This window comes from Pelophylax lessonae, assembly GCF_965119305.1.
Source record: "Pelophylax lessonae genome assembly, chromosome: 1".
Taxonomy (NCBI): Eukaryota; Metazoa; Chordata; class Amphibia; order Anura; family Ranidae; genus Pelophylax; species Pelophylax lessonae.
The window spans coordinates 705,692,269-705,764,357 of record NC_138768.1 but is presented as its reverse complement, the minus strand read 5'-3'; positions in this window follow the sequence as shown (position 1 = coordinate 705,764,357).

The following is a 72,089-nucleotide window of genomic DNA, read 5'->3' as shown; positions in this document are numbered from 1 at the left end:
CCAAGCCACTTACAACTGTAATCGCAGCAAAAGGTGGCGCTACAAAGTATTAACTTAAGGGGGCTGAATAATTTTTCACGCCCAATTTTTCAGTTTTTTATTTGTTAAAAAAGTTTGAAATATCCAATAAATTTTGTTCCACTTCATGATTGTGTCCCACTTATTGTCGATTCTTCACAAAAAAATAAAGTTTTATATCTTTATGTTTGAAGCCTGAAATGTGGCAAAAGTTCGCAAAGTTCAAGGGGGCCGAATACTTTCACAAGGCACGATAGATAGATAGATAGATAGATAGATAGATAGATAGATAGATAGATAGATAGATAGATAGATAGATAGATAGATAGATAGATAGATAGATAGATAGATAGATAGATAGATAGATAGATAGATAGATAGATAGATAGATAGATAGATAGATAGATAGATAGATAGATAGATAGATAGATAGATAGATAGATAGATAGATAGATAGATAGATAGATAGATAGATAGATAGATAGATAGATAGATAGATAGATAGATAGATAGATAGATAGATAGATAGACAATTGCCAGGAAGATTCACCTGATCAAGCAATTTCTTTGGAAATGTGCTTAGAGTCCCCTTTATAGTCCAGTGAATGTGACATTCTCTGAACATTCTCTGAACATTCACCACACAGAAAACCTTAAGTTTGCAAAATCACAATTAAGGAGTGCTAAGCCTGCCTTTTAAAGCATGTTTTACAGGTTTGGGAGTGCAGAAAAGGGGAAAACTAGCCATTTGGCACACTGTACTTAAGTACAGTATGTTAGTGAGGACTTCTATGTGTCTCATAATTGCTGCACAAACTACTTTAACGTTTCCAATAGTTATAATATTAATAAAAAGAGATAAACATGTAAATAGATAAATAGACAGATTTAAAAAAAAAAAAAAAAACTGTGAAAAAAATAATAGGGGAAGGGGGGGAAGGATTATCATTAGAGGTGTACCGAACTGTTCGCCGGCAGACAGTTCCTGGCGAACTTAGCTTGTTCGCGTTCGCCGCTGCGGGCGAACATATGCGATGTTCGGTCCGCCCCCCATAATACATCATTGAGGCAAACTTTGACCCTGAACTTTACAGTCAGCAGGCACATTTCCAGCCAATCAGCATACCTCCCTCCCACACCCTCCCACCTCCTATAAATAAGCAAGGGCAACATCCATCTTAGATCATTCTGAAGCAGTGTGTGTAGTAAGAGCAGGGAGAGTGCTGCTGCTGCTGCTGTTAAGCTAGGGACAGTTAGTCAGTGTTCCTGGTCTTGCAGTGTTCTTGGTCCACTACTGCTGTAAGGACAGCACCCCAAAAAGCCCTTCTTTGTGTAATTTTTTTTATATATATATATATATATATATATATATATATATATATCTCTAGCGTCCCCAAAAGCCCTTTTAAGGGCTGGTAACTGAGTTTTTTCTTCTTATATATATATACATATATATATCTAGTGTCCCCAAAAGCCCTTTTAAGGGCTGGTAAGGTAATAGAGTTTTTTCTTTATATATATATATATCTATTGTACACTGCAGTTGCCTGCCCGCTGTGTGTGAGAGGCCACAGACCTACCACAGACTGTACTGTGTGCACACCACACTCATTTCGGGTGGCACAGGCACAGTACCTTGCATTTTAAAAAATATTTTTTTTTCCTCTGTCATAATTGCAGTGAGTGCTGTGTCAGGTCCACAGAGTGCACTGTACCCACTGCAGTGCACTGCCCACCACTGATATATATACGGTGGCACAGCATCTTGTTGCAAATTGAAAAAAATATATATTTTTTATTATTGCAGTTGCCTGGGCTGCCAGTGACTGTCAGGTCCACAGAGTGTACTGTGCCCACTGCAGTGCCACTGTGTGCCCACCCACCACTGATATATAAGGTGGCACAGCAGCTTGCAAAGTAAAAAAATATATATATTTTTTTTAATTGCAGTTTCCTGGGTGCCAGTGACTGCTGTCAGGTCCACAGAGAGTGTACTGTGCCACTGCCCACCAACCACTGATATATAAGGTGGCACAGCAGCTTGCAAAGTAAAAAAAAATATATATATTTTTTAATTGCAGTTGCTTGGGTGCCAGTGACTGCTGTCAGGTCCACAGAGAGTGTACTGTGCCACTGCCCACCCACCACTGATATATAAGGTGGCACAGCAGCTTGCAAAGTAAAAAAATATATATATATTTTTTAATTGCAGTTGCCTGGGTGCCAGTGACTGCTGTCAGGTCCACAGAGAGTGTACTGTGCCACTGCCCACCCATCACTGATATATAAGGTGGCACAGCAGCTTGCAAAGTAAAAAAAATATATATTTTGTTTATAATTGCAGTTGCCTGGGTGCCAATGACTGCTGTCAGGTCCACAGAGAGTGTACTGTGCCACTGCCCACCCACCACTGATATATAAGGTGGCACAGCAGCTTGCAAAGAAAAAAAAAATATATATTTTTTAATGGCAGTTGCCTGGGTGCCAGTGACTGCTGTCAGGTCCACAGAGAGTGTACTGTGCCACTGCCCACCCACCACTGATATATAAGGTGGCACAGCAGCTTGCAAAGTAAAAAAATATATATTTTGTTTATAATTGCAGTTGCCTGGGTGCCAGTGACTGCTGTCAGGTCCACAGAGAGTGTACTGTGCCACTGCCCACCCACCACTGATATATAAGGTGGCACAGCAGCTTGCAAAGTAAAAAAAAATATATATATTTTTTTTAATTGCAGTTTCCTGGGTGCCAGTGACTGCTGTCAGGTCCACAGAGAGTGTACTGTGCCACTGCCCACCCACCACTGATATATAAGGTGGCACAGCAGCTTGCAAAGTAAAAAAAAATATATATATTTTTTAATTGCAGTTGCTTGGGTGCCAGTGACTGCTGTCAGGTCCACAGAGAGTGTACTGTGCCACTGCCCACCCACCACTGATATATAAGGTGGCACAGCAGCTTGCAAAGTAAAAAAATATATATATATTTTTTAATTGCAGTTGCCTGGGTGCCAGTGACTGCTGTCAGGTCCACAGAGAGTGTACTGTGCCACTGCCCACCCACCACTGATATATAAGGTGGCACAGCAGCTTGCAAAGTAAAAAAAATATATATTTTGTTTATAATTGCAGTTGCCTGGGTGCCAGTGACTGCTGTCAGGTCCACAGAGAGTGTACTGTGCCACTGCCCACCCACCACTGATATATAAGGTGGCACAGCAGCTTGCAAAGAAAAAAAAAATATATATTTTTTAATGGCAGTTGCCTGGGTGCCAGTGACTGCTGTCAGGTCCACAGAGAGTGTACTGTGCCACTGCCCACCCACCACTGATATATAAGGTGGCACAGCAGCTTGCAAAGTAAAAAAATATATATTTTGTTTATAATTGCAGTTGCCTGGGTGCCAGTGACTGCTGTCAGGTCCACAGAGAGTGTACTGTGCCACTGCCCACCCACCACTGATATATAAGGTGGCACAGCAGCTTGCAAAGTAAAAAAAAATATATATATTTTTTTTATAATTGCAGTTGCCTGGGTGCCAGTGACTGTCAGGTCCACAGAGTGTATTGTACCCACTGCCCAACACTCCTATAGGGTGGCACAGCACCATGCACTCATAGTACAACACATTAAAAAAAAAAATGACAGGCAGAGGCAGGCCACCCCGCAAGGGCCGTCGTGGTCGTGGTGCTGTGATTTCCTTAGGCCCTAGAATAATGCCCAGTGTTCAGAGGCCACCACAGACCCTGAACTCAAAAAATTCTGAGGACATAGTTGACTGGCTTACACAGGACACCCAATCGTCTACAGTTTCTGCTCGGAACCTTAATGCACCATCCTCCTCCAGCTCAGCTTCGGGCACCTCTCAATTTACCACTCGCCAGCCCGCCGGCACCACCACCAACACTAGCACCACAGCCGCTTCACTTGATCCGTCAGAGGAGTTATTTTCACATCAGTTGGAAGAAATAAGTGATGCGCAACTATTAGTGCCAGAGGATGTAGATAACGGGGATATGTCTCAGTCAGGCAGCATTATACACATGGACGTACATTGTGATGATGATGATGATGTTGTACCTGCTGCTGCTGCCTTTGCTGAGTTGTCAAGTGAAGCGGCTGATGATGACGATGTGTCTGTGGATGTCACCTGGGTGCCTGCTCAAAGAGCAGAAGAAGAGGGTGAAAGTTCAGATGGGGAGACAGAGAGGAGGAGGAGACGAGTTGGAAGCAGGGGGAGGAGGTCATCGCAAGGAGCTAGTGACGCAGTCAGACAGCATGTAGATTCGGCACCCGGGGTCAGCACGCCAATCAACGCAAGCTGTTGCCACCACCAGAATGCCGTCCTTGCAAAGCTCAGCAGTGTGGCATTTTTTTTGTGTGTCTGCCTCTGATATCAGCGATGCCATTTGTAACCTGTGCCAAAAGAAACTGAGTCGTGGGAAGTCCAACACCCACCTAGGTACAACTGCTTTGAAAGGCACATGATCTCACATCACAAACGCCTATGGGATCAACACATGAGTAAAAGCAGCACACAAACTGAAAGCCACCATCCTCCTCCTGGTCCAGCATCTTCAGCCATGTCAACCACTGCTGTCCTCCATGCCCCCTATCAACAACCCGCCCCTCCGCCTCTCACCTTCAGCAGTTCCTGCTCACCTGCCCACAGTCAGGTGTCTGTCAAGGAAATGTTTGAGCGTAAGAAGCCAATCTCACAGAGTCACCCCCTTGCCCGGCGTCTGACAGCTGGCTTGTCGGAACTCTTAGCCCGCCAGCTTTTACCATACAAGCTGGTGGAGTCTGAGGCCTTCAAAAAATTTGTTGCTATTGGGACACCGCAGTGGAAGGTACCCGGCCGAAATTATTTTTCACAAAAGGCAATCCCCAACCTGTACTCTATTGTGGAAAAGGAAATGATGTCACGTCTGGCACACAGTGTTGGGGCAAGGGTCCATCTGACCACTGATAGCTGGTCTGCAAAACACGGTCAGGGCAGGTATATAACTTACACTGCGCATTGGGTAAACCTGCTGGCGGCTGCCAAGCATGGAATGCGTGGCTCATGCTGCAGAGGTGACACCGCCACGACTTGCAGGCAGGCCCGCTGCCACCTCCTCTACTCCTCCTACTCCATCCTCTTTGCTAACCTCCTCGGCTGAGTCCTCTTCTGCTGTTGCGTCTTGCTCCACACCAACTGCACCCCCCCAGCTCCCCAGAGGCTATTCCACATGCCGGATACGACAGTGTCACGCTGTCTTGGGGTTGACTTGCCTGAAAGCAGAGAGTCACACCGGACCAGCACTACTGTCTGCCCTGAACACACAGGTGGATCAGTGGCTGACCACGCACCAACTGGAGATCGGCAAAGTGGTGTGTGACAACGGAAGCAATTTGTTGGCGGCATTGAATTTGGGCAAGTTGACACATGTGCCGTGCATGGCACATGTGTTGAATCTGATTGTGCAACGCTTTGTGCAGAAGTACCCAGGCTTACAGGACGTCCTCAAGCAGGCCAGGAAGGTGTGTGGCCATTTCAGGCGTTCCTACATGGCCATGGCGCACTTTGCAGATATTCAGCGGCGAAACAACATGCCAGTGAGGCGCTTGATTTGCGACAGCCCGACACGTTGGAATTCAACACTGCTAATGTTCGACCGCCTGCTCCAACAAGAAAAAGCGGTCAACGAGTATTTGTATGACCGGGGTGCTAGGACAGCCTCTGCGGAGCTGGGTATTTTTTTGCCACGTTACTGGACGCTCATGCGCAATGCCTGTAGGCTCATGCGTCCTTTTGAGGAGGTGACAAACCTAGTCAGTCGCACCGAAGGCACCATCAGCGACATCATCCCATATGTTTTTTTCCTGGAGTGTGCCCTGCGAAGAGTGCTGGATCAGGCCGTAGATGAGCGTGAAGAGGAAGAGGAAGAGTTGTGGTCACCACCACCAGAAACAGCCTTACCATCGCTTGCTGGACCTGCGGCAACACTGGAAGAGGAGTGTGAGGAAGAGTCGTCAGAGGAGGAATGTGGCTTTGAGGAGGAGGAACACCAACCACAGCAGGCATCCCAGGGTGCTCGTTGTCACCTATCTGGTACCCGTGGTGTTGTACGTGGCTTGGGGGAAGAACACACCTTCAATGACATCAGTGAGGACGAGGAATTGGACATGAGTAGCTCGGCATCCAACCTTGTGCAAATGGGGTCTTTCATGCTGTCATGCCTGTTGAGGGACCCTCGTATAAAAAGGCTGAAGGAGAACGATCTGTACTGGGTGGCCACGCTACTAGACCCCCGGTATAAGCAGAAAGTCTCTGATATGTTACCCAATTACCGGCAGTCGCAAAGGATGCAGCAGCTACAAAATAAGTTGAAAAGTATGCTTTACACAGCATATAAGGGTGATGTCACAGCACAACGGGAATCCAACAGGGGAAGAGGTGAAAGTAATCCTCCTCCTACCACCACAACCACGCCGGCAAGGACAGGACGCTTTACAGACGTCTTGTTGATGGAGGACATGCGGAGCTTTTTTAGTCCTACGCATCGCCACAGCCCTTCGGGGTCCACCCTCAGAGAACGACTCGACCGACAGGTAGCAGACTACCTTGCCTTAACTGCAGATATCGACACTCTGAGGAGCGATGAACCCCTTGACTACTGGGTGTGCAGGCTTGACCTGTGGCCTGAGCTATCCCAATTTGCCATTGAACTTCTGGCCTGCCCCGCTTCAAGTGTGCTGGCAGAAAGGACCTTCAGCGCAGCAGGAGGTATTGTCACTGAGAAGAGAAGTCGCCTAGGTCAAAAAAGTCTTGATTACCTCACGTTTATTAAGATGAATGAGGCATGGATCCCGAAGGGACTGACAGTGGGGGATGCATTTGACTAAAAAAGGCCTGATGACTCTGAGATGCCTTGGGCTAAAAATGGTCCACACGCTGCTGTATTTAATCTCTGCATGCCAGATGACTTACGTGACGTCTCCGCCACCAACTACGGTTCAAGCCGCAATGTTTTAGTGCACTTTCTGCCTTGAAAACCTCAATTTTTCCGCATTTTTAGCAGCGGCTGCAACAATACCTATTTTTTCATGCATGTGTACATGCCTAATTTTTCTGGCCTCTGGTGCTACACTGTGGCTGCAAAAAAAAAAAAAGGCACATACATGTGTCAATTCCCCTTCGTGATCGTTACCTTGTTGTGGTGAAGGGGCTTGTGTATCTCAATTAAGCAATCACCTCTAGGAGTGTGTTGGCAATGTTGGCACACCCCAGATGATAAGGTCGTTGCTTCATTGTGAACAGACCAAAAGCGATCAGCATGATAATTTTTCATAGAAAAAACATTAATTTTCTTTAATTAAAAAAAAAGAGGACAGCCTCTGCGGAGCTGGGTATTTTTTGGCCGCGTTACTGAATGCTCATGCACAATGGCTGTAGGCTCATGCGTCCTTTTGCGGAGGTGACAAACCTGGTCGGTCGAACCCAAGGCAACATCATCGACCTCATCCCATATGCATTTTTTCTGGAGCGTGCCCTGCGAAGAGTGCTGGATCAGGCCGTAGATGAGCATGAAGAGGAAGAGTTGTGGTCCCCATCACCACCAGAAGCAGCCTTGTCGTTGTCAATTGCTGGACCTGTGGCAACGCAGTGAGAGGAGTCTGAAGAAGAGAAGTCAGAGGAGGAAGGTGGCTTTGAGGAGGTGGAAGACCAACCACAGCAGGCGTCCCAGGGGGCTTGTTGTCACCTTTCGGGGACCCTTGGTGTTGTACATGGCTGGGTGGAGGAAGAGACCTTCAATGACGTCAGTGAGGACAAGGAACGGGACATGGCTAGCTTGGTATCCAACCTTGTGCAAATGGGGAGTTTGCGGTTGTGCAAATGGACTGACTGTTGGCCAATGGCCAGGTGACAACTGCACCCTGTTGGAGGCAGGGGCGCAGCGCAAGGTAGTGAACCCGATAGCAGACTGCTGCAGATGGACCGAAACATGAGCCCAAGATTCCCCAGGGCGCGGAGTCTAAGACCCAGAAGGTGTTCACCATAGCCTCTAGTGGTGAGGATGGACTTGGCTGCAGCTGGGCCCAGGTCGCGGCCCCTGGGGAATGTTAGGTGATTTATGCCCTTTATGGAATAAAACACAACTCTGCGTCAACTACGTAATTTTCCATGGGAGTTTTGCCATGGATCCCCCTCCGGCATGCCACAGTCCAGGTGTTAGTCCCCTTGAAACAACTTTTCCATCACTATTGTGGCCAGAAAGAGTCCCTGTGTGTTTTAAAATTCGCCTGCCTATTGAAGTCTATGGCGGTTCGCCCGGTTCGCGAACATTTGCCGATGTTCGCGTTCGCTGTTCGCGAACGGCGAATTTTAGGTTCGCGACATCACTAATTATCATACATAAAACAGCATTGATGGAATGGAATATTTTATGTTTGGAATTAGTATTTTTTACATGAAATGCATATATAATAAATACAAGCCCCTGTTTCTCCTGAAGTGGCATTTTATCGCCATTCAACATGGTTGTGATTCCATGAGCCCCTTTCATAGAAATGAGTAGTTAGTGGCATTTTAAGAATTGATAACAGGTAGCTTGTGAAGTGACTTAAGCAATTTTATGGTAACAAATGTTTAATATCACATGCAGATAATTTGAGGTATCTCTCTTGCAAATTGGCCAATGTGACCTTTCTATACCGATAATGAAAATACCAAATGATAAAACAGAAAAAAAAAATGAATTACTCCTGTTTCCAGACAAACACGATACTTCTATATTCTATACTATTTATGAAATTTCATCACAAAACATTTACCTATAATACTCCTTATTATCAAACATTCATTGTAGATTCATGTGAAAAAAAATGATCTGAGGCATCACAGCAACCACCTCCATCCCTAATGTTATATACAACAGAGGGGCGTAAGGATAGTGGGACTTTCAACGAAGTAGGTTGCTATTACAAATATCCAAATGAAAAAAAAAAGTAGTCTCAAAATATTAATTTATTTCTTGCTGCACGATAAAATCGATCATTCAGCAATAATCAATAAAAAGAATAAATTTAAAAATATCACATATTCATGTGGGGCATGGACTTAGACCCTGAGCCATGATTGCCTAAAGGCTCCCTGCTTTTGGCCAATCATGGCTCAGACAGGACTTTGTGCTGTGATTGGCCAAAGTATTCAGGTCAGGTGCATGCTTTGGCCAATCACAAGCACTTAATGCACTGCAATATTGCAGTGCATTATGGGGCGCATATCGGCGGGTGACCTTTCCGCTGAGCGCCCCGGGTGTTTGTGTGTTGAGCTATGTTGGAGTCGAACATGAAGACCATCCTTACCTATCTAGCAAAACTGCTGGGCCAGTTTGATCCTAATGTAACCAGTAACTTATGGTGCTTTTCCACTGCATGGAACCGAACGGTTCGGCTCGCTTTTGTGCTTTTCCACTGCTGGTACTGCATGGTACGGTTCGGTACGGTACGGCAGCGCTTTTCCACTACATGGAACCGAACAGTACGGCTCTCTAAAACAGTACCACCTTGATTGTGGTTTCAAGAGGTACCATACCGGTACCATATCCCACAATCCTTTACATGCAGCTGACTGTTTGTCACTACTAGCCACTGATTGGTCAGAGAATCATTGTTATCCCACCCACTATCCCACCCATTTACTTTAGTATTACTTTAGTGGAAAAGCAAACCATACCAAACCGCACCGAACCATTCCAACACCGTACCATGCGGTACCATGCAGTGGAAAACCAAACAGGGCCAAGCAGGGCCAAGTAGAGCCGAGCCGGTACTTGCAGTGGAAAAGTGCCATTAGTTATGTCTGCATGTGTGGTATGTCAACGCAGCTGCAGTGATTCTTAGACAACGTTGTCTTTTTTAACTACAACTTCAGCGCAGGTTAGTTTGGAGTTTTTATACCCATTGTTTTGTATGATATTATTATGTATATTTTTCAATAAAGATCCTGCTAGTATAAGCAGCTTGGTCCCTTAGGTAACATCCTTTTTCTTTGGGCTTCACACCCGAATGTTTAGTATTGTTGAATGTTTGAGTTACAAGGATCACACCAATGACTAGATGAGCCAGCAGGTAACCAGGTTCCTGGTAAGTTACATGAATTAAATCACTTACCAGAAAACTATACACTAGAGAGGTTTTAGCAATCCCCCTTGTCCTTTATGTGGTATATATCACTCTAGACTGCTTTTACTAAAATAATGTATGGGATATGCAGCTGAAAAGTAGTAATTGCATGCTGCTCTATCAAAGGGGAAGAAAGGAAAGTTAGTTCTTAGTTTTTTAGTTAACCAAGCTATTAGCAATTTTTTTGAGTTTTTCTAAATCGTGCAATCTATGTTGTACTTATACACCATATGGCCAAGGATTCGTGGATACCTGATCAGCAAATTTACATTTTATGGCCAAAAACATGTGACCAGCACTCCAAATTATCGAGCTTGGGTGTTTCCAGTAAAGAGTGCTGTTAGTGCTTGCTTCCAACCTTGTGGCAACAGTTTGGAAAAGGCCCTGTTCCAGGATTACTGTGCCCCTGAGCACAAAGCATGGTCCATCAATATACAATGTTGTATGACCTAAATTTTAATGAACACCTTTGGCTTGAACTGAAATACTAATTGTATGGAAAATAGTCTCATCCAACATCAGTACCTGAAAACACAAATGCTTTTTTGGTAGAAGGGGCCCAAAATTTAGAGGCACTCTAAAATTTTGTGGAATCTATTCTTACAAAAGTGAAGGCCGTCATAGTTATAAAAGGGGAGTGCAGGGTTTTGGAATGGGATGTTCTACAGGTTCAAATAGGTTTCATAATGAGGTGCCTACAAGGTTTTTGGCCATATACTGTAGTGTTATTGGCATGTCTTGTACTTACCATCTTGATACACTGTTATACCCTACAAACTATATTTCTCAAAATATGCATACAGTTCAGTACTGATATTGGACATATAATAATACAAGAAGGTAAACCTTTCAGCCTGTTTTTCATTTTGAGCCATGCAAATTACTTTTCTTATGAGCAATTCTAAGGACGACATATTCATGAAACTATTTAATTCACATATTAATTTAAAGATAAAACTGTGTCTTCAGTGTTTTTACATTTTTTAAAACAATACAATATCCCTTTAATGGTGATATTATTATATGCCAACATTTATATCACCAAGCAAGAATCTTATCTGGCAATGCAGTACCTTGTAATACAACATTACATTCTGGCACAGCACAGTAAGGGAAAATATTTTAATAGTACAAAGTGTATTGGTAAACCTGCACTATATGTGACTTTCCTTGTAAATATAAGTAATAGATATTGGATTGGTTACAACAATATTTTAGCACTTGGAAGGACACAATTGTGAAATCATACAGATTGCAGAAAATAATTACAAATATTATTATTATACAATAGCAGTGCTCATTTTGTGACCTCATGAATCACCATCAGAAAACGTAGACTGCAAAGCATCCTTTTCAAAAATAATATTTCAGATACAATTTAATGTTTGTCTTGATTGGCTTGGTTTATTAATCTCCTCACTCTCTTGCCAAACTTCTGTTTTTTACATAGGGTGCTGTATGGCCAAATTCCATTTATTCTGTAAGGTCTATGGGGGCTTTCACTGTACTAGTAAGTTCATCCTAGGAGCATTTGGTTGTGTTGCTTCCAACCCTTGCTATTTCCACCATCTCTTATCTAGTCATATACATTGTCTTTGACATCACCAGAACTGGTTGCATCATTGGTTACCAGTGCCAATTATCAATTTTGCTATCAATCCTGCCTTGATACTCTATTACAGTGGAGTGGAACCCTGGCGATTACTAGTAAAAGGGAAACCAGCATTATGCCCTCCATGAGCCTTACCTTTTATATTTTTTGACCCCTGTGCATCACTGACCACAGCTCCATATACTGTCTATACTGTAGATATATAATTGCATTTTTCATATATAGACCGAGTTCTTGAATGTAATGATTTTTGTATATTAACACTATTTTAAATACTCTACCATAAGTTTCAAAAAAGCTTTTTGCTGTAGGATTTTGTTCCCCCATAAAGGGGCATTTACCTGCACATACCCTTGCTGCTTGTCTTTTTAAAAGAGCTTTAGGATCTAGAATACCTTATTTCAGTCCCAGTATTGTAGTAGTATTGTAGTGCTATTGTATGTGCTCTGTAAACTGGTGGAATTACAATTATAAACAGCTATTCCAATGCTTCCAAGGCACATTGGTGGGGAACTACCGATGGTCCCCTTATAATTATTAGCTAGAATTGTCCCATTCTACATTTTTCTTTGAAAAATAATTTCATATTGGAGAGGACTTAGTGGTGGTGAAAGTATAAGGATGCTGAGAAAATATAATTAATGCAAATTCTAGATCTTCTTGCCTGCTAGAAATAGTTCTTGTCCACTACAAAGTAAGGGGTGAGATAACTGTACTCATACATGTGATAAACATTTAAAGGTAAAATCTAAATAAAAGCTGCCATATCAAGGCAAGTAGCTCATGAAAACCTTCCAGTCAATTATATAACTACTCATTTTTGCTCTCAATTTCATATCGCTTACTTCAGTAATGCGGTTATTTTAGCTAAATAATTTGTCCTGTCTTCAAATTGTTTTCTTTAGAGATCAATCTATAGGAGAACAAAATAAATGTATACATTTAACATTCTTCTACTAATCAATAAGTATGAAACTCTCCTGTTCTCTCAGACACTACACTGTTCATGATATATTGTGTAAAAGCCTCTCAGTCAGTATACCATCACCTTGTGAGGGCTGCTACAGCAATATTTGAAAGAATAAATAAATAATTAAAAAATGCTACCCAGCAAACACTACAGATGTGATAAAGTCAGACCATATTACAGGGCCATTCTAATGTATTTCCTGAAGTCTGTGCCAAACCATTTTCTATTTATTTGCGTTTCATAATGGCCATTACAGTATACTCAGACTCTTAAAGCAGGTTTTAATCCATTTGGTGCCTGTAAAAATGCCCTGACATTTTATGCTAGGCTTTTTGTTAACGAGAGATGGCAGAGTCTGCAAGGCGTGTAAACAAAATTATTCTCCTGCATCACAAATAGTAGTTCTTACATCACCAGAATACCACCAAAACAGTGTTTGGAGAATTGGGACTGAACAGCACAGCAGATAAACAAGTAGGCTGTGCTCCTTGTATGCATCTCAAGGTTTCATTTCAATCTTGACCTTGATGATGTTGGGACCACTTTCTACTGTCAATGAACATGGAGATGTCCCTTTCCGTTTTGTTGCACTGAGGCAATGATGCAAGTGGCCTAACAATTCGAAATTAATGGCTATATAAAATTACCGTGTAGTTTAGGCCCTTACCCCTGTGAGAGATTAACAAAACAAAAGGGATAGAGAAAGATGGGGCTTTGCGGGCCAGTGGGAGTAGAAGGATCAGACAAGGAACCGGTTGTAAAACCAAAATTACATTTTATTTGTATGAAGAACAATAAAACCAAGCATGGACTACCATGCATATGTGATAACAGAGGACTGACATGACATACAGTAATAAAATCAAACAATTAACGTCACTAATAATAGAGAAACATATCCCCAAAAGGGATTGTAACCAAAAAGCAGAGCCTGTATAAGGTGGAAAATGGGTCTCAAGCTGGATTCGGTCACGGTAGGTCCCCAGCAAACCGACGCGTTTCGCTCAAGGCTTCCTCAGGGCCTGAGAGACCATAACAGACCGATGTTTTCTATGAACAACATAAAAGCATAATCAAATAAATGCCAGTCAGTCACAAATTTCATGATATATCATACATAATGACATTATATTTCAATTATTTCATAGGTATATTTGGTTTTAGTTTTTGTACTGACCCTTCTTGATAGTGACTTGTACTAGGCGACAAAGCTGTAGCGATACTAATGTTGCTTGGAACAATATTGCTTCCGTATTTATCATAACAGACATCAAGAATATATTTCTTGCATAGGATCCAATGTATTAAGTCCCAGATTGTGTTACCAGGGGCAGGGCTGTAAACCAAAATGCCAATAGGTATATATATGTGTCTACCATATAGTTTCAATTTTATGGTTTCAATTTTAATGGTTATGGTTTCAAGTTTCAATTTTAGTATATTTATGATATCATAACCAACCTTTTATGGCTATCCCCACTGTAGACTTTTGGGGTGGGTCCCGACTCACAAGGTGAAGGTCCTCTCCCTGATATATTCGCCCTTATATATATATTCGCTCCTAGATATAATGGATCTATGGATATGAGAGCATGGGTTATTCTTTTTCAGTGAAAGATGGAAGAGGGCTAATGAGGATAGCTATTGGTTGAATGGGGAAAAATAGATAGATAGACTACTGATTTGATTTGAATTTGAAATTAAGACGTTTAGGTCCTCCAATACTGTCATGTACCTGGTCAAAAGCCAAAGAGATGAGGGAGCTTCCCTTGTGGCTGAGTGCAGAGCGCCCCTGAAGGTGGTTACAGGGAGTGCTATGCTCAAAGAAGCAGGGGTTTCCAGCTGTGAAAGGCTGAAGTGATAAGGAGATGTCCGCTGGATGGTGGCTGACAAGCAGTCCCACAGGAGTACCATATGAGACTTGGCAGAAGGGAGAGCCATGAGTAGAGTCAGGAGCTAGACCAGTAGTCATGCACGAAATATCAGCCAGGTGTAAGGCAGCAAGCAGAGTCAGAAGTCAGCCAGGGTCATATGCTGGTAATTGGGCAGCAGCGGAGTCAGAAGAACAAGTTAGAGGTCATACACGGATCAGCAGGCAGAACAGTCAACGGAACAAGGCGAGGGTCTAAAGCCAGGAATGGAGACAAGACAGGTCAAGGCAAGTCAGGTCGGTAACAGGAAATCTAATAGCAGGAACATAGGAACACATGGGGGAGCTGGAGATCATCCAGCAACTAGTGGCTACAGCTGCTGGTTTTAAATAGGCCACTGGCTCCAGAATCTGTCATTGGTACATTAATCTTCACGGTCGTTCGTGCCCGTGCGCGTATGCGCATTAGCACTGGCAAATTTCTATGTGCCAATTTGCAATTCCGTTTGGCATTAGCAGACGTGCCAGTTCTTCTGCAAAATGTTCTCTGACAAATACCTTCTATCACCAAGCTTCTTTTAATTCCTTCAAAGCAGTTTTTACTTAGCTGAGTCTGCGATCAAGCGAGCCACCACAGCACCTCTTCTGGGAGTAGAGGCAGATGATCCAATGCTACAGTCTATGCCGACTGTTGACCAGTCCTTGAGTTGTAACTTCCCAAGTCTTCCCAAGTCTGAGAGGATCCAGTTGTTGGACAGCCAAAACAAAGTGTTTTTTGCTGCAGCAATTAGAAGGGTAGGGAGTATTGATTTTGTTGGAGGGTAGAATCTGCACCTTTGTTGGAGCATGGCTTTAACCCTTTTACTGCCAGGTCCGTACAGTGTACGGACTTACAGCACTGCCTGCGGCTGGCCTGGTCCGTATGCCATACGGCCCTCATTTCTCCCTCTCCTATAAGCTCATTGTCACTTTATGTCACTGATGCAGAGATCTCAATATATATCTCACCAAAAAGAAAAAAATAAACAAAAGAAAAATATTTAAAAAATTATAATTGTTGAAAAATGTAAAAAGTAAAAAAAAAAAAAACATAGTGTGGATTCTGTCAAGCAGATCCATCTGCTCAGTGGGGATCTTTCTGCTGATCCCCACTGAGCAGGCAGATGACAGGTCTGCGTCCGCTCTGCTGATGCAGAGCAGACATGGGCGCAGCCTGCTGTTCTCTATGGGGTGGTCAGATAGAAACGGACCGCCTGTCCCTTTTCATCCAATACCATCTGATCCGATCTGTTAGATAGATGGGGAATGGGATCCCCATTAGTCTGTTTTTAGTGGATCGGATCAGATGCAGGTGAGTGTAAATGGACACATGTCCATTTACATCAGCCTCCCCATAGAAAACAATGGGTGGTCTGATTGGGCCCTCCTGAAAAATGAATGGGCAGATCCGATCAATCTACTTGTGTGAAAGGGGCCTAAGGCCTTGTTCACACAGGGCATACACAGCAAACCTTTACAGGAATGTATAGGTGTTTCATGCATCTCTGTACAGGCAGTCCCATTGATGTCATTTGGGATGTAGCAACTGCACGAACAGAGCCGTTGCTCCCAATTTGACATCCATGTCAGTCCACGTGCATGCCTCTAAAGTTCGCACTCACTGCACTCAGGGTCGTGCACCCACACCCACACGGATGTCAGATTGGGAATAGCAGCTATGCCTGTGCAGCCGTTGCATCTCAATTGACATAAATGGGACTGCCTGTACGGGAATGCACGGAACACCTGTGCATCAAAATAAACCCCCCACATCCAATGTGCTTACATCAAAATATAATTTTTCAAGCAAAAAAGTGATAATCACGTTGTGATGGCCAGCTCACCGTTGCTGCATAGATTTTAACACGCTTAATCCATGGGTGAGATCCGGAATCCAGCCAAGACTTCAGTGATCATCAGGGAGACAGCGTGCCTGTGTCCTTGACGCGTTTCATCGTGTGTGACTTCTACTGAGGACTTCCTACTGGAAATGTGCTTTCAGAAAATATATGGTTTTGGGGGCCTTTTACAAACTCTGAAAGCTGTAAGTGCAAAAGAAAAACCTCCCGATTTTTAGAGAAATTTTTGCGTACGTCTGATTTTCACCATTTCTCAAAAATGGCGCAATTAAAAAATTTAAAAATATTTTTTTTTTTTTTTTAACTTAATACAGGTTTAGCTTTGATATTTAAAATGAACTTAGCAGGAATTTTGTAAAATTTGCTGTGTTTGCTTCTGCTAATAATGATTTTAGGGCAAAAAATTGTTTTGTTAAACAATGTTCAAAAATCTTGGGGCTTTAAAAATCAGTAGCACCTTCCATTTCTTCTACTGGCACTTTGCTTTCAGAAAATGTATAGTTTGGGGGGTCTTTTAAAAACTTTGAAAGCTGAAAGTGAAAAATGAAAACCTCCAGATTTTGAATATTTATAGTTTTGTGTACGTACAGTTTTCACCATTTTGTAAAAAGGTGCAATTTAAAATGTACAAATATTTTATATTTTTTAACTCAATATAGGTTAAACTTTTATAATTAGTAGGAATTTAGCAGGAATTTTTGTAAAATTTGCTTTGTTTATATCTGTTAAAAATGATTTTAGAGAATTTTTTAGCGAATATATTGTTTTGATAAACATTTGCATAAATATCGCAGGGCGTTTAAATCAGTAGCACCTTCTTTTTATTCTACAGGACATGTGCTTTTAGAAAATATATGGTTCAGGGGGTCTTAAACAAACTCTGAAAGCTGTAAAAGAACAATGAATACTTGTAGATTTTTAGAGAAATTTGGATATTTCCATTTTTGCGTATGTTTGATTTTCACCATTTCGCAAAAAGGCGCAATCTAAAATTTTCAAATTGTGGTTATTTATTATCTCAATACAGGTTAGCTTTGATATTTAGTAGGAATTTTGTAAAAGGGGCTGTGTTTTTATCTGCTAATAATGATTTTAGTGTATTTTTAGCGAAAATATTGTTTTGATAAACCATTGCGAAAATATTGTTGTGCCCTAACGATCAGTAGTCCCTTTTTTGTATTTTACTGGTCATGGGCTTTCAGAAAATATGTGGTTTGGGGGGGTCTTTAACAAACTCTGAAAGCTGCAAGCGAAAAAGAAAAAAACTATGAAAAAATTGCAAAAATGGCCTGGCCAGCTAAGTTTAAAAGTGGAGCACAAGGCCTAGCAGCGAAAGGGTTAAAGAGGTACTTAGAATTGAAGAAGCTGCCCATCTATAAAGGCCAGTGAAATACATTCTTACATTGGTTTGTCTACAATTTAGTAATATTAATGTTTAGGGCTACAGTGCTTAATCATAAGGCTTATAAGGAGCCTTATTATTATGCACTGTAGTGCAAAATGCATTAAAGTAGTTTTATTGCTGTATTATGCTTTATCTAATAAACCACATGGTTCTCCTCCTTACCTTAAGGACTTGATCTTCACATGTATTTTGTTGTGGCCAGCTAACAAGGCTGTGGAAATGGAAGGGGAGAATATTTGAAGAAAAATTCCCTCAGCAGGAGTTTTCTTCAGAAAGGTTGAATTCTTATATTGATGTTAATGAAATCTTATGTTGATGTAGAGCAGTGTACAAAGATTAGTTAAAACTAGACAGACTAGCAAATTAAAGGGCACAAAATGTGTGTCAGTTTGAAGGTATTTCCAATTCTAGGTTTCTGCTGCTAAACAAAAAAGGACATACTAATGTTAAAGTGCCTTTAATTCTATGTTGAAAGTAAGTGCAGAAATTGGGCAGGGCAGATTAAATAGACAAAATTGTTTATTAATTTAATCTTAATGTTAAAACAGAGAAAAAACATAAACTGAACCTTTATTAACTTGGATCATATAACCTTTGTTATAAGGTAAATTGTAGACATTTGTTCTACCTTACAACACACAAAGGAATGTAGCATTACTGTACTATTAAATATGGCTTGTAGGACACCTAGATATTCACCTAGATATATCTCCAAAACTGAGGCTATGGACTACGCAGTATCTTTATTACTTTAGCTGTATAAAGCTGAAGTTCAACCAGCCCAATCTGAAACAGGGAAGTGGAAATACACGTATGCATACCTGAAGATGGTCTTCTTGATTATGAAAAAGGTTCTGTTCTCTCCCACTGACATTGCACAATGCTACAGTCCAATACAGTATGTACAGCAATATGCTGAACCAGAAAGTAATAGTCTACAGAGGCACTGAATCATATTCGTATTGTCACAGTTTATCAGTGCTGAAAATATTAATAACATTTTGAGATGTGTCCCAAACAAACCCATCTGTGCGAGTCCCAGAACAGGACATGCTATTGCATTTTGTTTTGTAATTCACTGTCCTGACAGAAATCAATATGGCTTTAATTCTTTATCACTTGGCTTGGATATCGGATGACTAATACTCTCCATGATGATGTATCTTATCTTTTTTTAAATATTACCCAACAAAAAGTAGATCCATATATTACATCTGCCACATCTACTTACTTTTATCATTTTTTTTGTAATTTAATGTTCTTAAAAAATTATTTTTTTCTGTTTCATTCTGCAGCCAGTTATGATTTTATTAAATTAGGTAAAAAAAATTGCTGGCATGACAACAGGAGCAGTGTTCTGCAAATGGTTTATCGAATGCCTGCAGAATTTTGCTGTTCATGCCCCTGGCTCACTCTTTTTTTAAAAAGCCTATGCAAGTTCTCAAGAGACCTTTGTCATTTCTCTTGCTATTCTAATGAAAAGTGCCTGTGCATAGAGGATGTTATAAGCTTCCAAAGGACATCCCTAGGTAGCCCTAGGTAGCAGTTGTGAAACTCTGTGTAAATATCTACTTTACTTATTTTCACCTTCTTTATTGCTCCTTTTCCTACTGGTCAGCATCAGGATTTTTTGTTTCTATTGGCAGACCTCCTGAATAAAAGCTGTTATGGTTAATGCAAAAAATAAGAATGATGTCATTGCATCTGGACAGACTGTGGGGTTTCTAGAGAGCTGTGGCATCAGAGAGGAAGCCAAAACAGCTTACAACAGCTTCTTCAACAGTATTGCAGACTTTAGTACAGGGGTGTCCAAACTTTTGACCTTTCTGGGCCACATTGGAAGAAGAGGAATTGTGTTCAGCCACACATAACATACACTAACAATAAAGATAGCCGATTAACTGAAAATGTTGGGCAAATAACAATTTAACGATCACTGATATGGACAATGTACCTATCTAAGGCCCCTTTCACACGAGCTGTCCGATCTGATCTGCCTGTCAATTTTTTTAGGCGGACCTGATTGGACCTTGTACTCTTCCCTACGGAGCCACTGACACCCTCTGTTGCCTTATGAGTTTATGTGTAATCTCCATTACTGTCTTGCCTGATGAACATAACAAAAGGCAACACCCTCCGTTATCTGATCTGATCCTGTCCGCAAAATCCAGATGGATGGTGGTCCTATTTTCCATCCAACTGGCAGATCCGATATGACTGCCTGTCCATTTTCACCCAATTCCCCCATAGAGGTAAGCAAAACTGGGTCCATCTCCGCTTTGCACCTGTCATTCTCCTGCGCAGCTGGGATCAGCAGAACGATCCCCCGCTGAGCAAGCGAAGTCCGTCTTAAAAAAATAAAAGAGGGCAGCATAAAACCAGTGCAATATTTGACACAGTTTTTGATAAATAGAGGTATCAATATCTGGTTTGATGGATGTAGTAGAAATTCTTAATGAATTCTCAAGGTGCTTATCAAGTATTTTGGTTCTAATTTTGCCCTTCGTGTGCTTCATCTTTGAAAATAGTTGCTCACAAATATAGCTCCTGCCAAAAACTGATGACATGAATAAGGTGTGATTGTGAATAGTGGGATCTTTTGGGAAGATAAAACTTATAAAAGTCCAGTAAAGAGAGACTTTTAGATTGCAGTGACTATTGTACTCATATTTGTATTACCACCCTTTAACTCTTCAACCACTGGAACAGACAATGGCTTTTTACATTTGATCAATGTTTCACCCTGCAATTTATCCTTAATAGTAATTTCTCAAAGAGATAAGGAGTAAAACTCTTAATCTAGCACAGGAGATTTCCTTTAATTGTAAGGAAAACTCTCCTTCTAGGCAACTGGAACAAAATTCTGGAGAACGTCTGCGCACTGCCAAGCCAAACTGTAGGCACATTTGTAAACAAGTCTAAGTGCATTGTTTCCTGAAGTTATTTCAACAATGATTTTCTGGGCTGGCTCTTTTATCCATTTTATTATATACAGACTGTGGGAGGATGGAACTTATCACCAGGATGTTCTGCACTCAGTGTCTTCATGTAACTATTCAAATATAAACAATGCTTCTATTTCAATACATGAACAGTTATTACTTAGGTAGTATAACAGGCAATTATTCTAAAATGTATTTTAAAAATGTCCTATGCTTATAGGATTTTTTTTTATTTCACTTTGGAAAATGCTTTTCATTTTGTTCATTTGAAGATAGCATAGTCAGCCCATCTTTATAGAATGTTAACGAAAAATTCAACTCTTACTTTCTTTTGCAAGTAATATAGTGAAAGAAGATGATGAAACCTGAGCAATCAACTGATGTACTATTACTGTAGCAACTTGCAAAATGACAGTTGGGCAAACAGATGAGAACAGCAACTTAAATTTGTATTTGCATTTAAGTAAGTGTCCACAAGTCCCCTATACCATCTTATTACATAGGAAATACTTGGCACTGCATACAAACTACAATTTATTTAGTATGCAGGTAGTCATTCACAGTACCACAGAGCATGCCCTATGTCCTTCAGCTCACCTGGCAAAATCACCCTACTGGACAGTGCTGCCAGCCAGAGGCTTCTTTGCTAGGGATGAGCTTTGAGTTCAAGTTGAATGTAAGTTTGACTCGAACATTGGCTGTTCGATCGTTCGTCGAATGACGAACAAATGTGCTTCTTCTCGGGAAATTTGAGCGCCCGCATTTATAATGCACTGCACGCAGGCTGCCTTTAGCCAATCATGGCTCAGGGGCTAAGTACACGCCCCACACTATATAAAGACTGCTCATACAGCAGCGTTGTGTAGTGTGTGGCTGTGCGGGCAAGATAGGAAGGGGTTGAGGCAGGGAGAGGAACGTGATTAAGGCAGGGAGAGGAGAGTGATTTGCAGTTTATCAATTGATTATATATTAGGCCATTGAGTATCTATCGTTCAGTTCAGTATACAGCATACATTGATCTCTCTCTCTCTCTCTATATATATATATATATATACAGTCAGGTCCATAAATATTGGGACATCAACACAATTCTAATCTTTTTGCCTTTATACACCACCACAATGGATTTGAAATGAAACAAACAAGATGTGCTTTAACTGCAGACTTCCAGCATTAAATTGAGGGTATTTACATCCAAATCAGGTGAAAGGTGTAGGAATTACAACAGTTTGTATATGTGCCTCCCACTTTTTAAGGGACCAAAGGTAATGGGACAATTGGCTGCTCAGCTGTTCCATGGCCAGATGTGTGTCCCACATTATCCCATTTACAAGGAGCAGATAAAAGGTCTAGAGTTAATTTAAAGTGTGTTATTTGCATTTGGAATCTGTTGCTGTCAACTCTCAATATGAGATCCAAAGAGCTGTCACTATCAGTAAAGCAAGCGATCATTAGGCTGAAAAAACAAAACAAACCCATCAGAGAGATAGCAAAAACATTAGGTGTGGTCAAATCAACTGTTTGGAACATCCTTAAAAAGAAAGAACAAACCGGTGAGCTCAGCAACACCAAAAGACCCAGAAAACCACGGAAAACAACTATGGTGGATGACCGAAGAATTATTACCCTGGTGAAGAAAACACCCTTCACAACAGTTGGCCAGATCAAGCACGCTCTCTAGGAGGTAAGTGTATGTGTGTCAAAGTCAACAATCAAGAGGAGACTTCACCAGAGTGAATACAGAGGGTTCACCACAAGTAAACCATTGGTGAGCCTCAAAAACAGGAAGGCCAGATTAGAGTTTGCCAAACAATATCTAAAAAAGCCTTCCCAGTTCTGGAACAACATCCTATGGACAGATGAGGCCAAGATCAACTTGCACCAGAGTGATGGGAAGAGAAGAGTATGGAGAAGGAAAAGAACTGCTCATGATCCAAAGCATACCACCTCATCAGTGAAGCATGGTGGTGGTAGTGTCATGGCTTGGGCATGTATGGCTGCCAATGGAACTGGTTCTCTTGTATTTAATGATGATGTGACTGCTGACAAAAACAGCAGGATGAATTCTGAAGTATTTCAGGCAATATTATCTGCTCATATTCAGCCAAATGCTTTAGAACTCATTGGACAGCACTTCACAGTGCAGATGGACAATGACCCGAAGCATACTGCGAAAGCAACCAAAGAGCTTTTTAAGGGAAAGAAGTGGAATGTTATGCAATGGACAAGTCAATCACCTGACCTGAATTCCAATTGAGCACGCATTTCACTTGCTGAAGACAAAACTGAAGGGAAAATGCCCCAAGAACAAGCAGGAACTGAAGACAGTTGCAGTAGAGGCCTGGCAGAGCATCACCAGGGATGAAATCCAGCGTCTGGTGATGTCTATGCATTCCAGACTTCAGGCTGTAATTGACTGCAAAGGATTTGCAACCAAGTATTAAAAAGTGAAAGTTTGATTTATGATTGTTAATCTGTCCCATTACTTTTGGTCCCTTAAAAAGTGGGAGGCACATATACAAACTGTTGTAATTCCTACACTGTTCACCTAAATTGTTTGTAAATACCCTCAAATTAAAGCTGAAAGTCTGCAGTTAAAGCGCATCTTGTTTGTTTCATTTCAAATCCATTGTGGTGGTGTATAGAGTCAAAAAGATTAGAATTGTGTCGTTGTCCCAATATTTATGGACCTGACTGTGTGTATATATATATATATATAACAATTGATTATTTATTAGACCATTGAGTATCTATCGGTCAGTTCAGTATAGAACATACATTGATATATATATATACTGTATATATACAGTCAGGTCCATAAATATTGGGACAACCACTTCATCGCCCTATGTCGCCTTCCACCAGATTAGAGAAGATGAAATCCTTCTTAGAGAAACATTGCCCTCCCCCTCTTTCACGCTCAGACACCTCTGTTTTGGAATCACCCCTGACAGAGGAAGAATTTGATAGAGCGATTAAAGAGATGAAACCCGGTAAATGTCCTGGGCCGGATGGATTCTCTTTATTTTATTACCGTATGTTCTCAGAATCTCTTAAACCACAATTCCTTAGAGCATTCCGAACATTGGCTGACACCTCTCACAATTCCTCCACTTTGTTGGAGGCCCACATTATGGTGATTCCCAAGGAAGGCAAAGATTCTGCACTGGTTGGGAGTTACCGTCCAATATCCCTCTTGAATGTCGATGTCAAGATTTTTGCCAAGATCCTTGCGAATCGCCTCCTCCCACACATTCCCTCACTGGTTTCTCTTGATCAGGCGGGTTTTGTACCCGGCAGGGAGGCTAGGGACAATACCATGAGAGCCCTAAACATACACCACTGGCTCACTACTCGAGGTGTTCCGGGCTTCTTTCTCTCCCTGGATGCCAAAAAGGCGTTCGATAGAGTGGCCTGGGACTACCTCCTGGCTACCCTGGAGTCTGTGGGCATTTTGCCTCGGATGCTTTCCTCTATTCGAGCCCTTTATACGAACCAGGCTGCTAGGGTCAGAGTCAATGGCCACCTATCGGACGCCTTCAACCTATCCAATGGGACCCGGCAGGGGTGTCCCCTCTCACCAATCTTGTTCATCCTTTCAATTGAACCCTTTCTAAATATGATACGCGCCAATACGAATATAAAGGGAGTTGATATAGCAGGCTCTTCTCATAAAATCGCCGCGTTTGCGGACGATATGTTACTCTTCCTGTCTCAACCCCATATCTCGCTCCCAAACTTACTTCACGATTTGAAATTCTTCAAATCTCTCTCTTATCTGCAAATTAATTATACCAAGTCCTTTGCCCTAAATATATCCCTTCCCCAGTCGGAAGTCGTACGTTGTGCCTCAAATTTCCCGTTCAAATGGGTCGCTGAGTCCATTCCATATCTCGGGATCTTAATACCCCGAAATCTGTCAGACCTCTACAGGTTGAATTATCAACCACTCCTCAACTCCGCCAACGATACCCTTAGATCCTGGAAGGCAATACAGGTATCTTGGTTCGGACGAGCCTCCCTCCTCAAAATGTCGATACTACCGAAATTCCTATACCTGTTCCAAACAGTCCCAATTCAACTCCCAAATTCATTCTTCATTTCTTTCAAGTCATGCTCCCAGAAATTTGTCTGGGGAGACAAAAGGCCCTGAATCAGGTATCTCCAACTGACGTCCCCCAAAGAAAGCGGCGGCTTAGGCCTTCCGGACCTACATACATACTATAAGGCCTGTATATTAACTAGATTAGTGGATTGGAACATCCATTCATCCACTAAAGCAGTCATTGAGCTGGAGAATGCCTTCTCGACCATTCCTCTACAAGTCCTATCCTGGCTCCCATACTCAGTGCTAGAAGAGGACCTGAAGACTCATCCTCTCATAGCTCCCCCACTAAAGTTACACAATACGTGGCGTAAAGCCAAGAAAATAAATCTGGCAGCTGGTCCCCTAACATCACTTCGCTGGAACCCCGCTTTTCCATCAGGCATGTCTATTTCTTTCCTCCAAGACATCTGGCCAAACGTAAGAACTCCAGCTAGACTCTTCTTCCACAAGGGGTCCCCCTTGTCCTGGGAGGAGATTAACCAAAATATTCAACCTCACTCTATCCCGCTGTGGATATTTTTTCAGATTCGTCATTTTCTGACTCACCGACGAGCCCTGTCTGACTGGACAAGACCTTTGACGGGGATTGAGGCTCTTTGTGAAAGACCTGGCCCCCAGAGACACACAATCTCGTCCCTATACCGCATTTTACTATCTCCCCCGTCAATCTCCTCCTCGTCTTTTGTCCAAGCCTGGTCCAGGGACTTGCATCTATCTCTTACGGAAGTGGAATGGTCCGCTGTTTGCCAGACCATCCAAAAAGCCTCAATAAGCGTTACGATTCAGAAGAATGGATATAAAATCCTAACTAGATGGTACCAAACCCCTGATAGACTTCACAAATTTTGCCCTACCGTCCCAAATGTGTGCTGGAGATGCAATAAAGAACTGGGAACTATGCTACACATTTGGTGGGAATGCACAGCTCTCAGACCTTTTTGGACGAAAGTCCACAACTTGATCAAAGAAGCCACCTCGTCTGACTTAGATTTCTCTCCAATGCAATACCTACTGCATTGGACACCTTCGCATAGACACAACTACAGGAAATCATTGGCCATGTACATGGTGACAGCAGCTAAGTTATGCATCCCGTGTCACTGGAGATCAACCACGATTCCTTCCATCAAGGAATGGTTCCATAGACTGAATCATATTGAGCAAATGGAAGAACTTATTAGCATTGCTCATGACTCCTTCTCAATATTCGCCACTAAATGGCAGGCATGGTCCAGCTTTAAAAATTCTTTGTCCTATAACTCGGTTATGACCTCTTCCTAAATGATGTGAATTCAAATGGACTTCAAAGTCCTACAACGATCCTGTACCCCGGGGGGTTGGGGGTTCCTGCTTTTCCCTCTCTCCCCACTCCCCCTACTTCTTTTCCTTCTCTCTCTCCTCTCTTTCCCCCAACATATGCTACTCCCGCTGTCACACCTGAACCCCATCTCTTATCTGAATGGAGGCGCATCCTCTAATAGTGTATCCCAATAATAATCTGCACATTGATTAACAAAATTTGTCGCATTATGATCAAAACTGGCCAAATCTCATTGCTCATTAGAATGCCTTGAAATTGTTAATCATATCTGGGTATGATTATTTCTGTAGTGATACTTCACTTCGCTATTTATGGTATTCACAAATTAGCTATTTTTGCACTAAGGTCAGCTAACATTCTTTTCCTCTCTGTAAGTTAAAGATTGCTCCTGAGTTGGTTCCTTGGACCCAACAACTGTAACCTGGTTTTGCCCACTGTAATGCATTTCCCCCCTCTTATAATAATTCTGGTCTCCTTGCCCCCTGAGTGTGACAGACGATAACAATATTACAGATGTGCCCATTCTCTCTTCTGTTTTTGTCCTTTTGTTTTGTTATATTTTTGTTGAATTCTATTTTATTGTATCACATTTTGCTTGACTTGTATTGTACAACTTTCACAAAATAAAAATCTTTATGGAAAAAAATAAATATTGGGACAACGACACAATTCTAATCTTTTTGACTCTATACACCACCACAATGAATTTGAAATGAAACAAATAAGATGTGCTTTAACTGCAGACTGTCAGCTTTAATTTGAGTGTATTTACATCCAAATCAGGTGAACAGTGTAGGAATTACAACAGTTTGTATATGTGCCTCCCACTTTTTAAGGGACCAAAAGTAATGGGACAGATTGTTGTGAAAATATATACTCCAAATGGTGTATATCCCTCACGCTTATGGATGTCCTATGGGGGGGGGGGGGATAGTAAGTAGTGTATGAAAAAACGTGGAGAAGGGGGTGGTGATAGCAGCTGCTATAGGATAAGTAATAGATAAAAAAGGAAAACCCCAAAGTATTTGGGATTTATTATAGCGCTTGCTAGTACTAGCATGGGATGGACAATTGCTTGTCAATAACCTGGGTAGAAATATTGGGCAAATTAAAGTGGTAAAATGAAAAAATAAATAAACTCAATATATAAACAAGTATGTGCGTGTAACATGTGACTGGATAATAATAAATCACAGTATTAATCACAATATAAAGATCGCAATGTGAAAATTAATAAATATGTCACAAAAAAATTATGTCACAATAAAAACCAGCAGGTAACTACCGGCTTGCATTCCACCAGGCTCCCACCACGGAAGCCTTGCATTGTTTTTCCTCATTACTATGTTGCTTCGCAACAGAGGATGCTCTATATGCGAACTTCCTTGTTGGGAGAAGTGAGGGGCGGCGACTACCATATTTAAGAAAAAATAGCGAGAACCAGTGCACTACCAAGAGATATTCTGACCGGTTTCGGCCTAAAACGCGGAAGTGACGTCACCCAGCTCCTCCCGACGCGTTGCGTCACTAAATCACGTGACTTTATCAAGGGAACTTGATAAAGTCACATGATTTAGTGACGCAAGGCGTCGGGAGGAGCCGGGTGATGTCACTTCCGAGTTTACGGCCGAAACCGGAAGTTCTGTTTGTATACCGCTGTTTAGTGGTGTCAGCTTGTTTGCATTGTTTTATGTGTAAGTGCATTACTTTTATCAAATAAATCATCCTTGAGGATATTACACTACGAGCGACCTTTTCTTTTACATCCTTATGAGACCGACGTTTATGGATTAGGACGATAGAGTGGAAGAGTCTTACTGCTACACACATATGGCGGAGCATCAGGACCCCACCATCCATCCATCCAAGTGAGTGGTCTGTGGAGCTTCTATTGGAGAGAATCCTATTCATCTTTTACACACATGCGTTTTCTTTGTGTGTTGGAGGTAAGCGGCCACTACACACTATAGAGCATCGAGATTGGAACTTTAATCTAAACAGAAAACTGCTGTTCACAAACGCTCTCCATCCAACCTCACTGGGCTCGAGCTGTTTTGCAAGGAGGAATGGGCAAAAATTTCAGTCTCTCGATGTGCAAAACTGATAGAGACTTACCCTAAGCGACTTACAGCTGTAATCGCAGCAAAAGGTGGCGCTACAAAGTATTAATTTAAGGGGGCTGAATAATTTTGCACGGCCAATTTTTCAGTTTTTTATTTGTTAACAAAATTTGAAATATCCAATAAATTTCGTTCCACTTCATGATTGTATCCCACTTGTTGTTGCTTCTTCACAAAAAATTACAGTTTTTTATCTTTATGTTTGAAGCCTGAAATGTGGCAAATGGTCGCAAAGTTCAAGGGGGCTGAATACTTTTGCAAGGCACTGTGTATATATATATATATATATATATATATATATATATATATTGACCCGCCCTTTGTACTAAAAATTGCCCTAGTATCCAAACTAATCATAAAAGGCTGCCCACAAGATACTATTTTCATTTAATGCATTTAAAATACATTTAATGAGGAAACATTATTATTATTCAGGATTTCTATAGCGCCAGCAGTTTACGCAACGCTTTACAATGTTAAAGGGAGACAATACAGTTACAATAAAATTAAATACAAGAGGATTAAGAGGGCCCTGCTCAGAAGAGCTTACAGTCTAATGGGAAACATAAATGAAGTCACAGAATGGCTGGAAAATTTAGATTTTAAAGGGATTTGGAAAGTACAATGACTTCTGACACGTATAATGTATGAAGAAAGGCATATCCTGCACTTGACCTTTTATGCCCAAAATGCTCATGACCAATAAGTCTGCAAAGCCAACTTGTTTCTAACTTGCAAAAAAAAAAGTTGAATGCATGTTTTTTTTTTTTTTTCGTAGTTATTTATCAAATGAATATTTTCAGTAAAAAATCAACTAAAGTGAATTTTTGGGCAAACACACACAATCATATACCCAATTTATGCAAAAATATAAAAGATAGTGTTGCATTGAATAAATAGATACAAAAAAAATGTAAAGTATTAAAAATGTGCATGCCTATACGATGTTTTAAAAGCCTTTACAGGTCATTAGTTAGTGATGATACCTCACATGTGTGGTGCAATTGAGGTTACACACTGTACATGGGCTAGGGAGCCTTTGTAAAGCGTCCTTTTAATGACAAAACGTGTCGATCTGAGCCTCGTGCCAACGTCACTGCATACCTGAGACTGGAGGTCCCTTGCTGGCATGGTGATTTTTATAGACGCATATTATTTTAACTGCTGTGAGTGTTTTAGCCCAATTTAATAAATTATTTTTAAGTCTTTTATCACACTTTGGAGAGGCGATTCTTTGCTTTCTTTGCATGATTATCCTTATGTGGAATGTCAATTGGTCTATTAAGTAAAAAAACCCAGAGGGAATAAGATCGTTGAAAATAAAGAGTGGCAGCTTGGGAGATTCTTTCTATGCAATACATAACTTCTCTTAAGAAAGAGAGTTATGGAGTTCTGGTAAGGGGATACCATATCACATCAAGGTGGCTGCTGATGACACTTTTTTTTGGTGTTGAATTTCACTTGAGGAGCGCTATATCCCGTATACATTGATTCTTCACAATTTTTTCACTTTTCATCTATATTGCAACACTTGATTAGACATACGTTTATTTGGAGTGATACTTCTTCTTATGTGTTTGCAGCTTTCATTTTTATTTTGTTTATATTTACACAAGCAAGTGTTACATTTGTTTTATTTGTTACTCATGCCAGTATAGCTTCATCCTTGCCTAAACTAGCTGAGAAATGACAGCTGTGACCCTACAGAAGTGATGTAACAAATGTCGCTTTTGGGGTTATTTGTCGCAGGACGGATTGGGAATAGATGTTGCCTGAGTTTCTCCTGCATTTGGTAGGGGTACAGTCTCCCACAGTTCTGGGCTCCCCTGTAGAATAGGAGAGCCCAGAAACCACCGTTGGTGCTGCGGGCACTGCTTCCAAGGGGGCACCTGTTTAAGAGCCCTGTACTTTTATCCAAAAGCCTTTTGCTGGCTCCTAAATGAGGCATCAAACGCAAAGCTGCAGATGCATTTGTAATCTCTATTTAACCACTTGTCTACCCCACCATTTAAAAATGTACTTTGGTAGACAAGTGATTATGTGCAGCTTGCGTGTAATTGTTGGCCCTGGGAGAGCACAGATCTATTACTTTATAAGAACTGTTGCAGTTTTAAGTTACATTGATCTCTCTCTAATAAATCTGATTCTTGACCCTTTTAGAGAAGTTAAAGTAATCTTAACTGCTGGGCGAATAATCCTTCTTACACTCTTCAGCAAGAAGATATTTTTCAAGTGCAACTACTTTGAGATATCCACTCCAGCAAATGGTATTATTTCCCTAGGCCTACAGTACCTGGCTGAGACAAGGCCCCAAGTGGAGATACTTCTAGATTCACACCCTCTCAAAGCAGAAGATTAGGATGTAGAGAACTCTCTAGAAAGGTGAAGATGGTCCAGATATTTATCATCTCTCAAACCATGCCTCTGAACAAAAACCTCAGGGATTTGTTGAGTCAGATCCAAAAGTCAGTAATTGTTATTTCCATTCCAATTACTGGAGCCTCCTTCACTCACAGAAGTAGGCAGAAGCAATCAACAAATTGAGCTTAAGGAAGAACTGTAGAGCATTAAAAATGGTAAATCTGAATTAAGAACACAACAGCATTGGGCAGGGTCCCTATAACAGCTAGGAATAGAAAGGGTTTATTAAACCTTAAGGTTGGTGTTCAGAATGATGCAGCCAAAAAATGGGGGCTCAAAAGAAATAATCTGGTGATTCATGGAAGCACAGAACTTAATTTTGTTTCCCCCACATTTAGACTTGTTCTCTACTGCTGTTTTTACTGTTTTTTTTTTTTTTTGTACTTGCAGCAAAATGTTCCTACCCTATTTTCAAATGTTTTTGTCTTTTGATTATGAAACTCTGCCATTGTATAAATAAACCAAAACTGCTGCAGGCACTTGTAGCAGCCATCCTGTTACAGTCAAATGTGGGGCTGAATTGATAGACAAATCTTAGACAACTCCAGGTGGTTTCCAGGTAGTCCATTACTGATAATAGATACCACAAAAAGGTAATATTTCTACTGTATAACAGAATGCACACTGGTTTACACAAGGCCCTCCACACTGTTGTTTGTTGCATTAAAACCTTGGGTACGATACTACGATTCCCATATTCTGGACATTATACTGTCCAGTCACTGCACATTTTTTATTGTAGACTCTTCTAACCACTTTGATTTATTCATCTGTTACAGACATACTGTTACGTATTGGGGTTAATTTACTAGAATATATATTTTCATTTAGGGGCATCTGATTAAAAATGTATTTTGCAAAAAATATGCAATCGTGTGCAAATTATAAAAAGGATTGTTACTTGCACATAATTGGATAATTGAAGTTTGCATAACTTCATCTCATTCACTGTGAACTTTCTCTTTGCAAAAGGATTTTTTTTTCTTAGCAAAGTAAATGAGTAATTTTTCTAATCATGTGCAAACAAAAATTCTATTCACATTTTGGTGGCAGTGAGAAAACAATTCTCCGTCCTAAGGAGCTGGAATCTGAGTAACTCTTTCCCACTGTTACTTAAACCCAGGGTGCCAATAGCAAGGCCAAGCTGTTCCTACTGGTAAACTGAATATAGGAAGCAAGGGTCAGTGCATACTAAATGAATGACAAGTATCAGTGTTTATTATGTAAGATATCCACAAACATAGCAATGACAGTCCCTACCCTAGGTCCATCCCTCTAATGCATTTATTTCAATAGGACTACGTCGTAGAGATGATTAAGTCCTATTGAGTGACACATATTACAGGGGTGATTCTAGGACAGGGGTTGTCATTGAAATGCTTGTGGATATCTTACATAATAAATAAGGATACTATTGATACATCCAGTGTGCAGTGACCCTTTCATCCTATATCAAACAAAAATCCTGTTTCTTTTTATTTTCTTTGCACATGATTGATTATTGAATTTACTTTTTGAAAATGAATGTTTTACTTGGCTTCATCTAATTTTTTTTGTGGAAATGCAAGTGAATTTTATGTAAAAATTATCTTTGCAAAAGAGTAATATTGTACTTTAGGTAAAAAACAGTGGGGTTGATTTACTAAAGGGTTTGCCATCCAAAATGAATATTTCAGTTTATATTAGGTGCTTGAGAGCTAAACCCCCTTATGTCTCTCAGGAAGTCAATTGGTGAGATCTTTTTAGTTTATTAGACTGTGCTATCCTGCTACACATAATGTAAATGGCTCCCTTTATCCAAGTGGACAGAAAAAGAGCTATATCATTTCCTTGCTGGTATATCTAAGCCATATAAAAAAAACAGGGGCTGAGTCCGTTTATTAGGCCCCACCTATAATTGGAAACTTTATTTCAGATAGATTGATCTTTAAAAGCTGAACTCTCCACCAAACAGTTAAAATATGTGATGTAAGCTCCAGCGGGGCAGATAATGCTATCAATGGTTTTATGTACACAAGAAGTCTGTTAAATAGATATACATTTGTAAAATAAATACATATTACAACCAGATTTGTTTACATACCCCTTAAATGCGGTACTTGACCTACTGATTACCAACAATACAGACCTGATCACGGATATAGAAATACGGGACAACTTAGGAAACAGTGACCATAGGTCAATAAGTTTCAGTATTTATTACAGTTATAGGAAGCAGAGGGGTAATATAAGGACACTGAATTTCAAAAGAGCCAATTTCCCTAAACTGCGCTCGCTGCTAGAAAATATCAATTGGAATAGAACCCTGGAAACAAAGAACACGGAGGAAAAATGGGAGTGCATCAAGAGCATACTTAACAAGGGGATTGGCCAGTGCATTCCAAAGGGAAATAAATTTAAAAGAGCAAAACTAAACCCTGGGTGGCTAAACTCCAACATAAAAATGTATATTAGCGCTAAAGAAAAGGCCTTCAAAAAATACAAGACTGAGGGGTCATTGGCAGCATTTAAGCATTACAAAGAGTGTAATAAGAAATGTAAAGATGAAATCAGGGCGGCTAAAATAGAACACGAGAGAGATATAGCGGAGGAGAGTAAAAAGAACCCCAAGAAGTTCTTTAAGTATATAAACAGTAAGAAAGCAAGGCCAGAACACATTGGCCCCATAAAAGATGATAAAGGAAATATGGCCACTGAGGACAGAGAAAAGGCGGAAGTGTTAAATAATTTCTTCTCTTCAGTCTTCACAAAAGAATCGGGGGGCTACGCGAACCCAGCTTGTAAGGCCGATAATACACCTCAGGAAGTGCCGCCATGGTTAACAGAGGATAGACTTAGAGCTAAACTAGAGAAACTTAACATAAATAAATCCCTGGGACCGGATGGCTTGCACCCGAGGGTTCTTAATGAGCTCAGCCAGGTGATTGCCAGACCCTTATTCTTGATCTTTAAGGATAGTTTACGGACGGGTATGGTGCCAGCTGATTGGAAAAAAGCCAACGTGGTACCAATATTTAAGAAGGGGCCGAGATATATCCCGGGTAACTATAGGCCGGTCAGCCTAACATCTGTAGTCTGCAAAATTTTGGAGGGGATGTTAAGGGACCACATACAAGACTTTAGTAATAAAAACGGTATTATAAGTAGTAATCAGCATGGATTCATGAAAAATCGTTCTTGCCAAACCAATCTATTAACCTTCTACGATGAAGTGAGCAGCCACCTAGATAGAGGTAAGCCTGTGGATGTGGTGTATCTGGACTTTGCAAAGGCCTTTGACACTGTTCCCCACAAACGATTACTGTACAAACTAAGGAAGGTAGGTATGGACCATAAGGTGAGTACCTGGATAGAGAACTGGCTCCAGGGGAGAGTACAGACGGTGGTGATTAATGGGGAGTACTCGGATTGGGCGGGTGTGGAAAGTGGGGTCCCCCAGGGTTCTGTCCTGGGACCAATCCTGTTTAATTTGTTCATAAATGATCTAGAGGAGGGGATATCGAGTACAATCTCAGTATTTGCAGATGATACTAAACTAGGCATGCCAATATCTTCTATGCAGGATGTGGAAACCTTGCAAGCAGATCTGAACAAAATAACGGGGTGGGCAACTACATGGCAGATGAGATTTAATGTAGAAAAATGTAAAGTAATGCACTTGGGGGCCAGAAACCAGAAAGCAAGCTACTCACTAGGGGGGAACCTCTGGGTGAGTCTAGGATGGAAAAGGACTTGGAGGTACTGGTAGACAACAAGCTTGGCAGTGGCATGCAATGCCAAGCCGCCGCAAGCAAAGCCAACAGAATACTGGGATGTATAAAAAAGGGGATTCACTCCAGAAATAAAGAGATTATTCTCCCACTCTACAAGACTCTGGCCTGACCACATCTGGAGTATGCTGTTCAGTTCTGGGCACCGGTCCTCAGGAAGGATGTGCTGGAATTGGAGAAAGTCCAGAGAAGGGCAACAAAAATAATTAGGGGAATGGAGGACATCAGCTATGAGGAAAGACTACAAGCACGGAACCTTTTCTCTCTGGAGAAAAGACGATTGAGGGGGATATGATATCAATGTACAAATACTGTACTGGTGACCCGAGCATAAGGAACAAACTATTCAGAGAAAGGAGATACAATAAGACACGTGGCCACTCACTAAAACTAGAGGAAAGGCGGTTTAACCTTAAAGTGCGTAAGGGGGTCTTCACTGTAAGAGCAGTAAGGATGTGGAATTCTCTTCCACAAGCAGTCGTATCAGCAGGGAGCATCGATAATTTCAAAAAACTATTAGATGGACACCTTAAAGACCACAACATACAGGGGTATACAATGTACGGTTAAAAGCAAACACACACACGCATCATAGGTTGAACTGGATGGACTGATGTCTTTTTTCAACCTTACTAACTATGTAACTATAAGATTGCAATCTTTACTGTATGGTCGTTGGAAAGTAATCATTTGGGGAATGTAAGAACTGTAACCAACTGACCTTTGGGATCAAAGACAAATAAATTATTTGTGGCCAAGCCTGAAAAGCTGAAAACTAATACTCTGTGATGCAGTTTTACTTTGAAAGTTTTTGTATTTTTTTGTGATTTGTTTAAAATGACAACTTCAGTGCCAGAGAGCCCTATTATGCTTCTATTTTGCTCCACCACTGAGAAAGCCTGTGATTGAATGGGTCTGTCTGCTTGTTGATAAACTCAATCTCATCAACACACGTGGGACCTTAGTAGGTTGTAATAAAGAGTAAAACCCTGCAAAGATATTAAATGAATAACAGTAAGCAATAGCAATGAATCTCAATAACATATAGGAAACAGTACACCAATATATATTTTACATATAGCCAAGAATTCTAGATTCACTGTATAGTCTACGTGGTTGTGGTTGTGTGCCTGAGGTGAAGAGTCAAGCAGCACCTGGTCTTTGTCAGAGCACCCCATAAGGGGTAATGGGTTTTGCTGCAGGACAGCTTCCAGGTTGCAGCCCTCAAGTACACCTGTGCAGGTTACTGCTGACCAGATGCAGAGAGGCACTGGGGTCTAGATCCAAGAAAAGCACTAGAATGCTGGGCACTGACATTGGTTGCATTACAAGGGTATTTAGAAGTTCTGAGGTGTTGGAACTACATGGAAACAGGAATGCAGAGGTATCTTGGAGCACAGGATTCTGGACTTACAAGAAGGCAGAAGTGCAAAGATCTCTAGGAGGACTTGAATGCTGGAACTCACTGGAATACAAGGGTGAGAGAGTCTCTTGCAACCCAGGGGTACTGCACTCACTGGAACACAGGGGTGATAGATGCAACTGGAGTGCACAGGGAACACACTGGAGTGGGTATGCTGAATGCAGTTGGAGTGCACAGGAAACACACTGGAGTGGGTATGCTGAATGCAGTTGAAGTGCACAGGGAACACACTGGAGTGGAAATGCTGAATGGATTTGGAGTGCACAGGGAACACACTGGAGCAGAAATACTGCATGCTGTTGGCGTGGACAGGGAACACACTAGAGCAAGAATGCAGACTGAAGTGCACAGAGTAACTGGGGCAGGAAGCAGGTTGAAGTGCACAAGGTCACAAGTAGACAGGATGCAAGCTAGAGTACATTGGGTCACAGATACACAGGATACAAACTTTTTGACACAGGAGCAGGATACAAGCTGGAGTGAGCTGAGATTACAGAAGCAGGATACAGGCAAAAGTTCACAGGGGACACAGAAGCAGGATACAAGCTGGAGTGCACTGAGATTATAGAAGCAGGATACAGTCAGGAGTTCACAGGGGACACAGGAGCAGGATACAAGCTGGAGTCCACTGAGATTATAGAAGCAGGATACAGTAAGGAGTTCACAGGTGACACAGGAGCAGGATGCAGGCAGGGGTGCCCTGGAGGTACAGGGATGCAAGGTTTCGCTGGAGGCAGTGGGGCTACAGGAAAGTGTAGAGAAAGCAGAGTCTTTGTATGTTCAGAAGTGCAGGGACTGCTGGAGCTCTGGGTGACTCAGAAATGCAGGATCACTAGGAGGCTAGGGGTCACTATGAAACTCAGGATTATTGGAAACACTGAAACAGGGTCCTGCAACTAGGGGAACAACCTATCATTCAGGCAACACCTGAGGGAATGAGCTCATCCTAAACAGAGAGGAAGAATATCAGGCTGGGCTGAAACTGGTAGTGTAGATGATTGATAGTTTCCGGTATTAGAACACATCTCTGTGGGACAACAGTTAGCAGATATTTGCATGTTTGAGCTGTGGAACTATAAGTTCCCACTTGCCTGTTGGTCTGTGGGAATTCAAGTGACACATCAGCAGCAGATTTGATGCAAATGTGTGACAATACAGTACATATAGAAATGGTAGATTAGAATTATGCTAGCAAATACACCCACTGACTAAGCAGCAAATTTATAGGTGACACTGCCTATAACAGTGGCCAATAGTCTATCAGCATTTGGGCCTTTAAATTACTAGAAAGATGGTTCACTTTCAAACCTAAGAGAATAGTAATTCAATAGGTAAGTAATAAGTGATGTGGTTTCCCCTTTGGCAGAGTTATACTGCAGGTAGCAATGATAACAACAACAAGAAAATAGATACACCAGGGTGGCCTATAGGTCTCTAACCACTCTTATGTTCAGGATGGAGACAAGCAAGGTAAGTCACAACTCCTGGATAAGACCAAGAAAAGACATCCCACCAGACTTTGGGCCTCCCTATAAAGCCTCCTTGGGGATCATCTTCTTGTGGCTCTGTCCTGTGTTGCTTTAACATCTTAAACCAGGCTCTGGATAGCATTTAGCCACACACTCTCCTTGAAGTCCTCCTCTGCAACTCTGCATGGCACCCGTAGCAGACGGCCGGCATAGCTCTGCAGCTCAATTTACAGCAGCACAGTCTCTGAAGAGTGCTGCATGACAGTTTTGTTCCTAACCACGTGGTAACCTTTGTGCACACAAGCCCCGCAGTGACTTGCTGATGACTTGATCATAATGTCCCTCCTGGTACATTACAGCTGCTCAGCAAGCTCTTTTCTCTGCAATCTGCTCACTGCAGCAGTTGCTGTCAGTCCAGCCTCACATCTCATGTTGCGCTTCAATGATTCACTTCCCCATAGGCTCTGCACACAGTTTTTCTCTCTCTGGGCTCAGGGCCAAGTCACATGCCACAGCTGAAACCAATAGAAATCCTTCCCTCCCTGTTGTCAAGACCACAGCACCTGTACTCAAAGGCTTTATTACTCCAGCACTGTCCAGCAATCACAGGGAGGGGTAACAAGCTGCAGTGGCAGCTAAAAGGGGCTACAAGGCAGGCTACCCTAAATATATAGACCCATTTACCCCAATCCACACCGTCACCATCCTCTCGTCCTTCCTATTACATTTATAGTCCTCACTACAAACAGATAAGTGGGTTATCCAGACCAAGAGCCTTGGACCATGCCTCAATTGTCCATCATGCCAGCATATTATGCAGTACTGCGCGTACACAGCCTTTTCTCAAACTATCCAAATAAGGAACCTATCCACTTGCAAGCTATTAGAGCCAAGGACAATAAGTGGTGCATATACAGAAGCACAGGGAGTGCCAATTAGTTTAAGGGCAGCAACGCTACCTGGCCTGAAGTTGGCTGTAGTGCATGCAAGAGGTCACCCACTGATTTGATTTGAGTGTTGTATTGGGATCTCTAAATTGTATTGGGAGGGCAAGAGGCACAGATGAGGTAAGTATGTTTAAAAAGGAAACTTTTCTTTAAAAAATCTTATAGGGCAATTCAGAATGGATGTTAAAAAGTGAGGTGAAAAACATTTTTTTTTTTTTTTTGAGTTCTGCATACGTATGTGCAAATTGCTCGGTAATATGCTTGATAAGAGGAAACTATTACAAAGTCCTAATTAAAAGTCATTTCCCTGAAAACAAAAGAAAAAAAACACTTTCCCCTGAAGGAAACTTGTGTTTAACATTTTAAATTGCTTAAGTAAGCATGTTACAATAATCCCTGAGGTCTTTTATCTCTTCACAGCATATCAGTGTGTGGGACACGTTTCCATGTGCAGGCTCTGAGGCAAAAGTTCACAGTTGCTTACACCAATGTGTAGAAGCATAACATAATAGTATGTACGGAATGACAATTTTAAACATCTCACTGCAAAAAAAAAAAAAAAAACACCTTATAAGTGAAAGTATACTTGCTAAAGAATAAAAATATGTTTACCAAAAACAATATTTATATATATATATATATATATATATATATATATACATACAGTGCCTTGTGAAAGTATTCGGCCCCCTTGAACTTTGCGACCTTTTGCCACATTTCAGGCTTCAAATATAAAGATATGAAACTGTAATTTTTTGTGAAGAATCAACAACAAGTGGGACACAATCATGAAGTGGAACGAAATTTATTGGATATTTCAAACTTTGTTAACAAATAAAAAACAGAAAAATTGGGCGTGCAAAATTATTCAGCCCCCTTACTTTCAGTGCAGCAAACTCTCTCCAGAAGTTCAGTGAGGATCTCTGATTGATCCAATGTTGACCTAAATGACTAATGATGATAAATAGAATCCACCTGTGTGTAATCAAGTCTCTGTATAAATGCACCTGCACTGTGATAGTCTCAGAGGTCCGTTTAAAGCGCAGAGAGCATCATGAAGAACAAGGAACACACCAGGCAGGTCCGAGATACTGTTGTGGAGAAGTTTAAAGCCGGATTTGGATACAAAAAGATTTCCCAAGCTTTAAACATTCCAAGGAGCACTGTGCAAGCGATAATATTGAAATGGAAGGAGTATCAGACCACTGCAAATACATGAAGACCTGGCCGTCCCTCTAAACTTTCAGCTCATACAAGGAGAAGACTGATCAGAGATGCAGCCAAGAGGCCCATGATCACTCTGGATGAACTGCAGAGATCTACAGCTGAGGTGGGGGACTCTGTCCAAAGGACAACAATCAGTTGTATACTGCACAAATCTGGCCTTTATGGAAGAGTGGCAAGAAGAAAGCCATTTCTTAAAGATATAAAAAGTGTTGTTTAAAGTTTGCCACAAGCCACCTGGGAGACACACCTAACATGTGGAAGAAGGTGCTCTGGTCAGATGAAACCAAAATCAAACTTTTTGGCAACAATGCAAAACGTTATGTTTGGCGTAAAAGCAACACAGCTCATCACCCTGAACACACCATCCCCACTGTCAAACATGGTGGGGGCAGCATCATGGTTTGGGCCTGCTTTTCTTCAGCAGGTACAGGGAAGATGGTTAAAATTGATGGGAAGATGAATGGAGCCAAATACAGGACCATTCTGGCAGAAAACCTGATGGAGTCTGCAAAAGACCTGAGACTGGGACGGAGATTTGTCTTCCAACAAGACAATGATCCAAAACATAAAGCAAAATCTACAATGGAATGAATCACAAATAAACATATCCAGGTGTTAGAATGGCCAAGTCAAAGTTCAGACCTGAATCCAATCTAGAATCTGTGGAAAGAACTGAAAACTGCTGTTCACAAACGCTCTCCATCCAACCTCACTGAGCTCGAGCTGTTTTGCAAGGAGGAATGGGCAAAAATTTCAGTCTCTCGATGTGCAAAACTGATAGAGAAATACCCCAAGCGACTTACAGCTGTAATCGCAGCAAAAGGTGGCGCTACAAAGTAATAACTTAAGGGGGCTGAATAATTTTGCATGCCTAATTTTTCAGTTTTTTATTTGTTAAAAAAGTTTGAAATATCCAATAAATTTCATTCCACTTCATGATTGTGTCCCACTTGTTGTTGATTCTTCACAAAAAAAATAAAGTTTTATATCTTTATGTTTGAAGCCTGAAATGTGGCAAAAGGTTGCAAAGTTCAAGGGGGCCGAATAGTTTCGCAAGGCACTATATATATATATATATATATATATATATAGGGTTTTCTTCATACTAATTAATAAATGTAAATTGAGAGCTGCATGCAAAACATCTAATATTCAATATGCCTCATGCACACTTAAAGCTGGATAGACACTATCCAACTTTTGTGGTCAGATTTCCTTTAGATTTACCTTCAACTATGTAGTGCAAGGGCCTGCCTGATTGCATAAAAATTAGAGGTGTTTAGATTTGACCTCATATTATATGGTTTTGGTAAATCTGAAGGAAAAAAATCTAAAGACAATTGTATAGTGTGTATGGCCCATAAATGGGTTTTAGTGAGCACTTCTCTTTTGTCGAGATAATCCATCCACCTCACAGGTGTGGCATATCAAGATGCTGATTAGACAGCATGATTATTGCACAGGTGTGCCTTAGGCTGCCCACAATAAAAGGCTACTCTAAAATGTGCAGTTTTATCACACAGCACAATGCCACAGATGTCCCAAGTTTTAAGGGAGTGTGCAATTGGCATGCTGACTGCAGGAATGTCCACCAGAGCTGCTGCCTGTGAATTGAATGCACATTTCCCTACCATAAGCCATCTCCGTTTCAGAGAATTTAAGTACATCCACCAGCCTCACAACCGCAGACCATGTGTAACCACACCAGCCAAGGACTTCCACATCCAGCATCTTCACCTCCAAGATCATCTGAGACCAGCCACCCGGACAGCTGCTGCAACAATCGGTTTGCATAACCAAAGAATTTCTGCACAAACTGTCAGAAACCGTCTCAGGGAAGCTCATCTGCATGCTCATCGTCCTCATCAGGTCTCCACCTGACTGCAGTTCGTCATCGTAACCGACTTGAGTGGGCAAATGCTCACATTCAATGGCATCTGGCACCTTTGGAGAGGTGTTCTCTTCATGGATGGATCCCAGTTTTCTTAGATCTTTGAGTTCAGCTCATTAAAATGGGGGCAAAAACAATTGTTGCGTTTATAATTTTTTTCAGTATACATTATACTGTGCTGACTTGTCCTCTAGAGTTTACTACCAATTTAAAGTAAGGAGAAATACCCGTTCAACCCCCCCTCCCCCAGTCCATGCTGCAGTTACCACTGTGGTCAATTAGCTTTCACTGCCCATGCAGCTGGTGCAGTGTTCCAGGGATTTGAAAGCTCTGGTATTCTTCCTCTTCTTTCTTTAGAGACCATAGGACAAATCAGAATGATTCTGATTGGTCAAAGTGGTCATGTGCCAATGCTGACCAATCAGAATCACTTTGATCCATCTCCACATCCCTTGGGTAATTGTAGCCGTATTAGTGCACTTGCGACAGAGACAATTGAGTATTGTCCGTGATACTTTTTTTATTTGCACTAACATACAATTTTTCATCCCTTGGGAAAGAGGACCATGGCTTTCAAATCCATGGACTGCTGCAACAGCTGTGTGGTCACCCACAGAGGTAAATGCAGCAGGGAACAAGTGGGGCACAGACAGCTGTGAAAAAAAACTCAATAGCGATTCTAATCCTTACTCCATTCAGAAAAAAAAAAAGTTTACGGAAAAAATAACATTTAAGTTAAAAGGAATGTAAACATTGGGATTAGGCTTCTCACAGCCTAGGTGAATTTTCATCTGTTGTTGTCAGCTGTTAGCAAGTATTTAAAAATGTTAAAAAAAGAAAGTTGAACTCCAGGCAGATTTAAAAAACACAGAGATATATTAATTAATAAATGATTGATATTTTTGAATGGGGTAGAGAGGACATCACCATACCCCCTAACTGTAACAGAGAAAATTGTTTCATCCCTTTGGCAGTGTAAATCTTATAATTAACCACTTAAGCCCCGGAAGATTTTACCCCCTTCCTGACCAGGGTTTTTTTTGCGATTTTTTACTGCGTGAATTTAACGGACAATTGCGCGGTCGTGCGACGCTGTACCTAAACGAATTTGACATCCTTTTTTTCCCACAAACAGAGCTTTCTTTTGGTGGTATTTGATCACCTGTGCGATTTTTTGATCATGCGCTATAAACAAAAAAAGAGCGTAAATTTTGCAAAAATAACAATATTTTTCACATTTTTTTATATGAAAAAAAAAATGTAAAAATCAAAATGTTTTAACATTTTCGGCCAATTTGTTTTATGCTACATATGTTTGTTAAAAAAAATCGCAAAAAGCGTATTTTGATTGGTTTGCGCCAAAACTATCGCGTTTACTAACAAAGGGAAAGATTTTTGTCTTTTTTTTTTTTTTGAACGAGTAATGGTGGCGATCTGCAATTTTTTTGCGGGACTGCGACATTGTGGCGGACAGATCGGACCCTTGACTGACATTTTTGACACTTTTGGGGTTACCAGTGACATTACTGCAGTAATTAGTGCTATACATATGCACTGTTACTATAAAAATGACACTGGCAGGGAAGGGGTTAACTGTATTGGAGAGGGAGGGGTTAAGTGTGTCCTAGGGGCGTGCTTCTAACTGTGATGGGACATGGCTACTACTGTAAAAACAGAGATCCACGGTCCTACATAGTAGAACCGTCTGATCTCCATTTTTACACAGGGGGGAATGACAGGCGGCTTGTTTACGTTAGCCGCCTGCCTTTCTCCTTCTCTACCGACGATCGCATATGACCGGCGGACATCGGGTCCGCCGGTCACACGCACTGACTCCTTCGTGAACGAGCCAGGGCGGGCGCGCGCCTTAGCGGGCGCGGGCTCGCCCGCTATTGGCTCACAAGCCGGTGACAGGCTAGTGACGTATATATACGTCACTTTGCCTGGCCGGGGGTTAACCGCCACAGTATATGTACTTGCGGCGGTCAGCAAGCGGTTAAATGTATATAGTTGCAAAAAAAAAAATGATTAAATAAAACAGCCCTTTATATGTATTTTATTGTGTATTTCGCTAAGTTATATTAAGATTCATACTTAATGCTGGCAAAGAGTGTTATATTTTTCAGTGCATGTAATATAGGACATGAACCAAAGAGTAAAAAGGCTTCAGAGGATATAATGATGTAAACAAAGGGCCCAGACTTAATATACCATAACTATACCACGTCTATAGCACAGACATCTTGTTAGCATTAGAAACTAGCTATAATTTTTTTTCTCCATAATTTAAGTCAAAGTCTTGAGCACATGATAATTCTTACAATATGTTTTCACCTAACATGGCTGTGTGTGATAAAATGCACTAACATGTGGCTTGCGTCATACAGCTCACTATGTAAGAGACTAGACTAGGTTTACACCACTATATGCAGTTATAAATGGTTCCCTTTCATCGTCATTTATTTATAAGATCATATCGGGCATACAGTCATAAATTACATAAAAGTGACATACAGAAGTTAAAACACTTAACATAGTTTATCATTTCTAATAGTTATAGTGAAATTTTTTAAATCCTGTAAATTTTATTTAATATAAATAGGATGTTGTGGTGCGGTAACCTTATGTCCCCATGTTGATATAAACTTGTCAGGTTCCAGCATATATTTGAATTGTTCCCTAGCTGTTCCTGAGCTTCTAATCTTAGCAAAAATGTTTAACTAAAAGTCTATAAAAATAAAAATATTTTTCTTAAAAAGTAGTAATAACTACAAATGAGGCTCAAGTATTTAAATACTTGCACAAAAGCATCATTAAAGGTTAACACTTTGCAAATGTCTATACTTTTAACAAGAATCTACATACGTAGTGGAACTGTATAGCAGAAAGTGCATACAGTAATCCCCCGCTCCATCGCGGTTCAGTTTTTGCGGTCCCGGTAATTCGCGTTTTTTTTTGTAATGTTATTTTACTATATAAATCATTAAAAATGAAATATTTTTGTGTTTTCCATAGCTCTTGCTATGTCCCTTAGTATCTTTTATGTGTTTAAATGAGTTTCTATTGTTTTAAAAGTGTGTTTAAAGACCTTAAAATGCTTTTACATGTACAGTGACAGTAAAAAAAACACACCTACAATGCATTTTAATAGGGTTTTTCTATTTCGCGGAATTTCACTTTTCGCGGCTGGGTCCGGAACGTAACCCCCGCAATGGAGGGGGGTTTACTGTACAGTATTAGACAACTAACAAAGTCAGGCAGGCCCAAAGTGAGAGGCAGAGGTTGTACATGCTGAATTAGTAGGTTTCTTTATTGTTTTAAATAGTATTTTGTATTTGCAGATTCTTTTTAATGTAACTTTTTATGCAATGCAATCTGGGTACTACCTCTACGAAAATAAAGTCCTAAGTCTAAACACCACATGTCTTTATGCAAGTACAAGCTAGTGCCAATGAACATTTCAAGAAAATCTCATTGCTTAATTAAGAAAGTACTTCCCCTGATTGGTTGCTCTTAATTACACATTGGTCTCAGCTTGGAGGGCCACAACCTATATTGGCTGTTACTAGAGAGCTGGATATTTTTTGAATCAAAATTTTCTGGGTATTCTGTGCCCCTACCCTCTCTCCTGCAGTGTATTGAGCTAAATAAACCCTTCAAACATTCTGAAGTGATAGACAATGAATTTCCTTACAGCGAGCCAAGGATTCTGTTTTGAGAGCTGAGATGCTAACCCACCAAGCCACCTAAACATCCACCTCAACAGCCCAGGGATGAGTTGGTGTTACGCCCATACACCAAGCAGCCACCAGAGCATACCACATGGAGTGATGAACTTCACTAGTGGGTATACCAGATTGCAGCCCTCAGACACACCGGTGCAGAGGGTAGCTGAATGGGAATAGAACCAGAATGGTGAAAGACAGTCAACAAGCAACATCAGAAATTGGGACAGGCAAACGCTCAGGTAAGCTGGTGAACAAATGTAGCCGGATACAAGCTGAAGTAAATGGAGAAACAGGAACATAGGAAATAATATGGACTGAGGCTAGGAAATGAACCTAATGGTCAAGCAACAGATGTTAGTCTGAACACAGCTACATAGTGAGCTTGAATGACAAGCCGGGTGGGGACTTATATTGTAGATGCTATATAAATCAGCAGGTGAGTTCCAGCGATGTCCCAGTTCTGGAATAAAGCATGCTGTAGAAAAGAAGGGCAGACCACATGCTGAGAGAACCATAAGCAGCATATTTGCTTTACAGATTAGGTATTTTTAAATGAATCAGGAGGCCAACAGCCTTTCAAAAAGGACAGAAGGGGCAGAAGCCAAGCTTTGATAGTGCTGGAAGCCAAACGTTGGTCCAGACCCAGCCATTTTATCGCCCTTCTCCACCATGTTTTTATCATTTAGATTTTTATGTTGTTCATGGATTGCCATTATTTAATCATATTCAGTCCTGCAGTGGTCAACCTTGTGCTGATACTACACCCCCTGCACAACTTTTCATTGGGAGGATCAGTGTGCTGCTCTTCCTCTGCCTCCTGCTGACACCCCCTCCCCCCCCCCCCATGCAGTCTCCATCCCCACCATTATAATCACCTTATGCATGTAGCACCCTCCTAGGTAGATGCTAGAGTGTAGTTTTGGATCTTTTCTGCTTACCAGAAAGATTGCCAGGTAAATATATATTTGGTCTCTGCCTGCCAGATAGCAGGAACTGCTAGTGAGGTCTGCTCATTGTGCTCAGGTGCAGCTCAGTTTGTCTGAAGTGTTTCACACTGGTCCAAAAGGGAGGCATATTGGAAAGTGGTAGGAAACCTGACAAATAAGTGCACAGGCATTTAGTACAGCCCTGGTGATTGGCAGAGGAAAGTTCATCGGTGCATGCTGGGATACTGTGTAAATACCAAGAGCACATGTGCTTGGGGTCTTTCAGCTGGAGAGCGGAGTCCTGGAGGGCAGAGGTGGCTGCCTCCTCCTCTGTCTCCTCCTATGCCATGCGGCCTCAGGTGGTCAACCTGAGGGCTTAAGAGGTAAAGAATGAACTGAACCAGGAGGTCCTGCAAAGCTGTCTGGAAGGGAGACACTGGAAGGATCTGATTCTGCATACAGTGAGTACAGATCTGTGTCAAGGGGCCTGTCCTGAGGGGGGGGGGGCACCCCTTCAGCTAGAAGAGTCAGTGGACAGGTATCAGTAGTTCACCAAGTCTGTTGCTGGAGAGAAAGCAAGACAATTTAACCTTTTCCATACACGTGGCAGGATGATTAAAGCAGTGTAACTGCTTCCACAAGTAACCTGGTGCGGCCGTGTAAGAGTTTTCCTTATCGACTGTAAATAGTTCAAGTTGTTGTGTCCCACTATTCCCTTCTCCTATCCAAGTTCCATAATAAATACCAAAAAAACAAAAACCCCTGGACTGTTTATTGAAGAACGAGCCATTGGGAGTAAGGATGAATGTGTGAACTGTCCCTAAGTGACTGTCTGCAGGTAATCAGCGGAGGCCCAACAACTCATCACACAGCAAGCCCTACGGGGACGGTGCTACATGCAGCTGAGAACAGAGGTCATGTCATTATTTATAAACAAGAAAAAAGTTATTTATAATTTTTAATTTTATATATACACAAACATTTTGCCTTGCATTTCTATTTTAAACTGAATGGGTTGTTTTACAATGTAAGGGTTTGCATAGAGTTACACAATCTGCAAGAGCCCTGCATTTTACCCGAGATCTGCTGATCTCGGGTGCAATGCTTTGCAGGCTCCTAGTAAAAAAAATAACAAATGCACATCATGTCATCACTTATAAACAATAAAAAAATTATTTATATTTTTAAATTTTTTATATACACAAACATTTTGTCTTGCATTTCTATTTTAAACTGAATGGGTTGCTTTAAAATGTAAGGGTTTGCATACAGTATACCGTACGCAAACACTGCAGGCAGGGACAACAAGGAAAGTAGGGGAAACCCTACCAAGCAATCATATCTCCTAAATTAAAGGCAGGATAGCCTTTTTCTGCTGTCACAGATGTATATTCTAATGGAATGATCTTGCTGTGGCTTTGCATCAGTAACAAAGCTATTCCCCTCAAACCAAAAAAAACTCTAGTTTTTTATGTGGATGCCAAAGCAGAAGATTTTCTATCCAGCTTACTTTGTTTTAGTTTTTACATGGAGGCCAAGCAAATCAAAACTCATGAGTAGTTTCTGATTGCCAAAGTAGACATTACTTCCTTGCCTGACAATGATGAAGAGTTTGATGAGAATCCGCTTGTTGACCTTGCTTAAAAAGTTCATTGCTTGCGGCAGAATCCCCTTTTTGGTTGGGGAAACGGAAAGAATAAAATAAAAATTATCTGTTTATGCACCTAGTTGTGTAAGGAAAATTGCATAAAGGCAGCTACTGAATAATTTACTATTTTCTGAAAGCATTACAAGTAGCTATATTTTTGTGTCTTGTTCTGTTAAGTCAATGTTAAGTAAATTGCAGCAAACAGTAAAAAATATATATCATTAAAAATAAACACATTTAGCCTATTGTTACCGAGGACAATGCTTATTGAGAGACTGCAAAAATGACACAGGACACGCATTATCAGCATTTAGATGTAAAAATCCTTCTATTCCCTTACCTCCAAATTTCCCAAGATACACAGCATTTTTCTCTTAAGCGACAATACTGGAGGATTTACATCTACTTTAACCACTCGACAACTGCAATACATATATAGACATTACATTTTGCAAGTGGTTTACCGGGTTATGGCTAAAGTTGCCAGCTATAACCCCAGTATTTTCTTTTCAGATGGCAACTAGCTTTCTTATGAAAGCTAATTAGCCGCTGGATTGCTTTTGGAAGCAGTGGGAGGGATCGCCCCCCTCCAACCACTCGCTGGTGTTTCTCAGGCTTACAGTTTTTACCGGCATGCCAGAGAAACGATCATGCAGCTGGCCATATATGTTTCCAGAGACCTGATTGCCTCTATTGTCTTGGAGGACCGAAGTGACATCATGACATCACTTCCAGTCTAGGTCCAAAGTAAACAATTTTTTTTTTTTAAGCAAAAGATCTTTTTTTTTTTTTTTTGATCTTTTGCTTTTAAAGGTAGAGGAGAGATTTGGGGTCTTATTGACCCCAGATCTCTCCATAAAAAGAACCTGCCATCCCTTCCTATTACAAAGCATGTTTACATTTCTTCTAATAGGAATAATAGTGATAAAAAAAAGTCCATTCTTTGTCCACATGCAATATTTGATAAAATGAAATAAGGCTGTGACCCAAAGAGAGATCCGCCACCTCCTACAAAAGCACATACAGCCTCCTACCAGATGGAGGTGAAAACCCTATTACAGATGGTAAAAACATGCAATTATGCCCCAGGTATGGCTCAAATTCAATCCATCAGCTGATAGACTCAGCTTAAAGCCCCTCCAAACTGGGATGGTGTAGAACAGTAATCTCCCAAAGGGTGTATCTCAACGGAAGAAATAAAGCCCTCTAATGGTGTAGTAAGCTTACAAACTTGTATTTATTGAAGTTAAAAACGATATTCACATAGATCCAGATTAAAACAATGAAATGCTTAGATTGCACAAGTTTCCAACCAAGAAAATGGCCGTACTCCGCTCTGTTCGGGTACATGATGACATCACACGCCAAAGCATCACCCTATGCATATCATCATCATAAGACGTCATCATCGAAATGCAGAGGGCGGAGCTTTGGCTTTTGACATCATCACGTACCCGAACAGAGTGGGGTGCAGCCATTTTCTCATTTGGAAACTTGTCTATCCAAACATTATGCTGTTTTTAATCTGAATCCATGTGAGTGTTATTTTTAACTTTAATAAATACAAGTTTGTAAGCTTACTACACCATGAGAGGGCTTTATTTCTTCCCTTGAGATACACCTTTTGGGAGATTACTGTTCTATACCATCTGACCATTCCAGTTCGGAGGGGCTTTAAGCCCAGTCTATCAGCTGGTGGATTGGATTGTCTGTAATCCATACCTGGGGCATAATTCCCTTTTTTGACCACCTGCAATTGGGTGATCAACTTCATCTGTAAAGAGGCTGTGTATGCTTCTGTAGGAGGTGACGGATCTCTCTTTGAGATCTTGATTTAATTTTATCAATTATCGCATGTGGACAAAGAATTTACTTTATATTCACTTTTGTGTGATTTTATTTAGTCGTGCAACACTTTTTTAACTTTTTTAACTCCAAACAGGTAACCTGGAAAAATTTTAAAGCGCCACTATGGAGATTTTTACCCCCTTCATGCCTAAGGCTTTTTCTGAAATTTTTTCCTATAAAATTACTTAGAACCCCCAAACATTAAATATATTTTTTTAGCAGAGACCCTAGAGAATAAAATGGCAATCGTTGTAATATTATATGTCACACAATATTTGCGCAGCGGTCTTTCAAATGCAATTTTTTTGGAAGAAATACACTTTCATGAATAAAAAAAAAAAAACAGTAAAGTAAACCCAATTTTTTTGTATAATGTAACAGATTATGTTGCGCCCAGTTATTAGATACCTGTCAAATGGCGACAAACTTAATGGTTACCTGTTTAGAGTTACAGAGGAGGTCTTGTGCTAGAATTATTGTTCTCGCTCTAACGACCGTAGCGGGCGTGACTTACATATGAGTTATGTTATTTGTTTTTACACTGTCCCTTTAAAAAAAAATTTTTTTTGATCACTGTTATCTCTGTCACAAGGAATGTAAGCATCCCTTGTGACAATAATAGGCAGTGGCAGGTACTCTTTATGGAGGGATCTGGGTTCTAAAAGACCGCAAATCCCTCCTTAGCACTTACAATCATTCAAAACGCCAAGTTTGGCTGTGCTGTCATTTTTTTTAAAATCTGGCACCTTTAAGGCTCCAGTAACCAGAAGTGATGTCATGACATCGCTTCTGTATTTTTACTTTGGAGACCCAATCAAATCCGGTTTTATTAGAGTCTTTGGCGAGCCGGTGGATGTACCGGCTGGTCGCTTGGGTTTCCCCCTTCCACTCCTTGTAACAACAACCGAGCGGCTCCTTAGTCGCATCATTTATTAACACAAGAAAACTGACCGTTGACTCAAAACAATGGTACCGGGGTGATGCCTCTAGCTGCAGGCATTAACCCGGTACAACCCCTTGAATCCGAGGGCGCATATTCGCGTTCCGTCGGCACGAAGGGGGTTAGGTATCGAAGTTTTTGCATAATTTTAATGTGTGACAGGTTAGGTATCTATTTACTCGGCATAACATTGTCTTTTATATTTTACAAAAAGGGGTTATGTGGTGTGTTTTTATGCATTAAAATGAAAAAAAAAAAAAAATATATATATATATATATATATATATATATATATATATGTAGCACCCTCCTAGGTAGGTGCTAGGAAAAAGCATCAATTGGTTATTTCTGCTTATCAGGGGAGCCAGATCTGTTAGTTTTGCCTGTCACATGTTTCCAGGTGTGATTTACTGAGTCTGGGGGAGTGTCCTCACTGTGTCCAATGAGGGAGCTTGTTGGACAGTGGAGGAAACCTAACCAGTAGCACATGAAGGTTTATGCCTGTCTTAGTAAGTCGGCATTGCTGCAATGCATCCTGGGATTGGCAATAAATCCGGAGGCAGGATGCGACAGGGCGTCTTTTGGTGGGAGCAAAGTCCCAGGAGGAGGCGGACGGCTGTCTCTCCTCCTGCAGGTGTGAGGAAGGTGGTTCAGGTGGTCGGCCTAGTGAACCAAGTGTGTGGAGATGAGCTGCAGAAGTATCCTGAGTGCTGACAAGTGGAGCTGCTGGCAGAGTCTTGTGGAAAAAACAGTATCGCGAGTACCAGAGGATTTGCCTAAGGGTCTGCCTGAGAGAGGGGACCACTCCAGAGAAGTCAGGGGATCAAGGAGCTAGCTCACACAGGAAGTCTATCAGTAAAGGGGGTGCCGTGTAGTTGACCCTGAAGATTAGGAACAAAGGGGGTGCTAGGAAGGGCCCTGAAGTTGTTCAGCAGTACAGTACAGATTACCTCAGAAAGCTCATTCACTTATACTTCACAGCAAAGGGCAAAGTGAAGCAGCGGCCTAGCCGTGACTAGCATTACTCAGCATTTTCAAGTCGACCCAGCCAATTGTGCATAGTTGTGTAAAGTTGGAGTATCCCACTCATTCCCTTCTCCTATCCAAGTTCCAAATAAAAACACAAAAACCAAAGCTACTGGACTGTTTCCTGACTGAGCTAAAACACCTAGGAAAATGTCAAACTGTCATGTCGTTGCTAATGGTAACCCAGGGGAACCCGTAATCAGCAGCTCCCAAGGGAGTAGTGCTATATATATATATATATATATATATATATATATATATATATATATATATATATAATTTTTTGGGGTTCTAAGTAGTTTTCTAGCAAAAAATACTGATTTTAACTTGTAAACAAAAAGTGCCAGAAAAGGCTTGGTCAGCACTAGCACCTATAACGCCTTCACTAATCTGTCCCTATGCACTCCCTATACCAACAGCAGTCCCTATCCTTTCCTTATTCAAGTTAAATATATTTTCAATGTGGCTGCTGGGAACCGTGAATTTTTACAATGAGGGGGCCAGCACAAAAGAAAGTCTCATTACTGGCCATTCTAAGCAACTCGACCTACGTTTAGAGGGCAGGAGGAACCATATCAGTAGTTTGTTGCTATGGCAGTGAACTGCTGCATTACTTACCCAGTTTTGTGAAGTGTCAGCAGGTTGGGTTCACCGTGACTGAAACCCCAAGCTTCTCAGTAATGTAGAGATGTAGGTATAGAAATCCAATATTGTAATAATTTTACTTCTCTGCCATCAGCATACCCTGATTAGCATTGTAGGCTACGGCCTGCAGCTCTGATTGATCAAGGAAAAGCCCACGAGGGCGGTTATACAGAAATTGATTGGTAGATAGACTTCTGTACAACCTCCCTGCCTGTAAATGGATCGACTTTCGGCCGGTCCCTGCTGAACCAGCCACAGTTCAATCTATGTATGGCTGACTTAAATTAGAACTTTAGGCAAAACTTTTTTTTTCATTTTGGATAGAGTAAGGGAGGGTTATAATATCTGCCAGTTTTCTTTTTGTCATCTGTGTCCCATAAGGGAGATTTACCTTCACTTCCTGTCCCATAGCAAAAACTTGTAGTGAGAGGAAATTCCTGCAAATTAGGAGAATCCGTTGGGGACATCAGTAGTGTCGCATTGGAAGATTTCCCCTCCATTACTTTTCTGGGGACAACCCAACATTTAGGATTTTCTTTTACTTTCACTTTCAATGATGATGATTAATAGGACAAATAGAGAGAGTGAATTTCCCTAACGGAGGCAGAGATAGCGATAAAAACTGACAGGTGTTCTAATGCATCTTTACTCCAACCAAAACTAAAAAAAACAAAAAGTTTTGCCTTTAGTTATATTTTAAGTATCACATGGGCAGTATCAGGTGAACCAAATTTTTTACTCACAGTGAGCAAAATGACAGATTTACTTTAACCACTTTCCGACCAGCCACCATAATTTTACTGCGGCAGGGCGGCTCTCATGCGCGAAACAACGCACCTGTACGTCGCTTCGTGCAATAGCCCGTGGGGAAGCCAATCAGTGGGTCAGGCGGACACAATGTCTGCCGGCCAACTGTGTTCGCTCCCCATAGAGACAGAATTGCAGCCTGCTATTCAGGAACACAGGTCTCTGTGTTCATCTTACGAGTTGATCCCCCACACAGTTAGAAAGCACTACTAGGGACACACTTAAACTTTTGATCACCCCTGGTGTTAACCCCTTCCCTGCTAGTGTCATTAGTACAGTATCAGTGCATATTTTTAGCAATAATTACTGTAGTAATGTCACCGGTCCCCTCAAAAGTGTCAAAAGTGTCAGTTAGATGTCCGATCTGTCCGCCACAATGTTGCAGTCCTGCTAAAAATCACTGATCGCCGACATTACTAGTAAAATAAACAGATAAATAAATGAATAAATAAAATGTCTTAAATCTACCCCCTAGTTTGTAGACACTTTAACTTTTGTGCAAACCAAACAATATACACCTATTGGGATTTGTTTTTTTTTTTACCAAACATATGTGGCAGAATACATATTGGCCTAAAATGATGAAAAATTTGATTTTTAAATTTTTTTTATTGGCTGTGTTTTATAGCAGAATGTGGAAAGTTTTTGATGTGGATGCCAAAGCAGAAGATCTTCCATCCAGCCTACTTTGTTTTAGTTATTACATGGAGGCCAAGCAAATCAAAACTCATGAGTAGTTTCTAAATTGCCAAAGTAGACATTACTTCCTTGCCTGACAATGATGAAGAGTTTGATGAGAATCCGCTTGCTGACCTTGCTTAAAAAGTTCATTGCTTGCAGCAGAATCCCCTTTTTGGTTGGGGAAAACAAAAGAACAAAATAAAAATTATCTGTTTATGCACCTAGTTGTGTAAGGAAAATTGCATATAGGCAGCTACTGAATAATTTACTATTTTCTGAAAGCATTACAAGTAGCTATATATTTTTGTGTCTTGTTCTGTTAGAGCCCATTCACATTAGCGCGACTTGTCAGGCGACTTGTCAGCCTGACAAGTCGTGCTCCCTCGCGGTCCATTGACCGCTACAGGACCCGTTCTAATAGGAGCAACACAAGTCGCTCCAACTTAGAAAAAGGGTCCTGTACTATTTCGGGGCGACCTCGGAGCGACTTGCATAGACTTCCATTATGTGAAGTCCCTGCAAGTCGCTCCGAAGTCGTGGTGCAATGTAATGCACAAGTCGCCCCCGAAGTAGTAAGGAGTCGTGTCGCGCTAATGTGAACCGGCTCTTAAGTCATACAGACTGTTTATTTACAAATGAAAACATTTAATTAAATTGCAGCTAACAGAAAATAAAAATATATCATTAAAAATAAACACATTTGGCCTATTGTTACCGAGGACGAATGCTTATTGAGAGATTGCAAAAATGACACAGGACACGCATTATCAGCATTTAGATATAAAAATCCTTCTATTCCCTTACATCCAAATTTCCCAAGATACACAGCATTTTTCTCTTAAGGGACAATACTGGAGGACTTACATCTACTTTAATCACTCAACGACTGCAATACGTATACTGTATAGCTATTGCGTTTTCCAAGTGGTTTACCGGGGTTATGGCTAAAGTTGCCAGTCATAACCCCAGTATTTTTTTTTCAGCTGGCAACTAGCTTTCTCATGAAAGCTAATTAGCCGCTGGAATACTTTTGGAAGCAGTGGGAGGGATCGCCCCCTTCCAACTGCTTGCTGGTGTTTCTCAGGCTTACGCTTTTTACCGGCACATGAGAGAAACAATCCAAAGGGTCATGCAGCTGACCATAGATGTTTCCAGAGACCTGATTGCCTCTATGGTCTTGGAGGACCGGAGTGACATCATGACATCACTTCCAGTCTAGGTCCAAAGTAAACAATTTTTTTAAGCAAAAGAACGATTTTCTTTTTTGATCTTTTGCTTTTAAAGGTAGAGGAGAGATTTGGGGTCTTATTGACCCCAGATCTCTCCATAAAAAGAACCTGTCATCACTTCCTATTACAAGGGATGTTTACATTTCTTCTAATAGGAATAAAAGTGATAAAAAAAGTCCATTCTTTGTCCACATGCAATAATTGATAAAATAAAAAATAAGGATGTGAACCAAAGAGAGATCTGCCACCTCCTACAAAAGCACACACAGCCTCCTACCAGATGGAGTTGAAAACCCTATTACAGGTGGTCAAAACATGCAATTATGCCCTAGGTATGGCTCAAATTCAATCCATCAGCTGATAGACTCAGCTTAAAGCCCCTCCAAACTGGGATGGTGAGATGGTGTAGAACAGTAATCTCCCAAAGGGTATATCTCAAGGGAATTTATAAAGCCCTCTCATGGTGTAGTAAGCTTACAAACTTGTATTTATTGAAGTTAAAAACGACATTCACATAGATCCAGATTAAAACAGTGAAATGCTTAGATTGCACAAGTTTCCAATCAAGAAAATGGCCTTACTCTGCTTTGTTCGGGTACATGATGACGTCACAAGCCAAAGCTCCACCCTATGCATATCGTCATCATAAGACGTCATCATCGAAATGCACAGGGTGGAGCTTTGGCGTGTGACATCATCACGTACCCAAACAGAGTTGAGTGCAGCTATTTTCTCTGGAAACTTGTTTATCCAAACATTATGCTGTTTTTAATCTGAATCCATGTGAGTGTTATTTTTAACTTTAATAAATACAAGTTTGTAAGCTTACTACACCATGAGAGGGCTTTATTTCTTCCCTTGAGATACACCTTTTGGGAGATTACTGTTCTATACAATCTGACCATTCCAGTTTGGAGGGGCTTAAGCCCAGTCTATCAGCTGGTGGATTGGATTGTCTGTAAACCATACCTGGGGCATAATTCCCTTTTTTGACCAATTGGGTGGTCAACTTCATCTGGAAAGAGGCTGTGTGTGCTTCTGTAGGAGGTGGCGGATCTCTCTTAAAGATCTTGATTTCATTTTATCAATTATCGCATGTGGACAAAGAATTGACTTTATATTCACATTTGTGTGATTTTACTAAGTAGCGCTACACTTTTTTAACTCCAAACAGGTAGCCTGTAAAAATGTTTAAAGCGCTGCCTATTGAGATTTTTAACCCCTTCATGCTTAAGCTTTTATCTGACATTTTTTGCTATAAAATTACTTAGAACCCCCAAACATTAAATATATTTCTTTAGCAGAGACCCTAGAGAATAAAATGGCAATCGTTGCAATATTATATGTCACGGGGGGCCGGATTTAAAGAAACTGCAGCTTCAAACATCTATGACGTGTTTCAGTTTCGCCGCGTTCAAATCAATTAACTGGCGCTGCGGCGAATTGGTGAGTAAAACAGCAATAATGAATTCCGCCGTCAGCGGGATTCACTTACGATCGCGGCTTCGCCAATTCGCAAACTTATGTCTTCGTGCTTATAGCAGTTTCACATAGTGATGTGGGCTAGTGGATTAGTGCACACATCACATGTCTGTAATTCATCTCCCTCTGCTGTAGGTTCGAGGCTTACCATCTCCACCTACTTTTTTTATTTTCTTTTTTTGTTTATATTGCTAAAATGTAACGGATTACATCATATATATTGCTAAATAATGTTACACTCAGAAGCGCTTGCAAGCTTACACCATTTTAAGTGTTTTTTTGATCTTGTCTGTGTGTCGAAACGATCTTATGAAGGAAAGTACCAAAGGCAAGTGACCAAACCCCTACCCTACTTCAGGGCAAGATGAAACCTCACAATTTTACCATGGTCTTCTTCCCACATTCCATACAATGTTTAGTTCTTTAGCTATATGTGCTTTTTAGCCTTAACACACTCCTTTTTTTCCACCATACAGCTTTATTCTGCACAATAGCTAAGTGCTTTGCAACTTCACTGCAGTTCACAACGTCATGGGTTCAAATCACATCACTACACTTGGGATCTCTTTTCACTCTCATTTTTTTATACAGTTTTTTTAAACTATCTTGAATTTGGGGGGGGAGGGGGGTGTCCTACCCAAATTTCAAGCACATCAATGGAAACAACACAATTTTGATTTTATGAGTGTGGTCCTAGTTTTATCGAGATGCAATTCTTTACATATTTACCATGGTTCTTACAATTTCTTGACCAATAAACATAGGTGTCTGATATTGGACTCTCTCCATATTTCAACAACACAGACCCTCATAGTCCAACACTACATTTGCCTCACACCTCAACACAACACTGTCACATCCCTACTCTACATTACAACCCCTCACATCACCAGTACAAGCAGCATGCAAAGTGCAAAACTCCGGCCTTGGCAGCTTAATGGGCCATACACTAACAATTTGTCTAGACTTTTTCCTGTAGACTTAACCAAACCATATAATAGAAGCTCAAACCTCAACACTTTCAATTTGGATGCAATCAGGCAGGCCCTTGCACTACATAGAAAATGTCAATCTGAAGGATAAAGTCTTCTCTAAATCTTACAGTGTGGATGGCCCTTTTGTCTGTAGGCACCCACACAAAACAAAAAAACACATGTTCAATTCTAATGTATTTATTTATTTGAGAATGACAGCAGAAGGAGGGATGCAGCAAAAGAATATTGTCACTCTCCAGTCCGTGTGCCTTTACAGCGCCAGACCACGATCTTTGCTCCATGGCTACGGGATTCTGATGTCTTCCACAACTTCCGGCAGAGTTCAGAATCCATTCTGCACCTCTACCAGCTCATAGGGGACAGGCATGGCAAGGTTGCTGGGCAGCTTCCAAGCCACTTTCGAAGTTCCAGGGTGTTCATGTTGGTCATTGGCCATGTGCCTTACCAAATATCCACTGACCACAAAAGAAAATGAGTGGAGTCCATCAAGGTGGGTTTCTACCACCTACACCCGCAAGCAGTACCACTCCTGGAAAAATAAAACAAAGGATAAGACATTTCATAATGAAAATCACATCTTAATGCCTGTTTGCTTCATTCTGAACTTCATTTAATTTCGACATCACAAGTGAAATAACACATTTTATGCCAACTTACACAAACCAGAAATCATTAATGTAAACATTTGAATACACACCTGTGACGCCAGACAGCCCATCACCACAGGCTTCCCATGGTACGTGCCATGATTCCAAGATGTTGATGTTCTGGAAAATTACAACACCATAAGATACCAAGCAGCCGTTCATGTTATCAATAACTACACAGGTGGCATAGACACAAATAAACACCTGCCAGCTCTTCTCAGCCCTTTACACTATTCACAATACCAACATGTTTATGGTTAGAGGTGCATGTTTTTGCTCAAGTAACACAATTTTACCAATGTTGACTACACTTTATCTACAATGGCAAGTGTCATTGGCAGATGATAATCACCCTCTGTCTCCCTGTGAGTGGCACCTCTGCTAACTAGCTAATTAATACACATGCCCTATCTTGACCGGTTACAGTACTTACATGTAAAGTGGCTAGCAACCAGGGTATTCCTGGGTGGCCATACCGGCAGCGGTGCTCCGCCGCCTGGGGGCCGCCGGCTGACGGACCTCTGGCTCCCTCTCCTCCGTCAGCTCCCAAGAATCATCCCGGGCAACGCACATGTTGTGCAACACGCAGCACGCCAGGATGATCTTGGAAACCTTTGTAGGAGAGTACAGGAGTTCACCCCCAGGCCGGGCCAAGCAGAGAAACCGGGACTTGAGAAGACCTATGGTCAACTCAATGATACTCCGGCTTCTCCGCAAGGCCCTGTTGTAATTCCTCTCTGCTGGGCCCTGGGGGTACCTGATTGGAGCCATCAGCCACGTCAGCTGCGGGTAACCAGCATCCCCTGAAAAATAAGAAAAATATACATTAGTTATTCATATCATGTGACTTTAGATGACTCCTCAAAATGGGAGACAATTAGGCATTTTACTAAACAACCTGCTCGTCTGTTTGCAAAAAATCATATGAAACATCTCAACTCTGTCTAACTGCCTAAATCACTAATACAAATGGGAAAAAGGACACACAAAGTGGTGGGTTTCTCTTGCAAGTTACAACTTGGCCCCTATTTTGTTCCTATTACATTAGCCTAGGTCTTACTTCTGGAATATATCTGCAACTAGAGTGAGGAAACCAATATTGACTCACTTATGCAAAGTACTTTGGGGATATGGCAATACCATTGGAATCATTTGTAGGTTTTCTTTGGGTGGCTAGAGGACACCATTTACACATTGGTTAACCACCTTCATTGGACTCAAAGACAACTTTGCAAATCTTTCTTTTGTGAGCTGCTAAGCTGCTGATCTGGTTGTGTGTGAACAGCCTGACAACTCCTAACACATCCATTTTAGGTAGGCTTTGCTTAAATCAGGGTGTACACCGATGTAGCTTATTCCTATCTCTATGTAATCTTACAGTTTATGTTGTTAAGACAAAATACTTTACCAATAAGCCACCCTTCGGGCATTTGTCCACTTTCAAACACCTCGTACAGAGTACTTGTTCTTAACATACTGGAATCATGGCACGACCCTGGGTGACCAGTGTTGACACTCATGATGCGCTGTTTGGCGTCACACACTAATTGGACGTTCACGGAGTGGTACTGCTTGCGGTTCCGGTATTCACTTTCGTGGCTCCTTGGGGGCCTAATGGCTATGTGGGTGCCATCGATTGCCCCTAGGATTTGCGGCATGTGTGCCCGCCGGTAGAAACCCAACTTGACTTCATTCCACTCATTTTCATTCTGTGGCCAGTGGATAAAATTGGGCACTATATCCACTATGGCATTAATGACCAACATGAACACCCTTGAAACTGTGGGCTGGCTAATGCCCATGATACTTCCCGAAGTGGCTTGGAAGCTGCCACGCCCTAAAATATACAAAGTGGCCAGCAATCTGGCCATGCCGGGCACCGCATGGCCGCGCTGTGTGTCCGGGTCAATTTTCTCTGCTATGAGCTGGTAGAGGTGTAGAATAGTTCCTCGCTCGAGCCGGAACTTCCTCCTGACATCAGAATCCCGCAGCTTGTCCAAATAGATCCTTGGAGCAAAAATGCGTGGCTGGCGAGGTAAGGGCACACGGACTGGAGGTGCTGCTGCTGGAGGTGCTGCTGCTGCTGCTGCAGCTTCCCCGCCTTCTGCTGCCTCCTGTGCCAGGGCCTCCTCAAACAAGGCACCGATAAATGCCAGCATTGCACCATCTAATGCGTCTGGGATATCGTCCTCCATTTTGAACGCGCAAATTCGCGAATGCGCAGATATATATAGAAACGGCCGCTAATTATCACACCTGTGAGCCAGCTATAAAAGGAGCACATGGCCAATATGGCTGCTGGATGTTATAGATCGATGTTTCTTATGTGCTAGCAAGACCCTGTGACCCACAACCTACATTATCTGGAGGTAAGACAATTGTATCTCTCTCTCCCAAAAAAAAGGAAGGAGACAATTTGTACTTATCTTGGGTGTGCTTAAGTTGTCTATGGTGAATCCCCTCCAACCCACAATAGCTTGGGAACCCCTCAAGTGTCTTTTAATCATTGGCAGTTGGCCCCATGTGCATGTGGTTTGGACATGTGTTTTCTCATGTTTGTTAAAGGTGTGCAGTCTAGATTTGGCATCTAAACCTGCCCCCTTACCTTCCCAGCTTCCAAAGACACCATTTTTGCTTTCCTGATAACTGTAATTTATTATGTGCACGTATGTAGGTCATGCGATTTCTCATGTATGTTTAATGTTTGCAGCCTCCTTTTGCCTATAAAGGATTACACCACCCCCCCTCCACCACTGTGTTTGTGCCATTAGGTAAGTGTTTGGAGGGCCTCGTGTGATTTGTACCCCTATGCGTTTTCTTATGTGTTTTTTTTTTCCATTTCTTTGCAGCCTCTTCTGCTCTTTGCCACCACCACCACTGTGTTTGTGCCATTAGGTAAGTGTTTGGAGGGCCTCGTGTGATTTGTACCCATATGCGTTTTCTTATGTGTTTTTTTTTTCCATTTCTTTGCAACCTCTTCTGCTTTTTTTGCCACCACCACCACCACCGTGTTTGTGCCATTAGGTAAGTGTTTGGAGGGCCTCGTGTGATTTGTACCCATATGCGTTTTCTTATGTGTTTTTTTTTTCCTTTTCTTTGCAGCCTCTTCTGCTCTTTGCCCACTACTACCACCACCACCACCACCAAGTCTGTTTGTGCCATTAGGTAAGTGTGTTCTGTAACTGTTCACTAATTATACTGTATATGAAGAGCAATCTGCAAATCCTGTTTTTTCTGTTTTCTCTTTTGTCATTTCAGATTTAGGAGTTTGGGGCTCTTTGCTGCTGCTGGACAGCCAGATTCTCTGCCCACCTCGTGCTCCCATGGCCCCACCCACTGGAAGGATGAGAAGGGGCAGGGTGGCCAGGGGGGCCAGGGGGGCCAGGGGGGGCAGGGGGGGCAGGGGGGGCAGGGTGGGCAGATCGTCTGGCTCTGGTGTGAGGGAGGCTCCAGCTGTATCCATGAGGGAGTCCACCATCCCCATCCCGGAGGAGGAAGCCGGGGGAGGTGTTAACACACCAAGTGGACAAGCTGGCTCTTCTGACAGTAGTCCTGGAGCGGGTCCGTCCACCAGAGTCAGCTTGTCCACATTACCCCGGCTTCCCCGTTTCACCCACAATCAGTGCTGTGCCCTGGTCCACGCCTATATGGCCAGATATCAGGCGATACATGGGACCAGGGCCGCGTCTTACTCAGTAACAGAGAAGAACAGATTGTGGGATGAAATCCGGGATGCTGTAAATGCACTGGGTGAAGCACCTCGCCACCGTGACAGTGTGCGGAAGAAGGTCAACGACATCTGTGGGTCCGTTCGGAAGAAGCTAATTGCATGGGCTGCGGAGGGTCTTTATGACCGTCAAGGTCGGCTGGATGAACGTGCACGAAGTTCTCTCTGGGATTATCAATTACCTTTCTTGAACATCATAGGACCCGATACCATCTTTCCCAGAGAGGACTTAGATTCGGATGCTTTGCACCGAGGTAGGATATTATCTTGGATGTCAATTGTGTGAGTTGTTTGGAAAAGATTAACTACTATCCTATGTGTGACATTAAGAGAATGTGATACTTGCCCTTCCAATTGTCCTTTTTTTGTTTTCCCCAACCTGCAATTTGTTCATCTGTAGCACGGATCTCAGCCCCTCCACAGCCCATGCAGCTTGGCGAACCAGACGGACTCACAGGTGTTGACATCAGTGCTGACCCTCCTCCTGGTAGGTCAAATATCATACTGTGCCAAACAATGTAGATGTTTTTTTTTTTCCAAGATAGCTCATATTGCTATGTCCTTTACAGAAGATCCGCAGCAGGGAACACACCCAGTGCAGCTAGGCCTGGAGGAAGGTGTTGGTATGTCTAGTCAAATAATGTTTTTTTGAATCTTATTAACCCCATTAACACACATGTTTTTTCTTATGAAAGAGTGTTGCCTTTTAGATGTTTACCCTGCAAAACACAGTTGACAGCATTAATGGGTGCCGTCATTAGTAGGCAGACCAAGCCTTCTTAACCTTTGGGAGGGTTTAGCAAGTGTCCTATGAGCCCAGGAAAGCACTTTTGAATGTTTGGCCTCAATGCTTCATTCATGAAGCTAGGAGGGCAATCTGGCCATAATCATTACTGACTAAGGTTATGTACTAAACATGTTTTTTTTTTTTTGTTTTTAAAAGAACATCAGGCCCCTCTTGACGTTGCAGCTGGAGTTGGATCAGGAGCTGGCGACGATTCTGCATCCAGTGCTGTGGTATGTGATATAAGGGAACAAGGTGCACATGTAACATTTCAATGGTAGCATTGATTTTGGACTAGATGTGGCTTACATTGTGTGTGTTAAATTAGTGCTATGACATTCTGACGATGCACCAGCACAACAAGAGTTCTATCTTGAACATCAGGGAATTATGTTATAATTTGGTGTGCCACTAATGTTCCAAAAACATCCAGGATCTTTAAAGTCCGGCCCGTCTTTGATTTTCCAGGTCCAAATTCATGGGTATCGTTTGGTTGGGTTGTCCTGTAGCCGATTGATGGCAAGATTTTAGACAACATACGTAGATGTATAAAGTCATTGGTGTAGTAACAGATTTACCAAAAGCATAAACAACCTACCACACCAGGGTTAATTGGGAACACCTTCATGTTGAATCTTTTTTGCCTTTGTCATATTAGTCATACCAATATAATATGTACCCATTATCAGAAGTGTTGCTAGCTTGGATAATCTTACAATGAACAAGTACTCATTAGAAGCACATCAAACTTTTCAACGTTCTGCTTGGGGTGTTAAGTTGTCAAACTAATCTGAAATATTTAGTCATGATGTTTGATAATGATTTGGTCTATTTCTTCTGCTTTCAGGTAGCCTTAGATGCAGAGGGATTGTCACCTACCCAACTTCGTCCATCTATGCTGGATGTAGCCGAGAGGCTGCTTGATGAGTATCAGGTCCAAAATGAGTTAAGGAGGCGTACTCAGCAATCTACTGAGGCAGTACGTCTGCTCGGGCTCATACAGGAATCTGTAGCAACAATGGTACAGGTTCACCAGGATATGTTACAGGTTCAACAGGATATGCGTAACAGCTTGGTAAGTTTAGCAGACCAGCATCAACGGGATCGGCAAAGTGTTGACACTCAGGTGCTGGCCACACGCCAATGCCTGTTTGGATCTGAAGATGCCCCATTGGCAGAGCCCTCCCAAACATCTCACTCACCTGCCACTGCAGGTTGTGGTAGTGGGAGGGTAATGCCAGTGTTGGCCACTTGTCAGGCAGCTGGGGATGGGACAATTCCTCCTGTAGCCACTCCTAGCACTTCACACTCCGTTCGGACTCCCACACCCCTCAATGAGCAATCCTCCTGCACAACCTCAATGCGCACTGGTTCCACAGTACCCCTTCCACCTGACTACATTCCCTCCACACCTTTATCACTTCACTCCTCCCCAGGCCGTTCTTCTTTTTTGTCACCAATGCGACATGTCGTTTGCCCCCGCACCGTGGACCACAACAAACAATCAACCACCACTCCCCACACATCTTCACAACCCTTGCACCACCAGCAGCATCAAATAGCCTTGGAGCAGCAACGATCCCATCTCATGGTAATGGCACACGTTGCCCAAATGCTTAGGCTGACCCCAGAGCAGATGACACTATTGGCCGAACATCTTCTGTCTGGGACATTTCCAACGTTCAACACCCTGCATCATCAGCAGCCTCAGACAGAAGATATGATCCTAATGGGCCACTTGAGCACAACTCTACAGTTAACCCCAGACCAGATGGAACTATTGGCCCACCATTTGATGGCAGGAAACTTAACAGTGCTCACCACACTGCTTCAGGCACGACCACCAACTTGATTTTTTGTTTTTTTGTTTAATTTGGTTTAGTTTTGTTAATGATTTACATTGGCCAATTTTTTGGGCCATTTTTTTTTTTAATTTGAGGGTGGCACAATATGATTTATTATAGTGCTTCTTTTGGGGATGAAATAAAATTTTATGCAAAATGATTAGTTTGTGTTTGCTCTTTGGTTTTTTAGGAGTGTTGGTGGCCAAGTAATGGCCCTGGTTAATGTAGGCATTTATACACACGTGCTTCTCTATCTCCAAACATATGATTTCATGTAAATTTAGATAACTCAATGTTCACATAACGACCCAAGAAAAGGTCTCCCTTCAAATGTAGCTTCAAAACAAGTCTCAAGGCTAACATAAACCAAAGCCAACATACTAACAATTACAGACCACACCACTCAAGTAAACAAATACAACACAAAAGACATTCGATGTGTACACCAAAAAGAAAACTTGGGTAATAAAATAAATGTTTTAATAACACATGTGGGTGTCTACCAACTGTAGCGTACAAAAAATATATTACAATATATAATAGAATGAACTAAATTGCCAATGTAACATTTGTGTTGCAAAGAGCAACATACTTAAATTTAATTTAGATAAACATTTTAAACATTTTTTATGTTTTGACATCATTTTTTGGAAGGTTTTCACAAAAACAATTCTTTTTTGTAAACATTTGTGGTTTTGTCGTTTGCCCTAAAAACAACAAGGCTTTTTTGTAAACATTTTTGGTTTAGTTTGTTACCAAAAACAACAAGGCTTTTTTGTAAACATTTTTGGTTTAGTTTGTTACCAAAAACAACAAGGCTTTTTTGTAAACATTTTTGGTTTAGTTTGTTACCAAAAACAACAAGGCTTTTTTGTAAACATTTTTGGTTTAGTTTGTTACCAAAAACAACAAGGCTTTTTTGTAAACATTTTTGGTTTAGTTTGTTACCAAAAACAACAAGGCTTTTTTGTAAACATTTTTGGTTTAGTTTGTTACCAAAAACAACAAGGCTTTTTTGTAAACATTTTTGGTTTAGTTTGTTACCAAAAACAACAAGGCTTTTTTGTAAACATTTTTGTTTTTTTCCGTTGCCAAAAACAACAAGGCTTTTTTGTAAACATTTGTGGTTTTGTCGGTTGCCATAAAAACAACAAGGCTTTTTTGTAAACATTTGTGGTTTTGTCGGTTGCCATAAAAACAACAAGGCTTTTTTGTAAACATTTTTGGTTTAGTTTGTTACCAAAAACAACAAGGCTTTTTTGTAAACATTTTTGGTTTTTTCCGTTGCCAAAAACAACAAGGCTTTTTTGTAAACATTTGTGGTTTTGTCGGTTGCCATAAAAACAACAAGGCTTTTTTGTAAACATTTGTGGTTTAGTTTGTTACCAAAAACAACAAGGCTTTTTTGTAAACATTTTTGTTTTTTTCCGTTGCCAAAAACAACAAGGCTTTTTTGTAAACATTTTTGGTTTAGTTTGTTACCAAAAACAACAAGGCTTTTTTGTAAACATTTGTGGTTTTGTCGGTTGCCATAAAAACAACAAGGCTTTTTTGTAAACATTTGTGGTTTTGTCGGTTGCCATAAAAACAACAAGGCTTTTTTTGTAAACATTTGTGGTTTTGTCGGTTGCCATAAAAACAACAAGGCTTTTTTGTAAACATTTGTGGTTTTGTCGGTTGCCATAAAAACAACAAGGCTTTTTTGTAAACATTTGTGGTTTTGTCGGTTGCCATAAAAACAACAAGGCTTTTTTGTAAACATTTTTTTTTTTGGTTGCCAAAAACAAGGCTTTTTTGTTATTTTTTTTTTTTTTTGGGTCCCAAAAAAAGGGTTTTTTTTAAATTTTTATATTTTTTTTGGTTGCCAAAAACAAGGCTTTTTTTGTTTTTTTATTTTTTTTTGGGTCCCAAAAAAAGGGTTTTTTTTAAATTTTTATATTTTTTTTGTTTGCCAAAAACAAGGCTTTTTTTGTTTTTTTATTTTTTTTGGGTCCCAAAAAAAGGGTTTTTTTTTAATTTTTATATTTTTTTTGGTTGCCAAAAACAAGGCTTTTTTGTTATTTTTTTTTTTTTTTTGGTGCCCAAAAAAAGGGTTTTTTTTAAATTTTTATATTTTTTTTGTTTCCCAAAAACGAGGGTTTTTTTAATTTTTTTTTTTTTTGGTCCCAAAAAAAAGGGTTTTTAATTTTTTTATTTTTTTGTTTCCCAAAAACGAGGGTTTTTTTATTTTTTTTTTTTTTTTGGTCCCAAAAAAAAGGGTTTTTAATTTTTTTGTTTCCCAAAAACGAGGGTTTTTTTATTTTTTTTTTTTTTTTGGTCCCAAAAAAAAGGGTTTTGAATTTTTAAATTTTTTTGTTTCCCAAAAACGAGGGTTTTTTTATTTTTTTTTTTTTTTTTGGTCCCAAAAAAAAGGGTTTTGAATTTTTAAATTTTTTTGTTATATTTTTTTTTAGAATGTCGAAATGTGACAGTTAAAAAACATTGTAAAATTAACCAAACAAATTAAAAAATAAAAACTATAATCTTTTTAAGGGGGAAACATTCCTGACAAATGGCTCCTGAGGGGCTGGATCGGCCCCATAAGTTTCTTCCAAAACTAAGATTCTGTCGATGCACCATGTTACGTATTCCAAAAGGACCTCATAGGTGAGGTGCGTGTGTCCTGGGTAGAAAAAGACATGACAATTAGTTTTATGCAAAATGATCCAAACAACGATTGTAATTAATGTGCCTCAACAAATATGCTTAGGAGTCTATTGGTTGGCTTTTATCAACACTCTGAAGCAAATATGCTAAATTGCTGGTGTAAACCTTAAACTCAAACTTTCACAGCAAATTGTTCAAAAGGTTACATAAGATGGCTTGGAATGTTAGTAGCAGTTCCACCAAAGCTAAGTAAAAGGCTTTTCTTCATGTCAACACAAGCAATCATTTAGAAGAATGTAAGGTGTTTTGGGTTCAATTGGTCAACACGATACATGTGCACACATTTATCTCTATCACCATTGGAGTTTGTGTAGCGTTCTCTCTCCCTCTTACTGTCTATAGATTGAACCTGACACATAGTAGAGACTTACCCTTTGGAATTCGGAGGGCCAGTTGTGGACGGAGCAGATGTGTCTGCTCCCCTGATCTCCTTTCCGCCATCCCAGCTGTGTTAAGAGAGAAGAAAAAGTTTATCAACAAATGGACTCACGCTAACTGTAGGTTAGGCAGTCATGAAAACGCTCTAACACCCACTCATTACCCCTCCACATTTCCCTGAAAGTTTTATTTAGACTTTGATATGGTGGTGATGCAGATTTGTACAGTGCAAGCGTCATTCTACTGGGTGAAGCTTGTAGCGTTAAGGATACGTACTCCCTGCTTTTGTGCTGATTGTGTTTTTCGGATGTTTTTGGTGCCTCAGCCCTGCCTGTTCTAAGTGTTGGAAACATATTTTGGGAGGGCTGTGGAAAACTAATCAGGTTAGACTTACACTCTCTAGGTTTTTGGGGACAAGATAAATAACAATCCTCCTTTTTACATGGCCCCTGTACACACCTCTAGGCACCTCCCTCCTGTTGGTTGACCCCACAGCAGGCAGCTTGCTATGGAGGCACATGAGATGAAGCCAAGCACCCTGTGCCTGTTCAGGCACCTAACTGTGAGCCAGCCTTGCCCCCCTCCCTTCCGATGGTCTCAATGATTAGGAGTGACAGCATCAGGAGGCAATATTGGCATGCTGTCACCTCAGTTAAGGAGGAGGGGGAGTCTGTTCCAGACAAGTATTAGTGCAAAAATGTGGACAGTAAAAAATGGTCCCAGTAAGTCTGAGGGGGAATATGCACACCTATCACTTGGAATACTAATGCATAGAATGCATTCACATAAAGAACCTGCTGCCTTTAGAGGAACTTGAAGCCTGAGCGGGGACATACACAGTTAGCATTTCTCCACTTACTAAGTAGACACATTACTGGAAAAGCACACAACTTACCATCATCAGTTTTTTTTTGGGCCCCCGAAGTTGATGGCGTGGCTGGCTCGGGAGAAACTGCACAAAAAGAACACAAATTGTGAACTGGAATGTGGTACATTACCGAGGAAGAGTATTTATGAAAGATTGACAAACACACATTTTCAGTGTTGACTAAATCAGGACATGATTAAATTACAATGTCCACAAAAAATTTACAAGTACAAAGCACACCATTTCCAATGTAGAGAAACTAACACCAATTTAGAATAGGGTGGCTTGAGATAACTTACAAAAGATAACATGTCCTGTAAAGCTCCCCAAAACCACCTTGCAAACATGAAGGTTAAGCAAGAGTGTTTCATGACCAACCTTCCTGTCACATATAGCAAAACTACACTTGCTTAGACTCCAACTTAGATTATCCTAGATACACATCATCCTAGCACACACAATTCATGTGAGAATCTAATTTTAGGTACTTACAGACTAGTTCAGGGGAGCCTGGAGTGGGGGAGGATGGTGTCCCTTCATGGGGGGATGGCGTCGTATCTCCTAGAAACACAAAGACACAAATACAATCCTTTAACCAAAGCTATTTGATAAAGGCACACAGAAAGTAGTTGGGAAACATTGAAGGTAGTAGTTACTTTGGACTGGGTAAGCAGCAGCCCCTCTTCCCCAGTCCTCCACAACTAACATCCTCAATGTCAGCTGCTACATAACCCCAATGGCAAAATATAGATATTACAGCCCTTAGATTTCCCAGGACACATTGAACACACAAACACATGTAGAATACTTACTTCCCATTTGAGGAGAGCCCAGGTCCTCATCCGGTTCAGACGAATTGGCCTCTTCTTGGGCAACAATGTGTTCCTGGCCCGGATCCAGGCGACTTGGCCCTGCCTGAGGCTCCTCTCTTGCTGAAGTTACATCAACCACAAAAGAAAACAAAACAAACAATCATTCCTCCAAGTTCGACCTAATACACAACACACCAGCACATCCACATTACTTACAGGGGGCCTGAGAAGGCTGAGCCGCAACATCCTGATCACTGGTTTCTAAAATAAAAGAAAAACATTATATATTATTTATGGACACAAATAGGCAGTAACCTCTCATCATGCTAGCACCATACTCAATGCCCCTAAAATTCAGAACATAGAAGTGCACTTACACCAATGAGATGCATTGACCATGTTTTAAAACAGGAGGGCACCATGCAAATTAAGCGGGCGCCTAAGGCCTCGCACCTACAGGGGCCTTGCGGCCAGTGGCGGAGCACCAACATTTCGAAGGGCGCAGTCAGGGAAATCTCCCAAGTAAAAGATTGCTTTCAATCCTCGGATCAAAAAGTTGCAGCAGTGTGCTGCAGTCCCTTCACTGCGTCTGCCAGGTGTCTGTTGTCCGCTGACACTTACTCCTCCTTCTCTGCCTGGGGATTGGCCGTCTGATCATGTTATCCTAAGATGTGGAGGAATCGGTAGGTGTGTACCTGCACCAGTAGGAAGTGACTGGCCGGTCAACTCACTCTGCTATCATCATTTGTTGCTCTGGGAGGAGAGCTCCGCCCTGGACCCGGAACATACAGGTAACCAGGCCCAGACTTGATATTTTGCAGGCTGGTCATAGATTTGTTGTGTCCACTATGCAAAGGGGTTGAGTTGCCCAAGGGAAGTTGGAAGAGTCTGAAAATGGTTGGTGGAGGAGGAGGAGAAGAAGGCCCTGGGTGGCTGGGGGACAAGGAGAGGGCCCCTGGGTGTTTTCTAGAGGAGGAAAGATCCACAATGACGCCAGAGTCAATTGCCAAGGAAGAGAGTGGAGCTGAGCAAGTCCTGCCTATCTGACCTGAAAGCCAAACATGGTGTAGATGGAGCCCTTTGCCCTACACAATGACAGCACCAGAGGTGGAAGGTGAGTGGTAGCGGGTCTTTGACATTATAGAGCATATGGACTCTGTCCATTATTGGTAGTTTTGTTTGGAGTTGTCCTTTAGATGTTTAACTGTGTTGCTTTTGACCCGAGCTGTGAGGGACTGAGGTATGACAGCCCACTATGCTGAGACTTATAGTGCCCTAGAATGTTGAGGACTGAGGAATCCTTAGTCCCTAACAGAGGGCACTACAAGTCTTAGCATAGCAGGCAGTATTTCCTCATTCCCCTACAGAGAGGATTACAAGTCCAAGCAGGTAGCCTTCTGCAGTGGGACTTGTTGTGCCCTTGACTGTGGTGGACTGAGGAAGGGAAGTGTAAGAGGGTCTCTGTAAGCTCAGATGTATGGGGGAGCTTTGGGGAACACAGAGTTCCCTTTTACACCAGAGTCCCCAGCTTCCCCCCTCAAATAATGGTTCCCAAACTCTCCTTATATCAGAGTCTTCACACTTCCCTCTTACAGTGTAGTAAGTCTGGAGACTCCGATGTAAAGGGGGCTCTGTAAAATGTGATTAGAGATTAGAAATTTCTAACATTTTTATTTTCTACTTACGATCCACAATTTTCAGCTGCTCAAATGGCTCGCTGCCTCTGATTGCGTATTGGAGTGTGGCCGTCCTCCTCCTCCCCTTCTTCACCAAAAGCACAAGAGGGTGCCGTCCGTCCGCTTTGGCTAGAAGCAGAAGAAAAAAAAGAAACATAAAAAATACGAATGTACATAGTAGTATTAAAGGTTGTGAAGAGACACTTGATGGAGGTAGGAAAGGTAGGAGCGAGAGGGAGGGGGGGGGGGGTGTTGGTATTAGTGTTGTTGCATAGCTAAACACATGTCCACCTACCCAAAAAATTGTAACCTATCTGGTCACATGTAATGTATATTTTTACTTACCGGAGATTTGCTCCACAGCCTTTAGCAGGAGCCTGGGTGAGCGCCTTTTGGCATCACTCCAGGCCCGCTGCAGATCCACTATATCAGGCAGGAACTGAAATCTCCGCTGCAGCCTCATCCGGAGACGACACATCATCTTGTGCTTTTGGTGAAGATGCGTATAAACTTTATCATACCCCCAGAGGAGGAGGAGCTGTGGAAAGAGCAGTGTATGTTTGAGTCCAAGTATGTCCAAAATAGTACAGTCTTCAAATAACATGCTAGGTCGTCTTTGAGATATTGTAGAACAAAGAATTCCATTTCTGGTGATACATATACATCGATGTCCAAATCTACCTCCATGACATAGGTTGCCCCACACTGGTGATTTCCTCTACATGATATAGCCATTTTCTCAATTGGCCTTTCATGACACACCCAGGGCCGCCATCAGGGGGGGACAGGCAGTCACTGTATTTACAACCTTATTGCTGTCCATTTAGCAGGGTGCAAGTAACTTTACACACATGTAGCATAGGTATCAACTTTTGTCACCATGTTAAAAGGACAGCAGTATGGGTAGCATTACAGTGACTGTTATTAGTCCAGGCTCACTAAACTAGCCAATGCTTGGAAAAGCAAGCCATGCAGATTGCTTTTCAGGTCCCTTTTAACACGAGCTGTCTGATTGGGTGTGGCTGTTAATTTTTAACGCAGACCTGATAAGCCCCTCAATTCTCCTTTATGGAGTGTTATATGTAAATGGGATTGCTTCATTTGAGATGCA